The 72,089-nt window shown below is 40.6% G+C and overlaps 1 protein-coding gene across 1 annotated transcript; it reads right to left on the reverse strand.

Annotated features, from left to right (window-relative positions):
• Positions 1 to 24,322: 24,322 nt before the first annotated feature.
• LOC126474455 (transient receptor potential cation channel protein painless-like) lies at positions 24,323 to 31,987 on the reverse strand. The gene is made up of 2 exons (XM_050101927.1): positions 31,503 to 31,987; positions 24,323 to 26,693 (listed from the first exon to the last, which is right to left on the reverse strand). Exons 1-2 carry the CDS (start codon positions 31,985 to 31,987, stop codon positions 24,323 to 24,325), a joined length of 2,856 nt encoding a protein of 951 aa, XP_049957884.1.
• Positions 31,988 to 72,089: the final 40,102 nt, after the last annotated feature.

The raw sequence follows: 72,089 nt of genomic DNA on the forward strand, positions 1-72,089 counted from the left end.
TTAGCTTATTAATGTATGTAAATTTTGCAGCTCCTGTGGTTTGCAAAGCTGATCATCAAAAACTGATCATTCGGTGCCAATAAATAGGAAGACATTAACCATCAATTGCTGCATCACTGTCTACTTTATTTAAGAAATGTTCATTATGTCCATTGATAGCAGGAGGATGACCAAAGAAGAAATGTTATGAGACTTCAAAGACATCTGCATCTACATCTGTATTCTGCAAACCATCATGATGTGCATGGCAAAAGCTACATCCCATTGTACCAGTTGTTAGGGATTTTTTGTAAATCATTTATGTATGGAGCACAGGAAGAATGACTGTTTGAATGGCTCTGTGCATGCAGTAATTATTCTAATCTTATCCTCATGATCTCCAATGATACATGGGGTTTGTAGTATACAGGGTGTTACAAAAAGGTATGGCCAAACTTTCAGGAAACATTCTTTACACACAAATAAAGAAAAGATGTTATGTGAACATGTGTCTGGAAACGCTTAATTTCCATGTTAGAGCTCATTTTAGTTTCGTCAGTATGTTCTTCCACCTACACTTAATGGAGCACGTTATCATGATTTCATACGGGATACTCTACCTGTGCTTCTAGAACATGTGCCTTTACAAGTACGACACAACATGTGGTTCATGCACGATGGAGCTCCTGCACATTTCAGTCAAAGTGTTCATACTCTTCTCAACAACAGATTCGGTGACCGATGGATTGGTAGAGGCGGACCAATTCCATGGCCTCCATGCTCTCCTGACCTCAACCCTCTTGACTTTCATTTATGGGGGCATTTGAAAGCAACTCTGGTACCGAATGTAGAGACTCTTTATGCTCGTATTGTGGACGGCTGTGATATAATACGCAATTCTCTAGGGCTGTATCAGCACATCAGGGACTCCATGCGACGGAGGGTGGATGCATGTATCCTTGCTAACGGAGGACATTTTGAACATTTCCTGTAACAAAGTGTTTGAAGTCACGCTGGTACATTCTGTTGCTGTGTGTTTCCATTCCATGATTAATGTGATTTGAAGAGAAGTAATAAAATGAGCTCTAACATGGAAAGTAAGCATTTCCGGACACATGTCCACATAACATATTTTCTTTCTTTGTGTGTGAGGAATGTTTCCTGAAAGTTTGGCCGTACCTTTTTGTAACACCCTGTATTCCTAGAGTGATCATTTAAAGCTTTTTTTGGAACATCATTAATAGGTTTTCTTGGGATAGTTTATGTCTATCTTCAAGATTCTTCCAGTTCAGTTCCTGCAGTATCTTGGTGACACTCTCCCATAGATTAAGCAAACCAGTGACCATTCGTACTGCCTTCAGCTCAGTTAAACATGTTCTGTGGCTTTATTACACTCAAAGATATGCTTACTTTGTAATACATTAATATAAGTACAGTAAACTGGGAAAAACCAGTTTATTTTAATATATGTTGTAATTTAACATTATCAGAGAATTATTGGAAGAGAGAAGACTACCAGCCCAACATTGGAAAAGTAAGAATCATGTTGCTGATACAGTCAGTTCCTAAAATATTATTTTTACACTTGTATAAGGTATTAGACATCAAGGGATCACCAGTTTAGTATTGGAGGGAAGTGTTGTGTGTGTTGGGGGAGGGAGATCAAGAGATGAATACAGTAAGGAGATTCAGGATTTAGGTTGCAGTAGTTATTCAGAGATGAAGAGGCTTGCACAGGATAGAGTAGCATGGAGAGCTGCATCAAGCCAGTCTTCAGAGCGAAGACCACAACAGCAACAACAACAGGCTGTTGTTAGGAATGTTAGTTGTAGATTTCGTGTTTTTTGTACATGTGGGCAAACACAGGTTTCGGGGGAAGTTTTCATCTCCCTTATCTACCTGAATAATTTTTTTACGTAATACATTCTTTAAATATATATATCAGCTGCTGTGGCAGTAAGCATGTAACCTTGTATTACTGTAGTGGGTGCTGTACTCCTTCAATACCCCTTACTAATTTTGTATTTAAAACCCTGTACTGACATGACCAGAAGTGCTATTCTTTCTGCGATCTGCCGCCAGTTCCACCTACTCTAGTCTCCACAGGCATTTCATAGTCCATCCAAGGGAGGACCACAAGTGTAAAAACAGCCATGTGGTTAACCGAGTCATTTGCAACCACCGTGTAGCATTCTATGTGGGCATGGCCACTAACAAGCTATTAGTCTGCATAAATGTTGACCACCAAACTGTGGCAAAGAGCTGGACCACTCAGTTGCCAAGCAAGCTGTGCACATTGTGCTTGACTTCTGTTACTGCTTCACACTGCCTGCCAACTAGATTCTACACACCAATGCTAGTGTTTCTTAGCTGTTCTGATGGAAACTCTCCTTGCAACATACCCTCTTTTTCCATCACCCTCATTGGCCTCAAACTTCACCAGCCCCTGTTCTCTATCTGCCACTATCCCATTCCCTGCTTCCAATCCAGCTTTTCACTTTTCACTCCTCCCCCCCTCCCCTCCTCTACCCATGCACATACATAGGCTTTTCCCTTTCTGATTTTCTCCTCTCTCTTTCCTGACCCCCCGCACAACTTCCTGATGCTACACCGAGCAGCCCACTACCCTATCCCTGCCAAATTTCTGCACAGTCCCACAATAGCACTAAAGAATTTCCCCCCTCCCCTACCCTGCTATGTCTGCATTCATAGCAGAGTAGTTAGCGCAGCTGACTGCCATGCAGGGGCCATGGTTTGATTTCTGTTACTGCCAGAGATTTTTCCTTGGTGGGTGGGCTCATGTGGGGTGCACTCAGCTTCATGAGATCAACTGAGAAGCTATGTGTCCGATTATTATTAACAGTTCCAAGGCCGAGAAACCCATCAACAAATGGGAGAGCAGTGCTTTGACCATATTCCACTCCATACTGCATCTGATAATACCATTAGAAGAGGATGACATGGCAGGCAGTAAGGCATGGTTGACCCATTTAGGGCCAGAGCATGGAATTATTTTTTAGCTATACTGCTATCTGTTGAGAGTGCAATTTCAGGGTTTATACCATATCTGTGATTTATGTACAGTATCTTCATAGAAAAAAAGCTTTGCTGTTGTTATTCTGTGCTCAGTTGTCTTCAGCTATTTTTCAGTTAAATAAAAACAACTAATAATACATTTTGTGAGTGTTACTTAAGGGTGAGCAACTGAAAATTTATGATGCGAATGTTATTTAAGGATGAGAAACTGAAAATTTATCAGGTTTTGGGCCCAGGTTTGGTTTAAAATGGAATTTATAATAAATATACCTGGCCACAAATGGATGCCCACATAAAGTTTTTTCGAAATGGAAACTGAAGTGGAAAAATATTGTGTTACTTTATTTTACTGAACAAATTTCAACAACTGGAAATTCAGGATGGAAACTCTTGTCAAGGAACTGCAACTTTTATCATTGTCTGACCAATATATGACTTGCCACATTGAAACGGAATCTGGTACATGCCGGCCTTCCTCAAACTGAGGTCATCTTTGGCTATAATCTTAGCAAGGCTTGGGAACCAGCGATTGGGTTAATCAAGAGTAAATCGAGCAAACATATAGTTGTGACGACCACGGCGGACAGAGCCATCACACCGACGTCATCTCAGACGCCATCGCAATGTGTTCCACCGTGCGACCGTGGCGCGGGGCGCGGACGGCGGAGGGAGTGTGCCGTGGGCGGAGGGTATTTAAATCGGCCGCCGCCGCGACCGAGCCCAGTTCCCTCTGAGCAGCCATAGCGTACGGATCTCCATGCCGGCACGTTCACAGGAGCTCAGTCCGTCAGTTCACCTGATGATGACGACATGTATGATCGCCGAAATATTGTGCCCGTTGGACACTCTATACCGGCAGTACACCCGTGGATATTTTGATTATCAAATACGCCGGGAGAAACTCAAGAATCACAACATAAAACATTTTTGATTGTTATCTGAATTTCCTTTGCATTTACAGCACTAGTGACTAATTTCTCCTTTTACTTTATCCTCATGAAAAATGCCTGTCTTAGATACTTCAACTTTAATTGGTTGTTCCAATTTCTTTAAATTACTGAGAGGAATCTTACTGTTAATCAAGTGTTCCATTGCTCCAGAGTCCAAGAAAAATTTATGTTGTTCACTGCCTGATCTTCTGTTGTTGCTGCAAAAGAAAAACCATCTTCCTCTTTAATATTAGCCACAGCCATTGAATTGCTGGTTCCCAAGTTCTTGTTCAGTAACTTAATTCTGCAATTAGCCCCTTTGTGACCAGGCTTTCCACAACAATGACAAATAAAGTTGAATGAGCGCCCTGAAGTTCCTTGCTGATTTCTTATTTTACTGACAAACCTTTTTTCTGATAACCGTTGAGTCTGAAAAGCTGTAGGAGGCAGTGTATCTTAATTTTTGTTTTTCCTGATGACTCCTGTCACCTCTGACTCTGCAACCAGAAGCCTATTTTTCACAAATCTCAGCATCAAGTCTTTCATTGAGAGTGTTTCGACTGCAGTGACCGTTATGTTGTATTCTGCAGTAATCATTCAAAGTAGGTGGCATATGATGTTAGTTTCTTTGACAATAGCTCAAGCTGAATGTAATTTTTGAATCAATTTATCAAACTTAAGAAAGTGATTAACTAGTATATCACTTGTCGCATCAAATTTCATAGTTAACAGCAGTTTTCTCAACGTGAGTCGACTAGCCACTTCTTTTCTCTCAAACGTATTGCACAGAGATGTACATAAATTGAAAGAGTTTACCTTATCTTTCTCATATTCCAAGTGACTGTCAACAATGCCTTGAATAAGATGTGACTTACATTTTCAATATTATTTAGCTATTTCAGCCAGTCATATTTCCTTTGCAACATACTGGTGTCACCTATCTATCCAGAAATTCCATCTTTGTTTGATAATTTGCTTGCACAAATGATAAAAGTTGCAGTTCCTTGACAAGAGTTTCCATCCTGAATTTCCAGTTGTTGAAATTTGTTCAGTAAAATAAAGTAACACAATATTTTTCCACTTCAGTTTCCATTTCGAAAAAACTTTATGTGGGCATCCATTTGTGGCCAGGTATATTTATTATAAATTCCATTTTAAACCAAACCTGGGCCCAAAACCTGATAAATTTTCAGTTTCTCATCCTTAAATAACATTCACATCACCGGCACTTGACCGGCAGTACACCCGTGGACATTTTGATTATGTTCTATGTTAATTATGATTGGCTGTCAGGTAGAAAATTGTAAATATATGGTTTTGGTATCATGTTTGAAAAAGCTCAAGGTTTAATTAAAAGCAGGAAAGAAATCATTGCTGTTGCAAATAGAAAAGAATCTCAACTATATGTTTTAAATTTTTTGCAACATAGCACCTTGTCAGCTGCTCCAACTGAACCAATGTAAAACTGTGGCACCACAGATTTGGCCGGTTGAGCTATGATAGCATTAGACACCTTTGGTCACAAGTTGATGGTATGTAACTGGACACTTCAATAATCCCCATGGAATGATTGTGTCAAAGGAAAACAGTCAGAACTTTCATACAATCACATTAGAAAATGTGCCAGCAGACCTCTAGAGTTGATCTACAGTGACTTGTGTGGGCCAATCTTACCAGAGGTGTTTGATGGTAAGAATTATGTGCTCACATTCATCGAAAACTTTACACATTTCACAGAGGTCTATCACAATTATGGCTACAGCTCATTTCAATTTGAAGATCAGCAAGTTAAATGATATTTTGAAGAATAAGGAATACAGTTCGTGTTTACAATCAGCAAAATGGTGTCTTGGAGTAAATGAACAGAACTCTTATTGATAATACTCACTATTTGATACTTCAATCTAAATTAAGTAAGATATTTTGGTCAGAAACTGTTCGTATTGCTGTATATCTACTAACAGAATTTCTACTGTGGCTTTGAAAGGGAAGGTGCCTGCAGCTTTGTGGTACAACGAGAAACCTAACTTGAGTAAGGTGAGAGTATTTGGGTGTATTGCTCATCTACCAAAGGAATTGAGAACAAGATGTTTGACTGCAAATCTCTGAAGTGCTACTTCACTGGCTACTGTCCTAATCGCTACAGACTTTGATGCCCAGAGGAAGGAAAAATAGTCACAGAAGGAACATTGTTTTCTATGAAGGAAGATTTGAATTTGAATGTATACAAGTTGAGGACTGGGTTCTGGAATCTGTACAGGAATCATCAGAGAAGGAACACAAAGACGATAATGTCAATTAACTCACCAAAGACTATGTTAAATCAAATTATGGAGGTCATGAAAGAATTCTCATACCAGATCTAAACAGTGATGAAGAAAAACTGAAAATGAAGCTGTTTGAAATTCTACCAGAAAGAGGAACACTCACAGGTACCTAGATGACTATGCTGTTCTTGCACTGAATGCTGAATCATTTGCTGATGATGTACCAAAAAGGTACAAGGAAATTGTAACTCATGAAGGTAAGGAATACTGGTATAAAGCTATACTGGATGAAACTCTCTCTACAAAGGAAAGCAAGTCCTGGATCTTTGTTAAATTACCCCCTGGAAAGAAGGCCATTGGCAGTAAGTGGTTATTGAAATTGAAGGAGGACATCAATGGAAATATCATAAGACACAAGGCTAGACTTGTGGCTAAAGGGTATTCACAGACAACAGGATTTGACTACAAAGAAACATTGCACCACTGGCTTGACTTGCAACTGTTAGGTTAATGCTTACTATTGCAATCCAACAAGGGCTGATTCTGGAATGATTTGATGTTTCCAGTGCTTCTCTTCATAGATAACTCAAGCAGGAAATATACTTGCTTATTACTGAAGGAGTGGCTATTGCTAAAGACTGAAAGACACAACTGGATTGGTCTGCAGAATACAGAAGTCTTTATATGGCTCAAAGCAAGCACCACCATCATGGAATCATTCAATTCATATGTTTCTTATCTCTTTAAGATTCACTCAGTCAGAAGCAGATAAATGTCTTTACTATTTGATTTTTAAAGGAAGTTGTCACTTGCATAGTGGTCTAAGTTGGTGACATTCTGATGGCAGGAAATAATAGTGAAGAAACGGACAGAGGAAAAATTAAGTTACAGATGAAGTTTAAAATAAAGGAACTGGAAGAGCCACAATCATACTTGGGAATTCAGATTTCAAGGAACAGAGAAGAAATGTATCTGAGCCAAACATCATATTTGAAGAGCTTTATATAACAATTCAACATGCAAGACTGTAACTTTGTCGAGACACCTGTGGAAGTTAACTGGAAATCAAAGAAGGAAAAAGGATCTATAAGCCACGCAGAGAGTTGATTGGATGCTTGACATATGCAATGACAGCAACAAAGCCTGATTTGTAGGCTGCAGTCAACTTCTTAAGCAGATACCAAAGCAATCCATCGGAAGAGCTCTGGGGATGCTTGGGAAGGGTTTTGAGATTTATCAAAGGAACCATCTGCATGAAACTAAATTATCGAGAAGGGAATCAAGAATCTCTTGTGGCCTATGTTGATGCAAACTGGAGCAAAAAGGAAGATGCAAGGTCTGCCTCTGGTTATCTGCTACAATTGTTTGCAAATAGTGTTGCTTTGTCTTCTACAGAGCCAGAATATGTAGCTCTGGCAACATCTGCCACTGAGGTACTCTGGCTGAAATACTTGCTGGTCGGCATTGAAATTACACTCCAGCTACCAGTTCATGTATTCAAGGGTAATCAGTCCTGTTTATGGACTGAAGTCATGGGAACATTGTCAGTTGAGGCACATCAACATTAAACATAATTTCATGCATTTGCTTCACCACTGCAAAGTAATCCCCACCGAGCGTGTATGTTCAGAGAACCAGATTGCAGATATTTTTACCAAAGGCTTACCAGCTCCGAGATCCAGCACTTAAAGAAGCTTATTGGGTTTATTTTAAAGTTTGTTCATGATAAATGTAAAAAACATTGAATTGAGGAGGGGATGTTGAGAGTGCTATTTCAACGTTTATACTATGTCTGTGATTTACGTAAAACATTTTCATAGATAAAAACCTTTGCTACCATTGTTGTTCTGTGCTCAGTTGTCTTCAGTTATTTTTCAACTTAATAAAACAAACTAATAATACATTTTGTGAATGTTATTTAAGGGTGAGAAATTGAAAATTTATTGTGTGAGTTTTACACTGAAGAGCCAAAGAAACTAGTGCACATGCCTAACATTGTGTAGGACCCCCATGAGCACATGGAAGTGCCGCAACATGACATGGCATGGACTTGACTAATATCTGAAGTAGTGCTGCAGGGAACTGACACTATGAATCCTGCAGGGCTGTCCATAAATCTGCAAGAGTACGAGGGGCTGAAGATCTCTTCTGAACAGCATGTTGTATGGCATCCCAGATATGCTCAATAATGTTCATGTCTGGGGAGTTTGGTGGCCAGCAGAAGTGTTTAAACTCTGTTCCTGGAACCCCTCTGTAGCAATTCTGGACATGTGAGGTGTTGCAACATTCTACTGGAATTGCCCAAGACCATTGGAATGCATCGTGGACATGAATGGATGCAGGTGATCAGACAGGATGCTTATGTACATGCCACCTGCCAGAGTCATATCTAGACATATCAGGGGTCCCATATTACACCAACTCCAGATGCTCCATTCCATTACAGAGCTTCCAACAGCTTGAACAGTCCCCTGCTGACATGCAGGGTCCATGGATTCATGAGGTTGTCTCCATACCCATACAAGTCCATCCGCTCAATACAATTTGAAATGAGACCTAACCAAGTAGGCAACATGTTTTCAGTTATCAACAGTCCAATGTCAGTGTTGATGGACCCAGGCGAGGTGTTGTAGCGGGCCACATAGTTTTATTCTTTGTTGATTGTCCTCAGTCTCAGCGTACTGGCTGAAAAAATAGGGATGGACGTGCAGTACTGTCTACTGCAAATGATGTAGCCGACAGATGCACAGTTGCATTTCACAATCTTTTAATTTCTCTTTTCACAACCCCCGCTCCCAGTAATACACAGTTACGTGTCCAGTGCTCTATCATTTAACTTTCCATAAGCTTCATTAATAGTTAGCAGGTGAACATCCACATACTGCTACAACAGTTTACTGTTGTACATCTACAAGCAGAAAAGCATAACCACACAGTTCACAGTCTTTCAAATAAATTGAGCAGTCACTGTCATTGCTTTAACACATGGCCTATTGATGTAACACTTATTTCACTGTTAAGTTGATGCATTGTTGTCATTCTAACCAACACAGGTTCCTTGTCTGAAACTCGGCCATGGACTCACTGTCTCATGACCAAAAATCAGGCCCTTCTATATCATCACAATAATAGGTACTGAAACTATGAAGTTAAATTTACAGAAATTACAATTAAAACTTGACTCATTAAATTAACTGAATACATCAAAAAATTCCTTTTTTCAAACAGTTTCTTCTACTACAAGAGTTAAGGAGAATTATTTGTTTAAATAATGAAATTAACATATATCATTATGGAAACAAAACCTTTGACAAAACTGTTAATTACTTTGGAATTAATTGCTGGCTGGCTTTACTAACATGTTTTCAAATAGAGCCAAATAAATACTTTAAGATTACTAGCATTTCATCTTCCAAACATTTTCAATTATTACAGTTTTTATATTTATTTATATGTCAACAATAGAATTTAAGTAGCAAAACAATTACTGGTTTCACCCTATAATGAAAGATACTAACTAGGAATAGTCAAAATAAATTAGAAAATCAATTGCTTACCCAAAACTAAGCACAAAATTAGATCTGTGTTATATTCCTTAAAACTGAGGTCCAACTGTTCTCTTCTATGAAAATGCAAATTACATTCACGTATGTTAATGGTACTTAATTCAAAAATGAAAAAAATGAATTTTAAGGAGGCAGATGGCAAAACAAGAGGGGAAGTAAAAATATCCCAGCTTCCTTTATCACAGTGTAAAGCTTTGTGTTATGCAGTCATCAAGGGTACAGAAGTGGGCTTTTGGCTTCAAAAGCACATATCAATGATGTTTCATTGAATGGTTCACACACTGACACTTGCTGATTATCCAGCATTGAAGTCTGCAGCAGTTTGAAGAATGGTTGCACTTCTGTCATGCTGAGTGATTCCTTTCAGTCGTCATTGGTTCTGTTCTTGCAGGGTCTTTTTCCAGCCATAGCGACGTTGGAGGTTTGATGTTCTCCCAGATTCCAGATATTCACAGTACACTCATGGAATGGTCGTACGAGAAAATCTCCACTTCGTCACTACTTCAGAGATGCTGTGTCTCATTGCTCATGTGCCAACCACAACACCACATTCAAACTCATCTAAAATTTTATAACCTGCCATTTTAGCAGACACTTGTGCCAGACACTTGTTGTCTTACATAGGATTGCTAACTGCAGTGTCGTATTCTGCCTGTTTACAGATGTCTATATTTGATTACCCATGGCTATACCAGTTTCTTTGGCACTTCAGTGTACTTTAGCGTGAGTCATGTGAATGTTATTTAATAGTGAGAAACTGAAAATTTATCACTATATTTTCCCCTTCCTGTCCCACATCTCTTCAGCACTCTCCTTTACAGGCTCTAGATGGCATCACAACTCACAACAATCATGCCTTAGCAATTGAAGCTGACAGTGGCCATGTGTGTTTGAGATGGGTAAGCATACGTTTGTGTGTGTGTGCTTCTACATCTGAAAAAGGACATAGTCTAATAGGCTAATAGTATCCAATAGTGTACTTTTAAAAGAGCCTGTCTGTTTCGTTACATCTCCTGTATTTGCAGAGCAACAGTATATCCTAATTCATACTGCTGTTATTCCATCACACATTTTCTACTGGTTGAAATTACATTCTATTGTATTGTATTGTATTTATTGGCCCAGTAAATCTTACATGTACAGTACAGCACATCAGATATTGGACAGGTCAAAGTAAATCTTACAATTAAAACACTTTACAAACTCGAAAATTATGTTCACAAGATTTTACAGCAATTCATATACTGGGCAAGTCAATGTGTAAGTTATAATTAAACCACATTAGAAACTTGAAGTTTACAACTGAATACATGTATAAGCCAATATTAACGATTACAGTATTTGCATGATCCTCACTTAAGCTCTAAGGATGTTTGAGGAACTCTTCTACACTATGAATTGACATGTACACTAGAGAATTACATTCACAGAATTTTACTTCATATACTGGGCAAGTCGGTATACAACGTATACTTGAACCCCATTAGAAACTTGAGAATTACATCTGAATGTATTTATAGGCAAGTATTCATGGTTACAGTATTTGCATAATCATCACTTAGACTCTCGAGGATTTTGGAGGAACTCTTCCACTCTATAAAAGCAATGTGTCAACAGATATTCATTTAACGCTGCTTTAAAAATTTTTACATCAGTCTTTACTTTAATTTCTCTTGGCAATTTATTGTAGATAATTTTTCCATGGTGTAATGTTCCTTTTCGGCACAAACTGGTTTTTGTATGGAGTACATGAAAGTCAGTTTTCTGTCTTGTATTATGATGACGAACATTTTCATTTTTGGGGAGGATTTGTTATTGTATATTTCTTTATAAACATTGCACTTTCAAATAGGAAAATACTTGGGAGGGGAAGAATCCCCATCCTTTTAAATAATGCTCTATATGGTTTGTTCCTTTTTATTCCAACCATGATTCTCACTATTCTTTTTTGCATCCTGAAGAGTTGTAGGCAGGATGGCGAGTTACCCCAGAAAGTGATCCCATATTTTAGGACAGAATGTATTTTAGAATACTAAACTGTCATTAGACAGTCCTTATGACAGCAGTTTCCTAGCACTCTCATTAAATAACACATGGTACTTAGCTTCTTTAATATGTTGTCAATGTGAGTTTCCCATCTAAGATTATCCTGTAGCCAGACCCCCAGAAATTTTGTATTAGGCACACTTGCAATATCTGTGTCTGACATCTGAATTCTTATATCCTCTTCAGTGTTTCTCTTGACATTATGAAAATTTAATGCTACTGTTTTTTTTATTATTAGTTTGTTTTGGTTGAACCAGTTTACAACATTTGTTAATGCCTCAGACAGTCTTGTCTGTAGTATCTCTGCAGTCTTCCCACTAACTAACATGCTTGTGTCATCTGCAAACTGTATAGTGCTATGATACTGGTTGGTTGATGTTAGGTCATTTATATATATATGAAAAATAGGATGGGGCCCAGTACCAAGCCCTGCGGTACTCCATATTTTATTGCTTTATGATCGGAATAGTGTCTTGTTGATTTATTTTCTTTGTGAAAATGTATTTCTACTACTTGCTTGCGGTCAGTAAGATATGATCTAAGCCAGTTGTTAGGCATACCTCTGATACCTATTCTTTCAAGCTTCTGCAGCAATAGGGCGTGGTCTATGATGTCGAAAGCCTTAGACAGATCAAGGCATATGCCAGTTACTTTTTGTCCACTATCAATTTTTTCGAGTACTTCACCCAGAAATTCATATATTGCTGTTTCTGTTGATCGGCCTTTCTGGAAGCCATGTTGGGTTGTGGATAATATTTTGCACTTTTCTAGAAAATCTAGCAACCTCTTATGAAAATTTTTTCTAGAATTTTCGAAAATGTAGATAGCGAGGCAATAGGTCTATAATTGGCTATGTCTTCTTTCTTACCCTTTTTGAACAGTGGTTTCAGTTTCACTGTCTTTAAGCAGGAAGGAAAGACTCCATTTGTTAATGAACTGTTGAAAATGTGGGCTAATGGTATTGCAATGAGGTCACCCACATTTTTAATGACATAAACTGGAATCTCATCTACACCTGTTGAAAATTTTGTTTTTAACTCTCTAATTGATAGTATAATTTCCTTAGGGTTGGTCGGAGTAAGAAATAGGGAGTTGCAGTTTCTATTTTGATTTGATGGTGTTGTAGCAGGATTTTTATTTGAAGATTTTATGTCAGAGAGTAATTTTTCACTAATATTTGCAAAGTATGTATTAAAAGCATTGGCTACTTCTTCTGGATTTGTAATTTTTTTGCCATCTTGAATTACCTGGAGATTTACGTTTTGGGAGGTCTCATTTCCTACTTGTTCTCTTACTATCTTCCACATGGCTTTTATTTTGTTCTTGGCCATTTTTATATGGTGATCATTTGTGGTTTTTTTAGCTTCTTTTATGACTTTGTGAAGCACTCTCTTATAATTCTTGAAATACACCAGAAATTCTTCTGTAACATTTTGTGTTTTTGAGATTTCATAAAGTCTCCTCTTTTCAGCACATATTTTAATGCCTTTTGTCAGCCATGTAACATTTCTTTTTCTAGTTTTTAATGTTTGGTTTTTAACTGGAAAAAAATATTGAAATAATGGGAGAATATTTCCATGATCATGTCAAACTTTTTACATAATGTATAACTAAAATGTAGACACATCTTTTGATTTTTCATCTGATTCCAGTGATATGAGAAGATCATCTTAGTTATTTAACAAGCTTCAGTATACTATGTTTATCACCCTCATAGTGCCAAAGTGAGCATTTTTTGCTTCTTCACTGACTGTTTCAACTGTGTCTATATTTATATTGCAACTCTGTGTCTTGAAAACTTTTCACCTTAAAAAGGGCAACAATGGCATGTTGTCAAGGGCAACTCTGGGTGGTGCCCCTGTGATCAGATCTGGATATGGGTCATGAAAGTAACATCTTGCTGGAAACATATTTAGACTATGCCATGTGTAGTACAACCACAATGCATTAAACACACCCATATTACCAACCTATTCTGTTGGGCAAATCCTAATTGACATAAAGCTTCATCCAGGCCTTCTCACATTGCTCAAAAAAGTTACACAATCATCACATTAATCTTAGGAGCATCTCACCAATGTACTTGGTATCATCCTCAATTGTGAAATTGAGGTTATGGTTGGAACTGTTCATTAAACCTCCAGTTATCATTAAAGAATATCAGTTACTTGTCTTTCTACTCAGGGAAAATTGTATTAGTTCAAACAGCATTTACATACAAAACATGCAATAGGTGTACATCACACATCACATCACATCTGTCGTTCTCGACATCATTCTCAATATTATTTTTAGATATTCTTTCTCATACTCACATTCTTGGAAGTATTCTTTCACATGGGTAACTCTGATAGACACTTACAGTTGATGACACATATCACTTCATAGAGTTCCGTGATTGGGAAATGAGGGATGGAACAGAGAAGGTTTGACACACACACACACACACACACACACACACACACACACACACACACACACACTCTCTCTCTCTCTCTCTCTCTCTCTCTCTCTCTGTATGTCCCTCCTCTCCAATGGAAGAACTACACTAAAGCACCAAAGAAACTGGAAGGGGACGCTTATTCAAGTACAGAGATACGTAAACAGGCAGAATATGGTGCTGTGGTCAACAGCGGCTACATAAGACAAGTGTCTTGCACAGTTGTTAGATTAGTTACTGCTGCTACAAAGGCAGTTTATCAAGATTTAAGTGAGTTTGAACGTGGTGTTATAGTCAGCGCACGAGCGGTAGGACACAGCATATTCAAGGTAGTGATGAAGTGGGGATTTTCCCATACAACCATTCCATGAGCATACTGTGAATATCAGGAATCTGTTAAAACATCAAATCTCCTATATCGCTGTGGCAGGAAAAAGATCCTGCAAGAACGGAATGAATGATGACTGAAGAGAATCGTTCAGAGTGACAGAAGTGCAACCCTTCTGCAAATTGCTGCAGATTTCAATGCTGGGCCATCAACAAGTGTCAGTGTGTAAACCATTCTATGAAACATCATCAATATTGGCTTTTGGAGCTGAAGGCCCACTTGTGTACCCTTGATGTCTGCATGACACAAATATTTTTGCCTCGCCTGGGCCCGACACACTGAAATTGGACTGTTGATGACTGGAAACATGTTGCCTGGTCGAATGACTCTCATTTCAAATTAAATCAAGCAGATGGAAATGTGTGGGTATGGAGACAACATCATGAATCTGTGGACCCTGCATGTCGCAAGGGGACTGTTGAAGCTCTTGGAGGCTCTGTAATGGTATGGGGCATGTGGAGTTGGAGTGATATGGGACCCCTGATATGTATAGATACATGTACGTAAGCAAACAGTTTGATCATTTGAATATATTCATGTCCATTGTGCATTCCGACAGACTTGGGCAATTCCAGAAGGACAATGCAACACCCCATGTGTCCAGAATTGTTACAGAATGGCTCCTGGATCAGCCTTCTGAATTTAAACACTTCTGCTGGCTACCAAACTCCCCAGGCATGAACATTATTGATGGACGCCTTGAAACATGCTGTTCAGAAGAGATCTCCAGCCCCTCACACCCTTATGAACTAATGGACAGACCTGCAGGATTCATGGTGTCAGTTCCCTCCAGCACTACCTCAGACATTAGTCGAGTACATGAAACATTGTGTTGCAGCAATTCTGTGTGCTCACAGGGGTCTACACAATATTAGGCAGTTGTACCAGTTTTTTTTTTTCTTTTTTCTCTCTCTTCAGTGTATTAGTTCCAAAATCTAGATATTGTGTCTCTTTTAGTTTTGTATTTATTTATTGACGGTAGTCCATATTTTGTCTGTTGAGGTACATTGTGTGTGTGAACTATGCTTGTAGGAATGTGTGTATGTTTCCTACTTTAGGAAGAGGTCATTTGGCCTATGGCTTAAATTTACAGCAGTCTTTTTGTTGTGCCTGTGTGTGACTCAATGTTTCAACTGTATGGCAAGTACCAATCTAACCTTTTCAATAATACTGTCATTAATCCATCCTGGGTTTTCCTCTATTTGATTATTTCTAACATAAATACTCTCTTTCACATGGATAATACATACACCACACATATAGAAAATAACCAGATACTTTCTGAAGCTCTGATTTCTGAATCTCATTATTCAATCTATGGCTTACATGATGCAGGTAACAACATAAAGATTTTATTTAGAAACATTTTATTTCAATAAATATTAAAAATTGACAGTTGTATGCACTTAAAAATTCAGCTCCGTTAATAAATATTTGCTCTTATACTGACATTCCTTATTTTAAATCACTTATATTCTTCTTTCCACCTAACATCTTATATTTCCTGGCAACTGTGAACCACAAATGTTAACCACCATTCAAAATGTTTGAGGTAGGGAATGTAGACCTTTCCATAATTGTCTTATAGTACTGAATACCTGATCCTTCTGCTTCCAAAAATGCATAATTTCAATAGCATAACATATTAGTTAGTTACATTTTTCAGATAGACAGTTTAAGTTTTCAGAACAATCTTGGTGGACTTCATTAAACCCTACGGGTAAAACTGCACATCCAAAATTCCACTACGTTAAGCAGAACAGTATTTATTTATTTATTTTCTGCTGTAAGTGTGTGTTAACTATTATCGCTTTTTTTAAGATACTGTTGAAAGTGCATTCCCTCTGTTGGAGCTTTATCAATGCCTGTCCTCTGCATACAGGCCCCTTGAACAAAGCTGTAGTCAGTCCTGGTAGCATTTTCATAGAGTAAATTTTCTACAGACTGTCACTGCACAGCTAGAATCATGTCCAGTCAGTGTCAGTCAGTTTTAATTTGTTAGTTATTGAGTAAAGTTTTGTGACAGCATTGCTCACAGGCAGTAGTGTAAATTTCTAATGAAACATTTATTGAATATGGACAATGTATTATAGCCACATGTTAGATTTTGTTAGGCTTCTCAAAGTCAAAGTGGTCTGCTGACCTGGCATGTATGTAGTATTCTATATAAAAGCTGTTCGTTATTGATTTGAGCTGTGAAAATAAGTGGGTATAAAATGGAAATCTACATTGAGAATGTTGTGTAAAATTAATTACAAATTATTCAAAACTCCCAGGAACCAATAACTGAACTTTGAAAAAGGAAAAGTTCTGGTTTACAATCAGTTCAAATGTGTCAGTCAACTCACAAACTGAAAAGTCTTATGTATTAATTTAGAGTGAAGATAACAGAATGGCAAATTAAATTTTCTTGGGAAATTAAATGACCAGATGTCAATTACATTGTGATGACGTTCCCTGCTTTGTTTCTTCATTTATTGTCCTTGGTGCCAACGTACTATGTTGCTACACTGGTTGAAAAATGGTTTCTGCAAGTACAACACTGACTACTTTAAATCATGTAGCCAACAGGTGCACATTTTCATTTCACAGTACTTTACTTTCACTGTTCGCAATCCCCCCCTCCAATAATACACAGTTATATGGCCAGTGCACTGTTGTTTACCTTTCAATAAGCCTCATTAATAGGTTGCAGGCAAACATCCATATACTGCTACAATAGTTTCCTGTTGGACATCTACGAGCAGTAAAAACCTAACCACATAGTTCACATTTCTTGAAGAATAAAATGGTACATATGGAACAGACACTGTCATTGTTTTAACACACAGCCTAATTGTGTAACATTTATTTCATTATTAAGTTGAAGCACTGTTGTTGTTCTAACTAACACAAGTGTCTGGTCTGAAACTCGGCTGTAGACTGACTGTCTCGGGATCAAAAACTGGACCCTTATACAGGGTGTGTCAGGAGGAAAGGTACATGCTTTGAGGGGTGATAGTATTAGTGATCCTGAACAAAAAACTTCATATGGGTGTATGGCCTATTCCAAATGGTTTCTGAGATAGAACACATTCAATATCACTTTTGTACATTTTTCTTGACTACTCGAAAACTGCACCCTCCAATGAACACGTGTTGCAGTCCAAAATTAAACTACATTAAATTTCCTACATAAAAGGTCCTATGAACTTTTTCCCTAGAACTAATGGTTTGTGTGAAGAGAGTGTGAGAATGTTGAAAAACTCGGTCGACGCGCATGTGGTGTAGCTTATGTAGTTTTTGTAGGCCAATTTGTGGTAGTTTAATGACTTGGTAGATCATATGTGTCTCATATCAGACTGTTCGTTTCAATTTGCTACCTCACATTTACCTACAAAAACTGCATAAGCTACAGTGCATGTGCATCAAACGAGTTTGTCAACATTCTCGCACTCTCTTCACACAAACCATTAGTTCTAGAGAAAAAAATGAATAGGACCATTTTTGTAGGAAATTTAATATAGTTTAATTTTGTACTGCAACACGTTTTTGCTGAAGGGTGCGATTTTAGAGTTATTCAAGAAAAACGTACAAAAGTGATATTAAATATGTTTTACCTTGGACACCATTTGGAATAGGTCATACGTCCATTGAAGTTCTTTTTTCAGAATCACTAATACTATCATCCCTCAAAGCATGTACCTTTCTGCCTAATTCAGCCTGTATATCTTCACAATAATAGGTACTGAAACTACACATTGTTCGAAGTCAAATTGATAGAAATTACAATTAAAACTTAGCTCATTAAGTAAACTGAATACATCAAAAAATTTGTTCCTTTTAACAGTTTCTGCTACTGCAAGGTTTAGACTGAATTATTTGTTTGAATGATGAAATTAACATATATCATTATGCAAACAATACTTTTGACAAAACTGTTAATTACTTTGAAATTAATTAAGGGCTGGCTTTGCTAACATGTTTCCAAATAGATCCTACAAGGATACTATTAGTTGTTCATCCAAATTTTTATAATTAGTACAGGATTTACATTTGTTTGTACATCATCAATAGAATTTAAGTTAAGACACAATTACTGATTTCACCCTATAACAAAAGGTACTAAGTAGGAATAGTCAAAATAAATTAGAAAATCAATTACGTACATAAAACTAAGCGCAAAATTAGATCTGGTGTTATATTTTTTAAACTGAAGGCCAGCCTTTCTCTTTTATGAAAATGCAGATTATACTCAAGTATGTTAATGGTAATTAGATAAAAGTGAAAAAATGAATTTAAGGAGGCAGATGGCAAAACAAGAGGGGAAGTAAAAATATCCCAGCTTGCTTCATCACAACATGACCATCAAGACTCAAAAGTTTGAGAAAATATGAAGATTGAATGGCTTTTGTTTTAACAGATTATGGTAAGAGCACTGCCAGACAAACTGACTATTGTTTAAAAGATCATGTTTCAGGAAAAACAGAGATTCCTTGTAAATAGGTTTGCAAAATAAAAATGAATGCAGATGGATAAGCAGACAAATTAAAATCAAGACTGGTAATTACTGATCTTACAGGTGTATATTGTAACTAGCCTTTTAGCCCTATGGTACCTACAATCTCTGTTTGAACATTATTAAGTGTAGCTGCAAATATAAATAGGAAACTTGCTCAGATACTTAACTACACTACATTTCTGTATGGTAACTTAGAGGGTACTATTTGTGTAAAGCAACCTAAAGATATAATAATGGCTCTGACAAAGCATTGGTATAAAAATCTTTGTGGTCTAAAGTAATTATCTCATTGCAAGAAGACAAAATTCAGTAACTACAAAACTGAAATGGGATGCCATAGAAGAGATGTTAATTCATATCTATTTGTGAAGTACAAATATTCCAGTGAAATTAATTTCATCCTCCATGTTGATGATGTCACAACACTGCTAAAAGCAAATATGAACTCTGCATATTTCAAAGTTATTTGAAGAAAGAGTTCTACTGTAAAACACAAACAACTGCATGTCCTCAACAAACCGAGGTTTATTGTACTTCCACATACAAGGGAACACCAGTTGAGAATATAGACACAAACATGGAAACAAGCCAGGTATTTTTACAAGTAGCTGCTAACGATAAGTGGTGGCTTGGCACTGTGTTATGCATCTGATTATTATATACAGGATTATAGCACCCCTCCACCCTTGAGGAAAGGACACTCCACCGATGTGGGCATTAGGGTGACTGTTGAATCATCCATGACCTCTGCAGCAGATGCCGCAACTGATGACATTATTGGCAGAAGGAGATTCTGGGCTGGAACCAATGAGAAGGGGCACAGCCTGCAAATATTCCATTGATGAAGTATTTGAAGTACAGCACACTGGGAGCTTGGTGCTTTGGCATGCATCTAAATATTATATAAAGGATTATCACACCCTTCCGCCCTTGAGGAAATGATACTCCACTAATGTGGGCATTGGTGTGACTTCTGAATCATCCGTGGCCTTTGCGGCAGATGCCACAAGTGATGTCATTGGTGTAAGGAGGACATTCTGGACTGTAACCAGTGAGTAGAGGCAAAAGTGGAATGGTCATGTACATGTGTGGCAGCTGCTCCCCCGCAAAGTACCATAAAAGAAGACGAGTAACAATGGCATTGGATGTATCTCGATGGCCAGTTCCTTGATCTGGTAAAAGTGACCGACTGTGAAGGCTCTGGCCACTTAGTTGGGGGGCACCAGGTATGCCAGTGTTGAAGGACCTAAAGTGCTAGCTCAGCTGGTGGTGGAATTGTCAGTGGCAGCAAAGCATCATGGGAAGGCCCAGTAACAGGTGCTGTGTGGTAGGACCCCAGAGAAGAGGCAGGAGGTGGCATTATCCACAAGGAGAATGGGTCTGTCCCCACAGCAGGGGTGCCCTGTGAGGCTGGGGCACCTGCTGAGGTAGAAGGCTGATGCCATGCCGCAGACCTGTGGCCCTCACCATGGCACAAGCACGTAGATGGTCATGGTGACATGCCACCAGCCCACCACTGGCATGCACCATGCAGAGGCTGTGGCCTCAGCAGCTGTGGACCATGGACAGAATCCACTTCAGTCAACAGTCGAACTCCTGAGCCCAGGAACAAACCTTGAGGAGGGCATTGGTGGGGTAGTAATGTGGTCAGTAATGAGGCGAACTAAGATCCATAGAAGAGCACTTGAAACTTTTTTAGGATGTAGTTGAAAGCAAGTGCTTTTTTTTATTCAACCTGTAGTAGTACTGATGATCAGAGTAGTTAAGTGTTTTTGGTGTGTAAGCTATCAGATGTTTGGAACCATTGCCATATTAATGTGTGAGAATGGCACTGAGTCCTTACTGACAGGCATCTGTAGTCAAAACTAGGTGGTGGATAGGATGGAAAGTAGCCAAACAAGGAGCAAAATGTAATTTAGATTTCAAAAACATTAACTTGTGACCACAGGCTGGTGACCACTGAAAAGGAATGTCCTTATGGGGAATTCGTGGAGGGAATGACCAGTGGGGTCACCTTGGAATAAATTTGTAATATTAAGCAACTTTACCTAAAATAGTTGGAGTTCTTTGACATTTGTAGAGTGGAGCAGAGCTCTGACAGCAGCAATATGCTGATGTAGAGGCTTAACACCATCCCAAGAAACTTCAAACCACATATTCCAATAGATGTCTGAAAAAGTATGACTGGGCAAAGTTTCAGTGCTGCAGTATATAAGACCATCAACAAGATGTATAAATTATGTTAATGTTCTCCTGTGATGCACCTGTCATAACTAAGCCATTGAGATAGTTGATGCACCCCAGATGTCAATTGTTCCAAAAAATGCTGAAAAGTCACTGGGGTGATAGTAACATCAAGTGCTGACACTGATACAACATGAAGGGCTTGTTAATCACAAGGAGTTTAGAACGCTCATCAAACTGAATCTCTAAATAGGTTTCAGATAAACCTGTTTTGGAGAAAAACTGGCCACCCACAAGTTCAGCCAATAACTCATTGTAATGGGGCAAAGGACAGGTGTCAATGATAGATAGAGCATTACCTGATATTTTTAAGTTTCCACAGATATGAAACTGACCAGGCAGTTTCTTCACAATCATGGGGGAAGGGGAGGGGCAAGGTGTAGACCAGTTACTTGATGTAATAGGTTGTATGAGACCCAATTGATGTAATAGATTCTATGAGCCTGACCAATTGTGATTTAACTTGATCATGCAGGGCCACTGGAATAGGGAGCACACAGAAAAACTGGTGCTATGCCATAGGTTTCAGGGTAATGTGAGCTGCGAAGTTAATGGCACAATGTAACCTGTCTGAGAAAAAGAGACAAGAATCTTAACTGCTGGTAAGGGAAATAACATTCCACCAAGTTCCACAATTCGTTGTCCAAGGTCAATTTTGGCATGATGTTGATGCAAGAAATCTACTCCTAGGATCATGTCGTACCCCTCGCTCATCCATGGTACTACTTCCATGCATGCATTAAATCGGACTTTCTCTATTCGAAAGTCAACTGTCACCGACCCCAAAGGCGTGACCTCCTTATCCCCCACTCCATGCAACCTATAACGTGGTGGGTCAAACGTCCTTCGTCCCATTATATTCTTAGTAGCCACTGACAATTACGGCCCTGTGTCCAACAAAATATTAAACCTTTGTAATTCCTACGGATCCCACCACTGAACATTCCACCTCTGCATACGTATTCGTAGCATTGAAATTAAACGGGAGCTCCCTTAGGCAGGTCTAGGCCCCCTCTGTCGTTTAACGCTTGTCCACCTCTCCTATCTCCTCCATCCTCCACGCTGCTGATTTCCACCCCTTTCTCTGTTCTTCGGTGACAGGGTACATTGCCTCTGCACATGTCCCCTACGACAACACTTAAAACATTTTGTACCCGCTGCAAGTACTGTTTGCCTCTCGTGTACCCCTGTTGCCACGTCTATTTCCTCACATTGAATTGCCAGCTGAATGACCGAATACAAATCTTTAGGATTCCTTTCACGCACTTTCCGTGACATATGAGCCGGTAACCCCCACAAAGATACATCAAGTGCCCTTTGCTCGGCCTCCTGCAACAGAGCACTATTCGCTTCATCGCTCTGACCCAACTCGAAGGTATACTCATTAATTTCCCTTATCCTGTCCGCAAATTTCTCCACCGTCTCCCTCTGTCTCTTTGTCATTGTACTCTACCTCTCCCTAAAGTACCGAGCACTATTCTGTTTCTTGCACCTTTGTAAAAGCCCTTCCTTTAACTGCTTAAACTGTCCTGCCTTCCTTAAGGCCTCAGAACACCTTACATATGTTTTCGCTTCACCCGTTAATCTAATCTTGGCTACATGTAACAACTGTTCATCAGACCAGCCATTCATCGTAGCTGAAATTTCCAAGTCCTCCGCAAATGAACGAACATCCTCAGACGCCTTGCCAGAAAACGGAGTAATCAGACTCGCAGCAGCTGGATCAATCTCCGGCACCCGAGGCAACAACGGCTGATCAGATGCGGTTTCCCACTCACTTCTAGATGTTAATTCATTTCTCAATTGCGTAATGTCTGCTGTCAATTGTGCTACTTTTTCCAAGAAAATCCGCACCGCTTCTGATTCCGACAACTTGCCCTACTTACGTTCTGTATTTTAATTTAAAAAACCTACCTGTTACCAACTGTTCGTCTAAAATTGTGAGTCGTATGTTTGTGACTATTACAGCGCCATCATCACAAAGCGAAAAAAGTGGTCCAACTAAAACATTCATATTTGTTTATGTACTACACGAATATGTAATAAAAAATGAGGGTTGCTGTTTAAAAAAAAACGCAGTTGATATCCGTTTGACCTATGATAGCGCCATCTAGCGGGCCAACCATAGCGCCATCTCGCTTCCCCCTTCGAGCTAGACAAGTTTCGATCTTTGTAGTTTTTTCGTTTGGCACTTATTTTGTGAGATATTTGGCCCGGTCACGATCAATAGACCACCCTGTATGTGCAGTCTTTCTGGAGAATAATAACTGGACAGGCATAGCTAATGAACTAAATGTAAATGGTACTCAATGTTACAGTGGTCTCTTTCATAGTACTATCAGATTTACACTTGTGAATTAAATTCGTAGTTTGAAACTTAAAAGCGAATTATCTGTACTAAAGACAATAAAACACTCAGTTATAGAGAAATTTCACTTTATTATTTGGTCATGTCTACTAACCTCTGATTCTTCAGTTACATAACGTACAAATCCAGCACATTTTGCTTGCTTTTTACTGTCTAACTGTTCTCTGGGAATGACGTTGCTCGTATGTAGAAAGCGTAGTTCAACCAAGTGAGTTTGTACTGAGCAACGTGGGCATCACTGTGTAATTGGAGAGAAAGAGATGAAGTTAATCGAGTATTCTGGGCAGATTAGAAATGGGACACAGTATTTTGAGGTTTGCGTTTATTTTCCTCTCCAGGGAAGAAAGATGCACAAGGATTACTGGCCCGTAAGTAATATTACGGAAGATTATCATTTCCTCTTACGAACTTTCTTCTGTTGGCTGGGTTCACAAAGGTCGCCAGTTTATACGTCTTATACATCATGAAACTCTTGATGTCGTAGTCTGGTTTCCTATGCTGTTCCAGAAGGACGCCAGGCATTAACAAGTAATATGTCTAGACGCACTCAGAGAGATTTTACAGACGTTTTGGCTTCTTCGCATTTTCCAGCTCCACTTTGTAGTTTTCCATCTGCATCTGAACAATTTTCAACTGTTCGACGAGTTTATGGAGTTGTTCGAAGCCCTCTTTCTCTGACAATATCGGCCGTTCTGCCAGCAGTTGCTTGGCTTCTTCTATCAGACTCATGTCTATCGTGCCGGACACAGGTGTGTCTATTTTTTCACCGCTCAGCTCACTTACCAGTTTACCAAATTGTCCTCTGTTAGGCCAGACTTCCAGCCGCGTTTTTTCTGATCCTTTTCGGAAGAGCCACACTTTTCTCAATCGATCATAGAGAAACTTGAGTTTCAGTGCTTTAGTGATCTCGTAGTGACGTGATGCAATTTTTTCCATTTCGTAGAGACAGTCGATCTGTGACTTCAGGCTGAGTATCTCGGCGTTTTCTCTTATCTTTTGTTCATCAGATACCGCGAGTGCTGTCAGCAGATTTAAAAGAACGATTGGTAGAAAGAACATGAAAAGAGTGACAACGAAGCATGCAAGGACGACGTCTAAATTGAGAGTGATGTCTGGGGCCATGTCTCCAGCCATCATATTGACTATTTTGAATAAAGCGAACAGGGGGTGGGAGAAGTAATGTACAGTGTCGACCGTCGTGTCGTTGCTGGGAATTGTAGTTCTGTCTGAGGAGAACACCACGTAGAAAGAGAACGAGAATCCTAAGATGATCAAAGAAAATATGGTGAAGAAGTAAGTATAATTTCGCAAAACTGTTCTGAACATCTCGACATACATTGCGTGTGTTTGGAAACGGCCACAAAGCCATAACAGTTCAAACCACGAGAGAATTATCGTTAGGGTTGTCCACCACATACCAATACCATTCTGGGGAGTGAAAATTAGGGTGAATACTGTGCCAGAGAGCATTAACATATCTTTGTAGTTTTGAACGTTTCTGAAGTACGATTTCGGGTGAAACATTTGAAAGATTTCTCTTACTGCGATTGGTACCAAGCTAACACACGTTAACACATTCAAGACGATCCATGCAGTGGTGCCGCGCTTCTCCGTGTTACTATACTGCACCCATATGAATGAACTAAAAACAAGCACGTATGTGAAGTACAAGATGAAGTTCAGCCTCAATAGCCACGTTATTCGCTTATACTTCAAGTGTAGGAATGCTTTGATTACTGGGTGGTGTAGAACTTCATGTCCTTCTGAGTGGCTTAAGAAACGCAGGAAACGCATTTCAGAATACAAGCGACGTGTTGGGGCACCTATGCGTTTCTCAGACTCAAGAAGCGCTTTCTCTGGATCTTTAATGTCCCTGTGAAATATTTTAGCAAATGGCGTAGGAACTGATGACCTGACATCGGTGAGCAGCAGACTGAAGTCGAATTTTATGACGTACTGGAGATGAGTCGGCAAGCAGTTGTCGGTAGAACTGAGACTGTTGTTGAGTAGCGCATCGACGTTCGCAGCACTGAGCGGATACTCGCCAAAGGAGCTCTTTGCTCTCATATTGGCACCGCGGTTGAGGAGCTCAACAACCGTATTCAGATCGGCGTTCCTGGACGCGAAATGCAGCGCTGTGTACCCTTGGACGTTGCTGGCGTTGACGTCGGTCCTTTCTGTCTGTAGCAGCAGTGTTATCATTTTTTTAGCGACGCTGTCTTTTCCTTTAGACGCTATAAACGAGGCCATCACCAGGGGCGGGCTAGCGTGCTTGTCGGAGACGCCGATACAGTTGGGGTCAGCACCCTTATCGAGCAAAGCTTTGACCACCTCGCACTGTCCTCTGATAACAGCGAATTGCAGTAGTGTGTACTGCCCGCTCTTGTTGTCCAAAATCTCTCTCCCCTCTTCGCCTAGCTCGTCGATGTCTTTTATGAATGATTCGTAGTCGCCAATGACCAGGAGATCGAAATAGCGTTGCCACGGGGAAGTTTGCTGTGAAATCAGCATGGATCGTTTCTGGCGGACAAGGAGAGGCGGCGACCGTCGAGAACACGCCTCCTCCAGCATTTGGCGCACCTGGAGATCGGCGGCCACGTCTGCCGGCTTGTGGCCCTCTGCGTCAGGGACTGCCGGGTGCAGGTCACGCCTCTCCAGCAGCTGACGCAGGCAGTCGACGCCGTCGTCGGTGGGTGCGGCGAGCGCTGCATAGTGCAGCACGGTGCGACCGCGCGCGTCCACTTTGCCGGCCTCCAGGTCGCTACGCGCCAGCAGTCTCTCGACGCAGTCCAACTCCGCCGCCTCCACGGCCAGCATCAGCGGCGTTACGCCATTACGGTCTTGCACGTTGATGTCCACCGACTCGTCTTCCAGAAGGCAGTCCAGAACGGCCACGTTCCCCTCTTCTGCTGCCACATGGAGAGCCGTTCTGTTTAGAGAAGAAAAACATTTTTAGGTCTTCCTAAGAATCTGAGAGCTATACGATTCATAGTGGATATTAAATCTTCCGATAAACATGTGAGAGTAGAAGTCTCTTGGATAGACGCGTTATAATTAGTTTACAACAGCTTTGCCAAGGCGACAGCGTCTATTGCTGATGCAGCGGTCGTACAGCTCTACACGTATACAATGCTATTCTTCCTACACTTATTGTGTCATGTAACTCGTGTACAGCCTGGAGGACGAGAGCAAGGAGGAAAGTGGCGTTGCAGTTATTGATTGTGTGAGGTTGGAGTTACCGATTGTATGGGCCTATGTTGTGGCGCAACTAGGGTGTGGCAGCCGGCACACTATACTACCGTCTTTCCCGTGTGTGTGCAGTTTCAGGACAGGCGAAGAAAATAAAGAAGGGCAAAAGTGTAGGGACAGAGGGAGGGCGAAGTATGGTGAAGAAGAAGAGGAAGGATTCTTTCTTCGTTTCTTTCTTTTGCTTGTGCCTTTTTCCCGCAGTGACACGGGGTCGGCATGGTTAATCGGAATTGGCAAGGTTAATTTAAGGGGTGGCCGGATGCCCTTCCTGCTGCCACCCCATACCCCCCGGGACGGAATTAGTGTACCTCAACTGTCTGCGTCTAGTGTAATCCATGGAATAGTGTGAATGTGTTCAGATGTCTGTGAGCCGTGTAACTGAGGCGGAACGTGGGGACCAGCCCGATATTAACCTAGGGGATGTGGAAAACGCCTAAAAACCACATTCAGGCTGGCCGGCACTCCGGCCTCCGTCGTGAATCCACCGGGCGGATTCAATCCGGGGCCAGCGCACCTACCCGAGTTCAGGAAGCAGCGCATCAGCGCTCTCGGCCAACCTAGGAAGGATTGAGGGGCTATAGTATGGGATGAAGTGAAGGTGTATGAATGTAAGTCGTGAGACGATTCGGATTGGACTGTCATGAGCAATATTTCCATAAGAACTACCTCCCAGTTGCTGTGAGACGTTTCTTTCTTGCTTCCGACTACTACATGGAGCCATTGTCGTTATGCCAGGTGAGTCAAAGCAACGGTAGTCTGAAGAGCATACTTTGCGTTTGTTGTTTTATGCTTGCTACGGCTTTATATTGAATGGCAAACGATGCGTCTTTGGACTTCGTGTTGATCCATGTTTTGAATTGTATTATACAAAAAAAGAATTATTGAGATGTTTATCTTCGCCTTAATTGTAAATTCATGTTGATCTCAAAAAAGGAATGAACTGTATAAGCAGCGATGAGGATTAAAATAAATGTGGAGATGGTCACAGGGTGAAAAGGGATTCTACATCACTCTCTTTAAGTAACTACTTAATCTGTTTTTCGGTATAAAAGCATCCATTTCAGAATTCAAAACATCTCATTTCACTCGAGCTACGAAATCTTCATCAGAGTCTGCAAATGTCAAGATCGTACTCTGCTTTTTGTTAATGAGCATACAGTCTGAGTGGATAGATGACAAAAAATTAAATCCATCCGAAACTTGTAGGCACCATCATCACAAACTGTCGGGACCGGATTACTGCAAGCTCGGTTGAGATCTAAAGTTACCAGGTGTCGTTTACCAGAAAACAGATACTAGCGTGATTTATAGCCAGAGTCAGCTGGGACAGTAAGTGGCATTCTGTAGTGTTCAGCGGTGATTCTCACCTCTGTTTCTAGTAGGCATATCGACTCCAACGTCTTTGTAGACGACTTGCTGCAAGGTTACAGGAACCAACGTTTCTAAAGACCCATATGTTTCTAACTCATGCAATGAAGATTTGGGGAGATATCTGATACGACGAAAGGACTGATTTGATAGCTGTTGAAGGGAGACTGAATGCTGGCCAGTATATGGCAACATAGGTAAACCCTGTGGTCATAACATTCATGACCACGTTACCGAACGGCACGTTCCAGCAGAATCATTCAAGACCCAACACTGCGTTTCACATGATAGACGCCTTGAGGAATGTAGAGATCGCTGACTGGCCTCTATGGTCGCTTGATTTTTAGCTGTAGAACGGTAGAGCGTGTTTGGGATGCGACATGCGACAGGAAGATGATACCTTCATACCAGCCCTCAGCAAGCACTCTTCATGAAAGGACAGTATGGCAAGAAAATCCTCAATACGACATTTGTGGGCTGTTTGCTTCGATGCCACAACGAAAAAAATCTGTTCGTACTTGTGGGCGTTACGCCTCATACTGAGGTTGGTGATGATGATCAGTCCAAATGGAGTGAAAGTTTAATAATTTAATACTGGTTACATCATGAACGTCTCCATGTTAGTTAGATGTAAGTTCGATAAATATCGAACTGGAGATTCATGGTGTAACACCGTCTCGTCAGTGTACGTCCTTAAGCGGCGTGTCAGTTCTTCAACAAGTTGGGACAGTACGAAGTTTGGAAGCCATGTAGAGAAACCTGTGACAATTTAAAGCTTGGAATCAGTCCGTGGGGCGATCTAGGGTAATGCGATTGCAATATACCGCTCGATAAATGAAGTGTTAAAAGTCCGATCCGATACGGCCTTAATATCTTAAGAACACTAAGGGCAGCGTATACTCCAATAAGGAGCTAAGACATTTCATTTCAGAAGGCATCAAGGTTATCACGAGGAGCCCCACGGCGTGATGAGCCGGGACAAACGAGAGTTGAAAAAGGGAAGATCGATAAAATGCAAATAGGTGTCAAATAGGCACCAGAGAAACAATTTCTGAATTTCAGCTTAGAACAGGAAGAATGAGGAGAAGTCAGGTTGTCTGTACTGCAGTCGCAGACGTAGAAAAAACACTCGACTGTGTTGGATGGAATAACATGTTTGAAATCATGATCAGCATGGGAATAGCGTTGATAAACGGGAGTAATAAAAATAAGAGACCGAGAAAGATCGCACTTTTATAACAAAGTATGTGTGTTCTGGTCACGGCACTTCATAGACGAGCCGTTTATAGTGGAGTAAGTAATATAGAAAAAGCTCCACTAATAAAAGGATCAGATACAATTTCAAGAGAAATTTGACGTCGGTGGGCTCCTAGTCTTGGGAAGCATCGTGATAGACTGCCCTACGTAGCTCCATGTCTTCGCCAGTGATTGGATGAATACTTTTAACGCCCAGCAATACGTGCAGTCACATACGTGACTTTCCATAGCTGTTTTCGGTCGAAACATCTTTTTTATGGGCAACAGTGTCCACGTGTACAATATTGCTCCGACAGACGAATTTCTCGAAGGTAAGGAATATTGACAGGCTAGCGAGGCAGTTGAATTCGGATTCTGTAAAATATGTTTCTTACTTATTTGTTTGCTGTTGCGGTTTTATTACTCTTTTTCTAAAAAATAGGTAATTTCGATATTAGAACTTTTCTAAGCATGTGCCTCGTGCTAAATATCTTGAAATTCCGCTTAAGTCCAGTCTATATTATTTTCAACAAGCTCTTCGGGAAAAATTCCTTGATGTGTCTAATTTTTGGACTCTAGTGTAAAGCAAATAGGAGAAGAGATACAACATCTGAACGGAAGTCTCTTTATATGCCTATGTAATATAAAATTGACCACTAGATGTCACGAGAGGAAGAATTGTCAATATAAAAAGAGCCAGAGAGTATGTGGGTTGGCCAGGAGAGTTCAGTAAGTTCGAATGTGGTCTAGTCGTTGGCTGTCGCCTGAGTAAAATATCCATCAGGGACATTTCGACCATTCGAAAGCGTCCCAAGACGATTGTGAAGAGAAAATTTGAAAGAATGATAAGACGAGGCAGAGCACATGATTTGACAGACAGGGACTTCCGAGCATTACGGAGGGTGACTGTACAATATCGCACGAAACTGGCGGAAGAAATCACTCGTGAGTTCCAAAGTGCTACCAACAGCCCAGTCAGAGCAAAGGCAATGTGTTGGAAGTTAAAAAGAATGGTATACAATGTTCGAACAGCTCCTCATCAGTCACACTTCTGTAGTCATTGCTATGCGACGCTTGAGGTTAGCCAAACAGCGGCGCCACTGGACAGCGAATGACTGGAAACTAATGATTTGGAAAGATTAATCGCGTTGTACCCTGTTGAAACCCGATGGAATGGTTTTGGTTTGGTGAATGCTTGGAGAACATTATCTGCCACACGTGTAGTACCGTCAGTGAAGTAGGGAGGAGTTAGTGTTAGAATATGGGGTATTTTTTGTGTTTAGGGTGTGGTCCCCTTATTGCACTTAAGAAAACGCTAAATGCAGAAGGCTATGAACAAATTTTACAGTATCAAATACTGCATACAGTAGAGGAACAGTTCGAAGACATGACTGTATCAAGAAACAATGTACCCTGTCATAAAGTGGAGTCTGTGACCAATGGTTTGTGGACAATAACATTTTATGAAATTTATTAGCCTGCTCAGAGTCTCGACGTGAACCCAACGGAACCTTTTGGATGAGTCACAACATCGACTTCGCTCCAGAACTCAACGTCCGACATCACTAACTTCTTGGTTTCGACTCCTTAGGAAGAATGGGCTGCCATTCCTCCACAGTCATTCAAATAACTCACTCAGACTGTCTTTCAGAAGAGTTCAAACCGTCATAAATATGAAGGGTTGATACAGTCCGTGTTAATGTCTTCTAATTGGTATCTGGATACTTTTGCTCAGATAGCGGAAGTCTATGTAAATATCCTACTAGAGGTAGACCAACCAGACTGTATTATACTGTCACAAGAAGGTGCGGTACAGAGAGAAAATTATAGCTTGCGGGGGTGATTCCTGATGTCGTTACGGGGCAACAATAGACAGTGAGAGTACCTGTGAGTCTTAAGATTGATGGCGTTGGGATCGGCGCCAGCGGCAAGTGTAACGCGTACGAAGTCTGGCGCGGAACGGTGAGTGGGCAGGCGGCAGGCGGCTTCCAACAGGCGCATGCCCAAGGGCTCGTCCAGCCAAAGGTTGGCGTCGAACCCCCATGCGGCAGCTGCCACCAACAGCTGTCTGTAGCGCGCCGACTCGCCCTCACTCAGCGCAGACAGCAGCTCTTCCACAGCGTCGTCTTGTGGCAGCCCTGCACCTGGGAGGCTAACGTCCGGGAACACCTTCTGAGCGAGCTGGCGAGCTGTGTGCCCGCCTGCAGTCGCCTTGTCCAGGTCCAGTGTCCGACCAGCCTCTCTGCAAACACACGTACCTATTGTCTCAAATATTTCATATTCGCTGAGTGTAATGTCGCTCGCACAAGGAGAAAACAAACACAGTGAATGAACTGATGTGTTAAGCTCACTGGACAGAATATTAATCATCCCTTTACAAGAGCACGCTGGTCGCTTTGGAGCCCTGTAGGTGATGTAGAACCAGTACTAGGCGTTCACTCTAGTGACGTGATGCCAGTGAAGTAATATACATGGTCCAGTCACATTAATGTGACCACAACCAATGTTCAAAGTCAACGTGCAATAGTCACCTCAGACGGCAGATGGCAGCACTAGCAGTTGAAGGTATATAAAACATGTATGGGAGACGCAGGAAACAATGCAGCTTTTGTTAAATGTGGAAATTGAGTGTATCTGACGTCCAATAGCACATGATCATTGAATTTTGGGCCAAGGGTTAAATCATTTCCGAAACGGCTAAGTTTGTAAACTCTTTGTGTGTTCCTGTGATTAAAGAATACCCCTGAATTACAAAATGACGCTATTCAAAGCCGGCGCTGAGGCAACAGCGATGCACCACAGGTGACAGGGATGAAAGACAGCTGTGAAGATGTGTACGGGCGAATAGACGTACAACTGTTGGGCAAATGACAGACCAGATGAAGCAAGGGGCTACCAACAATGTCTCCTCAACGAACATTCAGCGAACGTTACTTTGTATGGGTCCCTGCAACAGGTGCCTTGTTCATGCACCTATGGTGACTGCTCGTCGTCAGCGACAAAGTCTGCAATTTGCACACCAGTACCGCAACTTGACGTCCACCGAGTGGTAACAGGAGGCCTTTCCAGATCAGTGTTGTTTTATGCTCCATTGGCGTGAAAGGTCTGAAAGAAGACATTCTCACAACAGTTGTTGGAAGGGACCAGACAGGAGGAGGGAGTCTTAAAGTCTGGGGAATGTTTTCATGGCATTCCCTCAGTAATCTCGTCATTCTAGGAGCACAGTGGATCAACAGAAGTATGCATCTATCCTTGAGGGCCATGTACATCCCCACCTGCAGTTGGTTTTACCACCAGCTGGCGAATGCAACGTTTCACACAGCTCACAGTGTGTGTGCGTGCTTCAAAGAGCACTGGGGTGAGATTACCGTACTCACTTCTTAAACCCATTCGAGAATCTATGGGACCATCTCGATTGCGCTGTTCGTGGCATGGATTCTCAACAGAAAAAACGAGCGCAGCTGGTCACGGCATTGGAGTCATCGTAGCTCCACGTCCCTGTCAGTGCCTGTCAGAACCGCACTGACTCCTCTCCTGCACGTCTCTCAGCGGTACCCGCTGAAAAAGGTGGTTATTCCACTTACGTGATTGGACAGTACGTATGTGCGAGTCAGATGTCGGGAATCAGCACAATTAGATGGGTGGAAGAGGAGGCAAGTCATAGTGGCAGAAAGGAGCTAAAGTCATTGTAAGTACCCCCGCGCCACACTGTAAATGAAGTCGCCATCTTTATTGGTGTATGGATGCAGAGCGCCCAATGTGTACACAAGGAAAGGGGTACCAGACACAGCCATGAAATTCGATGTAGAATAGTGCTAGTGAAAAGATCGTAACTGACAGCGACCGAAGATAAGTGCCACGCCTTGTCAATGATAATCGATTTGATACGTCACAGGAATAGCTGCTGTCAGTGAATGTAGATCCATATCAAACAGTTTCCCAGCTAACACTGTGAAGAGAACTGTGGGCAGAGGAAATCTGGAGTCGGTACCTAGTAAAAGACCGTTGCCCATAGTGGCTCACTGGAGGCTTGTAGAGTGGGCTGACGAGAAGAGTTGCCTTGCCCCTTTAAAATAATGCAAGTCTTAGACTGGACTGACAGCCAAATGAGGCATTTGACGCGCAGGACGTAACTAATAGGTGGTTATCTGATATTTTAGGGCGGTTTTTCGTGCCTTGAGTTGGGCTCACTTATTCTGGTTACCCTGCCAAAAGACATCAGCGACATGGTGGCCGGAAATAATGATACAGTTAAGTCTGTCGATAACGACTTGTTTGGACCAACATGAATTCATCTAGAACAGAGGTAAGATAGTATACATATTGTGAGAGATGCACGTGTTGAAGTGCACAGAAGTGTTGGTTCATCAAATCAGGAAACTTTATTCTTCCATACCAACTGCACGTCTTGTGGATGCGTGTGATAGTTGTAAAATGGCTCCTGAGACAACATATATAATTAGTGAGCAACATACTAAGACGGACTCCGTGACCCGAGGTCATCAAATAATGGTAACTAGATGTAAAGGTAACAAATTCTAAGGCTTCTATTGCAGGAAATTTGCTATCAAAAAGTTACTCGACATTGAAACAGAGCTTGAAGTGTACTTCCCACGTTGAAGTTCTGCATTAAATCAAAAAATTGTCTGCTGTATCTTACGGATTGAAATAACGTCATCATTAACATACACTCCTGGAAATGGAAAAAAGAACACATTGACACCGGGGTGTCAGACCCACCATACTTGCTCCGGACACTGCGAGAGGGCTGTACAAGCAATGATCACACGCACGGCACAGCGGACACACCAGGAACCGCGGTGTTGGCCGTCGAATGGCGCTAGCTGCGCAGCATTTGTGCCCCGCCGCCGTCAGTGTCAGCCAGTTTGCCGTGGCATACGGAGCTCCATCGCAGTCTTTAACACTGGTAGCATGCCGCGACAGCGTGGACGTGAACCGTATGTGCAGTTGACGGACTTTGAGCGAGGGCGTATAGTGGGCATGCGGGAGGCCGGGTGGACGTACCGCCGAATTGCTCAACACGTGGGGCGTGAGATCTCCACAATACATCGATGTTGTCGCCAGTGGTCGGCGGAAGGTGCACGTGCCCGTCGACCTGGGACCGGACCGCAGCGACGCACGGATGCACGCCAAGACCGTAGGATCCTACGCAGTGCCGTAGGGGACCGCACCGCCACTTCCCAGCAAATTAGGGACACTGTTGCTCCTGGGGTATCGGCGAGGACCATTCGCAACCGTCTCCATGAAGCTGGACCACGGTCCCGCACACCGTTAGGCCGTCTTCCGCTCACGCCCCAACATCGTGCAGCCCGCCTCCAGTGGTGTCGCGACAGGCGTGAATGGAGGGACGAATGGAGACGTGTCGTCTTCAGCGATGAGAGTCGCTTCTGCCTTGGTGCCAATGATGGTCGTATGCGTGTTTGGCGCCGTGCAGGTGAGCGCCACAATCAGGACTGCATACGACCGAGGCACACAGGGCCAACACCCGGCATCATGGTGTGGGGAGCGATCTCCTACACTGGCCGTACACCACTGGTGATCGTCGAGGGGACACTGAATAGTGCACGGTACATCCAAACCGTCATCGAACCCATCGTTCTACCATTCCTAGACCGGCAAGGGAACTTGCTGTTCCAACAGGACAATGCACGTCCGCATGTATCTCGTGCCACCCTACGTGCTCTAGAAGGTGTAAGTCAACTACCCTGGCCAGCAAGATCTCCGGATCTGTCCCCCATTGAGCATGTTTGGGACTGGATGAAGCGTCGTCTCACGCGGTCTGCACGTCCAGCACGAACGCTGGTCCAACTGAGGCGCCAGGTGGAAATGGCATGGCAAGCCGTTCCACAGGACTACATCCAGCATCTCTACGATCGTCTCCATGGGAGAATAGCAGCCTGCATTGCTGCGAAAGGTGGATATACACTGTACTAGTGCCGACATTGTGCATGCTCTGTTGCCTGTGTCTATGTGCCTGTGGTTCTGTCAGTGTGATCATGTGATTATCTGACCCCAGGAATGTGTCAATAAAGTTTCCCCTTCCTGGGACAATGAATTCACGGTGTTCTTATTTCAATTTCCAGGAGTGTATTTCCGTGATTTTATCCATGAAACAGGACTGTTAAATAGTGAATCCACAGACCTTTCAGTCTACGCTCGGTAGGTTAAAGTCACCAACAACTAATAATGCATGACCCGAGGATTTCCGCGATATTTACCATAGATGTGAGAAATTAGGGTTCGTATGGAGGCTTTTAGTAGTTTTCCCATCACTCTATTTGCTAGTGGAACACGAGAGAAAATGACTAGTAGTGGTACAGAGAACCCTCCGCCATGCACTGTACAATGGTGTGCAGAATACATGTGCTGATGTAGAAGTAGATTAGGAGATAACTACTCTATGGAATCTCTAAATTTCAATATGAAATTTGAAAGTATTCAGTGTTTTGAGCCAGATACTTTTTGATTCTCATCAAGACTTGCACTTTATGAGTAAAAGTTTTTCGTTGTCACTATTTTTAATTTCGAACCCATCTAAATAACACGTTACAAGGATTTATTAGTGTCACCCTCTTCATAGAACTACAACTTAGACGTGTCAAACATTGGTCGGAAGTAGTGCTAAACTATAATTAGAATGCAACACCAGAATCTTACGGTGGTTCCAAAATATTTCAGAGAACAAGGAAATGCCTTAGGTACGAGTGTTTGTTTTCATATAAGGTATTTCTTGTGTTTGTCTTTTCTGCTGTTGCAGACTTGACAGAAAAACATAGTAACACCAAATTATAATACCTGAATGAGAAGCCAGTCGCTGAAACCGAATGCATACGACCCAAATACCAAGCAACAATCAATCTAATGGAGGAATAGTTCATCAACTCGACTGAAGAAAGCAAAACAGGTGAGAAACAACGTGATAACAATAAGTTTTCGATGAAAACGGTTTCTCCCATCATGAGGTTTTTCTCCGCAGTAACAAAATTAACAACTACTCATTTTTTCTTTCAAATGCTAAAATGACTGCGTCAGATCTGTGGTAAACACGGAATGCAATGTGATGATAACGCTTCTGGTCACACAATGTTGAAGGTGAGGGAGTTGTTCAAGTTAAGAAAATACCATTTGAAGGTTGGTAAACTTTTAGTTCTGCAGAAATAAATGGCTTCAGTGAGTCATTGTGTGGACTTGATCATTGCCGTGGTATTTCTTCTATACAGAAAATTCAACAATTGCACCTACCGAAAATTAGACGTATGTTTATATCAACGTACTGTCAGTTGTTACAGTAATTGTTATTCATCATGAAACATCCTGTTGAGCTATTTTTTCTGCTATGGAGTCAGTGATAAACGCACAGAACAACAATTTAGTCATTCCTTGGAGAGATCACGCTAATGCTGTGTGACATCGCCTCTAGCTTTGATAAGGATCTCAGTGCGGCGACAGCGAGAGTCCAAAAATTCATTTAGGAATGCCATATCCACTTGAAGCCGTTCATTAATAATTACACCCCGTGTGGCAGCCGAAGTGTGAGCATGACGAGTGTTACATTTCAACCACAATTTCTATGGGAGTTAGGTTGGGTGATTTAGCAGACCAACTGAGGCACGGTAGAGTACTTGAGTGCTCTTTGAACATGAATATATATGCGTGCAGGCCTGTGAACATAGCAGTTGTCAATCAAATCGCACACTACGTCTCTGTCAAGACCAGCGATGGTGGATCAACTGATCATCTACAGCATTCCAAAGCGACCAGTATGCTCTTTTTATAGAGATGGCTAATACTTTGTCATGTAAGCACAAAATTATCCAATATCAGCAAAATAATGTGTAGTATCGTGAAGAAACAAGCGTGCTAGTAACGTGATAATCACCGGGCTTTCTTCCCCCACATTTTCTGGAGCTTGCTTATGAATGGAGCGCGGGCGCACCTGTTAACTATAGTGCAATATCACGTCATTTAAAATTATTGTTCCTTAATATCTATATAAAACAGTTGTGTAATTTGTTCAGATGTATAGAAATGTAGGGTATTCTAATTTTGGCACCAGCTGAGTTAATATTTTATGGAAAAGTCAAGTTCTTTCGCAACACTGAATTACACCAAAATACAAAAGCTACAAGCCTTCCTAGGAGAAAACATCCTTTTGACAATCTTTAAGTATTTTGTGTTTTTGTAATGAAAAACTAGAAAACTTTAGACATTATCAACCATTTTAACTTATAGTTAGAAGTTTCAGCAAAATTTTTATCACGTAATATGATAACGCTTCACCTGTTTTTATGTTTTTCAATGTACATAGAGTTTTGAATCGACACTTTCGGGCGGGGGAGTCTGCAGTGTTACTATATGAAAAATTATAGTTTTCGTGTTTATGAGAGCAGAGGATACTATTTAACTCTGTCGTAAGAGGAAAAACTGACTATAATATGTAAAAATTTGGCGCTAACTTAAATTCACAACCAGAACGCTAAGAGTCTTGCTTAGACTCCAGTTCACACTGCGAGAAACTTGAGTGTTTCTAGAATGAAATTTTCACTCTACAGCGGAGTGTACGCTGATATGAAACTTCCTGGCAGATTAAAACTGTGTGCCGGACCGAGACTCGAACTCGGGACCTTTGCCTTTCGCGGGCAAGTTCTCTACCGACTGAGCTACCCAACCTCGACTCAGGCCCCGTCCTCACAGCTTTAATTCTGCCGGTCCCTCGTCTCCTACCTTCCAAACTTCACAGAAGCTCTCTTGCGAACCTTGCAGAACTAGCACTCCCGGAAGAAAGGATACTGCGGAGACTTGGCTTAGACACAGCTTGGGGGATGTTTCTAGAATGAAATTTTCACTCTACAGCGGAGTGTGCGCTGATATGAAACTTCCTGACAGATTAAAACTGTGTGCCGGATCGAGACTCGAACTCGGGACCTTCGCCTTTCGCGGGCAAGTGGAAGGTAGGAGACGAGGTACTGGCGGAATTAAAGCCGTGAGGACGGGGCGTGAGTCGAGCTTCGGTAGAGCACTTGCCCGCGAAAGGCAAAGGTCCCGAGTTCGAGTCTCGGTCCGGCACACAGTTTTAATCTGCCAGGAAGTTTCAACTTGAGTGTCCTCTCGGGCGTCCACGCCCACAAACCATACTCAATTCGTTCTGGAGACGTCAAAGAGTTCATGTCGAGTGATGTTTCAGTCTCTACTAGACTGCGTGAAGTTGTTACACAAATTATAATCGTACACCTTGAATGACCGCTCTCAATAAACGTAATTTTGTGAACAGAACAATGCGAATGGTTATATTAATGCTTACAAAACTGGCTCTTTTGATTGAAATGTTTATAATAAGATGAAAGCGACTTGCTGATTTACATATCTCATATTACGTAAAAGTTTTTGTGCGCCACCTGCATAAAATATGGCGTGGTGACTACAGTAAAACTAATAGGCCAATAGTTATTTTAGTCACAAGAAGCAAACATTGAAATATTCTCGGACTTTCAAATCGGAAACGAGCCGGTTGCAGCTTGTTTGTATCGTAAAAGAGCTTGCTTACAGTGTTAACTTTGAAGATTAAATATATTTCAGTTTTATTAAAGTCAGCCTTATCTTATTTCTCGAAAAGCGTACCTCACTATCCTCTGTCATATTTCAGACAATGTTTCTAAGCAAACAGACCTGAGATGACAACAAGTGGACTGAAGATTACAGATAATCGTTTAGAGAATTTTTAGGTTATCTGTTTCAGTGATATGCAGTTCTTGTCATGGCGGCAAATAAAGTTTAGGTAGCGGTGAGTGAATATTAAGTAGAATTATGTGCGTAAAAGAAATTGGATGTGGTTAGGATGTGCATCTACTGAATATATTTGACTTTCAATCTCCTGAACAAACAGGAAAAACTTTGCCGACGCCACCCCCACAGTATAGTAGTGTATGCGCGTGCACTGCTTGAAGGCGTGGTGAGTACCGGCACTTATCGAGGATGGCAGTGAAGGCGAGTCGGTTTTTGTAGTGGGCGGCAGCGTGCGCGGCCGTGAAGCCGCGGCTGTCGACGCCGTTGACGTGGAAGTCCGGGAGCGCCATCAGCAGCTCCACGCACCGGCGGTAGCCCTCGGCGCGCTCTGCCTCGCAGGAGTCGTGGAAGTGCTCGGCCACGAGGTGCAGCGCCGTGCGCTCAGCCGCGTCCGTCGCGTTAACGCGCGTCTTGCTGTGTCCGAGCAGCGCCTCCAGAGAGTCTGCCTGTCCGTGTCTGAGGACAGTAACCGGCCGCAAAAAAAAAAAAGGAATTACACAGAGTGACGTAAAATACCTATGAAAGGAGAGAAGATTTTAGTGACTGGGCGGAAATCACTAAGGGAGTCCAACAAGGTTTAATTTGGGGCGCACTTCTATCACTTATGTGCTGCCCGACAAAAAAGTGAAACAATTGGAAGCGGAAGAGGAAAGGAAATGAAACTTCAGGGGTTGAGATAGTATATGATGTTAATTTAGCAACAAACTCGAGTCAAATTTACAATGCGGACCACATGATGAAGCGGCAAATACGTAACAGGGAGATGCAAGGCGCGAAGGTTATAGCTTAAAGCTTACCAACACTCGCGCAGAGCCTATGGAAGAAAGTCATTGCGTTCCTTTACAACGATATCATCCAAAACTAGGCGAAACTTACAGTGGGCAATATCCAATGGATTTACCACAACCTGAAAGACTGGCACGTGAAATGATCGGGAACAGAAGTGGCGAGGACTCTCGAATTTCGTACGGTACCATGACGAGGTACGACAACCATAATTTCCTCACTGTAAGGAACTTTCAGCATTTCCGTGAAGGAAACTCACGGCATCCACGAACCTTCATTGATCAATTTAGAATAGGGCTACAAAAATATTGGACATTAGCACACAAAATCGACTTTATAAGTGTCCAACCGTCTGGAACAGTAATAGAAACGATGCAAAACGTAGCAGCTACGTGTAGATCATATGAAGATTTCAGAGATAAGTTTCTCTCACGCTATTGGTCGATTGATGTGCAAAATACAGTGACCTATAAACTACTATAAAATCTATACTTCGAGAATTCCGGAGAGAAGAGCCCTGTAAAATTTTTCGAAGCAGTAGCCGAGAAAAACAAATGTTTGCATGTGCCATGCAGCGATGGAGAATTGATCAAATTGTGTACCATGAAGCCGCCACTAAAATACCAAGTCATTGGTAGGGCGTGGAGACAATGACGTTGAAGCCTTCAAAGGAATTTTGAGAGAATTAGAATTCATATTCTCGGAAGATGAGACAAGAAAAAAGCAAATCCGCGTGAGAACGTGAATGAAAGACCGCGAAATGCGCCGGAGACCGCACGAAGCAATGTAAGCTATTACGAACTGCGTGATAACTTCGCACAGAGAAGTAGCAATAGATTCCAACAAACGAAAGGTTATGGGTACAGAATAAATAATGGCAACGGTTATCGACCCAGGAATGGCAATAATTATTACAGAGAGAATGACGGTAATCGCAGGCCGACAAGTTACCAGTAACAAAAACCGTATCACCCAGTCGAACAAAGGCAGGAAGGACCGAAAGAAGACCTGGAGATAAGACCACCAAACCTCAATAAACATTCGAACTGACGAGAGAGTGGCGAAGTCAAGGAGAACAGCGCACCTACCCATGCAAGCAGCAACAACGTAACGAAAGAAATATGTACCCTATCACGAGAGGTGTAAGATCAACAAACAGAAACCGAAAAAAGTCGAGATACGGCAAACATCAGGTTGGACAGGAATTAGTTGGGAGGATTTCGCAAAAAAACGGACTACCGCAACAAAATGAAGCAGACAGAACCGAAGTCCAGTCAAAAGGCAAAGTAATTAGCATTGCACAGTTATCTAGTAGTGAAACTAGGGAGAGACGATTCCAAGAGGATAACGTAGCGTCGAGAGATATAAATATTTTGTCACGACAGGTAATAAATCAGGAAATAGGATCGCAGGGATCAAAACGAAGGCAGGATATCAAGAACATCATGCTGGGGAGAAATTAATTGGGAAGATACCGACGAAGAAATCGAACTGCCAGGGGCAGGCACAATGTGAAAAGAGAACAGGGACGATGTAATTAGTACTGCAGAATTATTTGAGGTTAAGACCAGGGAAAACGAACTCAAGAGAATAATGCGCAGTCGACGGAAGTTGAACATAAATTACAATTGGGCACAGGTCCCAGGTTACAGAGATATAATAAGGGCATTTAGATGCAGTTATTTGGGAGTTTCGGCGAAGAAAGAAGAGGCAGATGTAGTTGAGTTGAGGGAAGACGAAGTTAAATGCGAAGAAGAAGTTGTAGAACCGAGACAGAGATAGTGGTCGAGGAATACCCGACAGAAGGTTCGAATTCATAGGTAAAAATCTTCAAATGATTCACATGTGATTCAATAGAGGATGCTTTAATGCAGGGAGATGAGGAATAACAGAGCAAACCGGTCGAGATGCAACCAACTGTGGAGGCCACTGTAGCAAAAATCCCAATTAATGAAGTCATAGACAGCCGAAGCGAGCCAACCGCGATTTCGGAGAACTTATTTAGCCAATGCAATGCTAATGAAGAATTACCGGTTTTGAAAACGAAGAAGATTGAAATGAAGGGTCCCACCAAAAATCATGCTGCGGATGTCAATAAACAAACAAGATTAACTCTTTCGCACCAAGATCAAAAGATCGAAACCAATTTCGTTATCAAACAGAAATTATCGATGGATTTGATAATAGCAGCGAGTTTTTAAAATGAAAGACGAGCTGTGATAGACATGGGAAAGGGTAGCGTGACGTTTGGGAGCATTACACTTTTCTATGAGCAAAGGCTGAAATTATAAGAAATACCAGTACTGAATAACCAATTAAGAATGACGTTAGACAAGAACGAGGACGAACCAGAACGATAAGTACGAAGGGGGGAATCACCTCATGTAACTAGAGAACACCTGTTAGAAATCGGCGAGAAAATACTAGAGGTAAAAGACGTTCTGCATGAAAGTAAAAGGGAATTAGAAAATATTTTGTAGGATAAGGTAGAGGTGTTTTTACCCAAACCAGGCAGTATTAAACTCTTCCAATACAAATTTGAAGTCAAGGAACACAAACCATTTAGAGTATCACCTTATACAGTGCTACTAAGTTACAGGGATAGAGTATTTAGGGATATATCCAAAATGTTAGACGATGACTTCAGTGAACCAGCCTCCTCAACATATAATAGCCATCTCCATATTGTGAATAAAAAAGATGGCAGTATCAGGCTAGTGCTTGATTCCTGATAGATAAACGCCATCATTATCACAGAGACAGATGGTCCTGAAATGTTAGAAGTGCTAATTCAAAATTTTCATTGCGCAAAGGTTTTCTCGTCCACTGACTTACGTCCTAGCTTCTGGCAGACTGAACTGGCGCCTGAATATGTACAACATTTATCGTTTTTGGCAGATGTTACCAATTTAAATGATTACCATTTGGCCTGAATATATCATCAGCAGCATTCATTAGGGGGTTTAACACCAGACTGAGTCGTGAAATCTTACAGAAAATCATGTTTTATGTTGATGATGTCATTATGGCAGAACCCTCATAGGAGCAGCACAACAATACACTAAGCCAAGGTCATAATGTAACAGTCAACATAACAAAGTCCAAATTTGGAATGCTAGAAGTTAAATTCTTAGGACATATAGTATCAGAAAAGGGAGTGATGCCAGACCTATCTAAATTAATAGCAATTAAATAATTATGCACCCCATATAATAAAAAGACTAAGGGGATTTTTAGGGCTTTTAAAAATAATATGGATTGACACTCATGCAACACCACACCCACGTGCACTTTCTGGAAAAAATACGACATGGGTATGGGATGAGCAAGATAATGAAGAATTTTTAAAACTGAAAAATGCATTAGCAACAGCACCAGTACTAGTTCACCCTGACTTGACACAAAATTTTTTTATGGCCACAGACAGTGCGAAAACAGGGTCAGGAATTGTTTTATTCCAGGAATACGAACAGGAAAGGCAGATGAATTACAATATAATTGCATTTGCCAGTCGAGTAGTCACAAAAAGTGAGAAAAATTATTCGATCAGAGAGTTGGAAGCGTTGACCGTTGTATGGGGCTTCCAGCGTTTTAGATATTTCCTGTTCAGAAGAAAAACAAAAAGATTCACAGACCACAAGGCTTTAGAGTTACTATTATCCACCAGATTAACTCATGGAAGTCTAGCTAGGTGGATGATAACTTTAGAAGAGTTTTATTTCAGAATCACACACATTGCAGGACCAGCCAATATATTAACAGATGCCTTATCATGATGTCCACAGGGAGCATCTAAGAGTATAGGTTTGAAAGAGGAAGAAGTTAAAAAATGGTTCAAATGGCTCTGAGCACTATGGGACTTAACATCTGAGGTCATCAGTCCCCTAGACTTAGAACTACTTAAACCTAACGAACCTAAGGACATCACACACATCCATGCCCGAGGCAGGGTTCGAACCTGCGACCATAGCGGTCACGCGGTTCCAAACTGAAGCGCCTAGAACCGCTCGGCCACACCGGCCGGCAAAGTGGAAGAAGATCAGTACACAATGTATTACATAAAAAACGTACTCTTCGAATACTACATCATACTGCATTGTGAAATATAGGTAAAAAAAGGAAAAAGATCCAAATGTACTCAAGATCAAACAAAAATGGAAAAGCAGAGATTTCCCAGAGATCAGGCAACATTATCTCCTGAAAAATAATATCTTTTTTTTTTCAGACGAAATATTGCCACCAGCGAATGGTTAGTTTGTATCCCAGCTGAAATAGTTAATAAATGCATATGGTACATGCACTTGAGTAATGACCACTTTGGACCGAAAAATGCTTCCTAAAACTAAAAAACACAAAGCGCTCTGCTGTTATGGAAAGACAAATAAGGAAAGTTTTATTAAAGTGCAAAAAATGCATGTCACTTTTAAGACCAAACCACCTATGTTTCCAATTATCCCTGACAGTTTAAGACAGATAGCGGCAACTGATTTAATGGGACCTCTTCCACGCACAAAGAAGAGCTACACTTTCATCTTTGTGGTACTGAAATTAACTTCAAAATGCCACTTTAACGCCTGTAAACCGGGCAACAGCATTTACAATAAGCAAAGCATTCAAACAGTATTTTCTCGAAGTTGGCAGGCTGGAATGAATCCTTTCAGATAACAGACCACAATACAAATGAGCACAATGACAGAACATGTTGAAACTGTACAAAATTAAACTTACTTTTACATCAAAGTATAAACACAGTGCAAATCCAGTGGAACAGTCAATGAAAGACGTAGGTACTTGATGTCGATTGTATGCCAGCAAAAAACATAACACTTGGAATGTATACTGAGAGATTTCCAAGATATTATAAACCAAATGCCCAACATCATATCCTACTTCCACCCATCACAGTACTTAAAAACAGTTAAGCTTTTGATAAAACCAAAGAAACAATAAGATTTCTCATGGTACCATGCAGACAACACAAACAGACTACAGCCACAACATTAACAGACATTAAAAGGGCATCCATAAAAAGAAAGGAAAGGGAGGATAAGACAGCAGTGAAAGGGACATCCACAGTAGGGCAGAAGGTGTTTGTGAAAACTCACCATTTTTCCAGTAAACACAAACAAATGAGCCATAAGCTTTTTGCTGCATACAAAGGACCTGTAGTAACAACTAGAATTGCTCACAACAGCGTCATAGAACTAATGAATCCAAAGACAAGCAAAATTTTGGGACCTCATCATGTAGGTATATTAAAAGATATTTTGCATAATCACTTATAGATATCAGTAAATAATATCAAAGAAACCGTCAAGTATGTTTCAGATAAGACGTGATCAGGAGTCTGAAGAAAATAAGAGACAGAGGAGGAAAAATGAGAAGTAGCTTAAATTTTTATATGTAACAACTAATAATGACGTGTACAGTTTGCAAAGGTGAAACATATCTAATAGTGTGATATACTAACATGAAAATAAGAAGTCTCATTAGCTTAAGATATTAGGAACAAATTGGAACTTGATAGAGAAACTAGAATTGTGACACAAAGGTAGGACGTCGAACCACGTAAAGAATTTCTTAAGAGATGTAAATAGGCATAAGGTATATTATAATGAAAGATTTTTGTATTCAGACCTCCTGCAAGAAACAATCATCAACTTCCCACGATGATACGGCAGACAACAACTGAAAATGTATATCAGACATGAATGGATGAGATCAACGATTTTCTACGATGTTGAGGCGCTGTCAAGGGCATGAGAAGGAGGTCGATTTGTAACCAAAGCAACCCTTGCACCTAACTGCGGTAGCAACCTTGCCGTGATAAAGAAAGTACAAAGAGGGTGGATGAGTAACAGAAGATCGACGTTGGGTCCAGGCCTTACAAAAATTCACTTTCACTGATTCTAGAGTCGGAAGGACTGCAGGGAACGAGGGGACACAAAAAAAAAGAAACAGCAACCAGCGTGCAGAGTAAAAAACAAAACACCTCGCCAAAATCCCAGCTTTGGCTGAGACACAATTTGGCAACAAAAAAATTACGTATGGAATCGCACTGTCACCTCCAGACTGTGATATACTGAACTACAGAGCTCAAGGAAAATCAGTCAGTCAATGCTGAACTACATGTCCTAATCAACGATTGAAACACTAAGGAATGTAAAACTTCAAAGGAACTAGTAAACAAAAACTTCCTATATCCTGCCCAGAGAAGAGTCAAGATTCAAGCCTGAAGAAAGGAAGATGCTTGGAAGAACAGAAGATGAGGAGTCCCAAGACTGATGTTGAAGAGAGAAGATGGATGAAAATATTTCAAGATACACCTTTCCAAATACCCATTCTATTGTAAACTAGTTGTCTACAAAGTGCTACAAAAATATGAATACCTTCAGCAATGTCTTGAGAAGAAAAATACACCACGAGGCTCCACACTACAAGTTCCACATTATTATGAGAGCCACACCAACTGCAACAACGTCCTGTAGCAAAATTCTATGAAGAACAACACTGCCCCCCCCCCCCCCACCTCAAAGGTTTGTCGACAAAAATCTCATACAGCCCCGTCAGCTTCATGCAAAGACATTCATTGCCAACCTCACTCAAGAACATTAGTAGACATCGTGTGAAAATAGTGGTCTAAATTAGGTAAAGATCAGAGACAGACAGTGAAAAAGCTGCAAAAATCATAAAAATTAACATAGGACTTAGACGTACTGATACAATTTAAATCTCTCTACACAATGTGTGTAAATGTCTAAATAGGAACTATATAACATTCTTATCATAATAGTTGTCATGAGTATTGCAGGAGAAACCTTTTGTATTGCTTTTGTATTGAAATGTTTTATGTACTTCTAATATTAATTAGAATAATGTGTTAAGAGAAAGCCAGTTCATGTATATTGTGTCCTAAAGATAACATTTTTGTAAAGTTGATTTACTGTCTATAAGTGTATTATTTTGAAATTCTATTCGTGCATGATTAACAATGCCTCATTTCTTAAAACCACGAATAATATTTTTTTTTTAGAATAGTATGGGGTATGAATGTTGTTTACAACTAAAATGCTTCTGAATTATGCATGAATCAAAATTTTGACATGAGTAGGATTTGTTAGAGAATTATATTGATGATTATATTAGTGTTAGAATCATAATTTTTGTACTATAAAGAGCGTAATTAAACGCTGTATTTTCGGATTATGTATAAAGTCATTTAACTTTTGAGCTGATTTAAATTGTAAGTGGTTGAGAAAATTGCATTAAAAGATCGATGAGAGAGATTCCTCATCTTCGATGTAAAATCTAAAATACACACAACACATTTCAATAAATAAGAAAAAGAAATTGATATTAGTGCTAAAAAATTATAGTCTTCACTTAAGGGAGACAATTAAACCATTAACAGAATTAACCATGTTAAAAAAGGATACAAACCAGTAGAATTAAATAGAATAAGGACTATTCTAAGTGGCTGACCAATATTCAATGCTTGAGAAAAAGTATAATTTTTGAGTGACTTAGGCAACTCCTCAACCATTGTCCAACTTCAGTAAAAAAATTATCGTGAAAGGGTGGTGGTACATAAGGTGTCAAAGCAGGTAACACACCTTACCATTTAACTCCTGAAACAATTTCGGTTAAATCGTTGTGTCGCATGACATAGTTACACGAAATTGCACTCAAAACACTGGTGACTCACTGTAGCCACCAGAGTTAAAACTCAAATGAAAGGGAAAGCTGTTTATCTCAGTATTAAGTAGCAGAAGTTAAACTCTACCCTGCGAAAGAAACAATGCCTGTGATAGGCTAGAAAAAACTTTGGTGGATGGAGCTATAACAAGTACAACCCTCTGATTGGCCAGAAAGAAAACACACAGGAACCAGCTTTCATACAGGCAAATTGCAGAAAGAGTAATTCTCTTCTTCTCTTGAAGGAAATTGTCGAGTGTTTGAGCAAGGTGACTCGAGCCATGCTGAGACTATTGAGAGAGACATTATGTAAACACTTGTTCATGGGCTCGTCTTAACTCTTAAGGAGTTAAGCTGCAAAGTCTCCTAGTATGGAGAATCGTACCGAGCACTGACAGTTAACACTTGCGAGCAATTTGATGGCAACGATGTACGCGCTATTCCAGCCAAATAGGGTGTACCGTGCCAATTAAATTAGCTAAGGAATAACCAGGAGTCTGCCTCACCAAAGATGCAGGAAATGTATCTGACTGGCGTTTAACAGTTTAAAGAGATTTAGAATAGTTTCTCAGGTTCACAGCTCGCGCCAACAGCTGCCACTGCCTCCACTGACCAAAGACAAACACACACACTCGCACTACGCCATTCAGTTGACACTCAGAACTGCGGTCGTCTCCGTCTCTCCTAATTTTTCGTAGACTCAGCCACGACCTGTCAGGCTTGATTGAAGCAGAAATGCATGATGTCCGATCTAACGAAAAGGACTAATCATCCACTGTTGAGCTATGCAATTGTTTCAATTGTGTACTTCTTTCTGATTGCTCTTTACCGACCCCAATTCAATTTTGGATACTTGCATTGTGCATTTTAGGGTAATTGATACCTCTGGTTCCAATTGTGATTGCGTGCGGGTTATAACTGACATTTTCTGTCATCATTTATTATTCCAGTGGGAATGCAGTGGCTGTATATAGTACTATCAAGCGTGTGGAGAAATAGTAAAATACCTGACGACTGGAGAACAGGAGACATTGTTCCCATCTTCAAAAAAGGCAATAAAAGACTTTGTAAAAACTACAGAGGAATAACCCTCATGAGTTATACAGCCAAGATTTTTGAAAGAATTTTACTAAATCGAATAAGTGAAAAGATAGAAAAGGAGCTGAGTCAAGAACAGAATGGGTTTAGGAAAGGAAGGAGCACGGTCGACCTGATATTTTCTATCCGTCAACTGATGGAAAAAAGTTGGGAGTATAACAAAAGAGTGATAATGGCTTTTATAGACATAGAAAAGGCATATGACTCAGTTGACAGGGAAAGACTCTGGGAAGAACTGAAGGAGATAGATATAGAAGATGGATACATTAATGTTATAAAGACAATGTACAGAGGCCACAATTGTAGAATTAAAACACCATTGGGGAACTCTGAATACTTCGAAATAAGACAAGGACTTAAGCAAGGAAGTATTCTATCTCCTGCGCTTTTTAATGTTGTGATGGGGGGAATGAATAGGGCAGTTAAAGATATAGTAAAAGAAAAAGACAAAAAGATGATTTTTGCAGATGATGTGGTAATATGGGGTGATAAAGAGGTAGATGTACAGTTACGGCTTGATGCGTGGAAGGAAGTAATGAAAAGGTATGGATTAAAAATAAGTAAAGGTAAGAGTGAGCTAATGGTATTTGGAAGAGAGAAAGGAATCAACGGAAATATGACCTTGAATGGAGAACCCCTCAAAGTGGTAGAAAGTTTCACTTATTTAGGGAGTGAAATATCTAGGGATGGAAGAATAACTAACGAAATTAATAGGAGGTTACAGAAGGGAGGCAATTTCTACCAAACAATAAAACATCTGATTTGGAATAATGAAGTTTCAGAAAGAGCAAAACTCCTTATGTATAAGAATTATTACATCCCTATTGTCACCTATGGTGGAGAAACATGGACAATGACAGAAAGGGACTGGAGCAGACTGCAAGCAGGGGAAATGAAATTTCTCAGAGCAGTTAAGGGAAAAACAAGAATGGACAGAGTAAGGAATGTAGAGATTAGAAAGGACCTCAAACAAGAAAGTATGAGAGAAGAAATTGAAAGAAAGAGATTAAGATGGTATGGGCATGTTAAGAGGATGCATGGGCAGAGACTCCCCAAAATTATGGAAGAACTAAAGATGGATGGGAAAAGACCTACAGGGCGCCTAAGAACACGGTGGAAGATGGGAGTGAGAATATCTGTTGAAAGAAGAGGTGTGACCTGGCAGCAAGTGGAGGAAGAAAAGTGGTGGGAGGACCGAGCCAAATGGAGAGGACTCGTCAGCACCCAGACCCGGCAGTAGCTGGAGCGGGATTCGGATATAGATAGATAGATAGATTTATTATTGTTCAGTATTCAAATTAATTGTTGTTTCATTAAATTCTCAATTTGATTTAAAGTATTCAGACCTACCTGGCCGTATTAAGAACTCGTATTTTCATATTTCATTCGTCAGTGTCCTGGGTGCATTACTTGTTTCCACCTCTCGCCATATCCGATAGATCCAAAAGGATTAATCAGATAGAATCTGCTCTTATTCGAGAAGATTATGTGACCCTGACCCTTGTTGGTCCAGTCCCTATGTTCTTGGCACCATCACAAACCATGCCACTGTCTATGTGTGTCAGAGAAACACAACATACTGGTTGTCGGGCAAACAGATCACCCCCATTCAATTTTGACGTATCCATCCTTGTCAAATAGGAAGACAAGACCACAGTCGATAGGACTATAACAAATTTCAACATCACTGTCAGCTGTAATTCCATAATTAATTTATTGACAACCAGTTTTGACGATACACTTTGTCATCATCAGGCCCTCTAAATACATAGTGACTGAATTTCCCCGAAAGACATCATTCAGAAAGTCCCACGTGGAACTAACTGGTGTCTGCCTTAGCTCTTTTAAGCAACCACACATAGTGAGATCACAGACTTTCGTTTGTGTTCCACAATATGTGGTTGCTTACAAGAGCTGATGCAGTTACCACTTATTTTGACGTGGGACTTTCTGATTGTTGTTTTTTGGGGAAATTCAGTCACTATGTATTGTTATACCGCAGCCACTTTTGCCAAGTCGCTGCAAGCGGTTGTGGAGGAGGAAGGGGCCGGACTCCCTGAGGCGAGCCCCTGGGTGCAGTCATTCTCAAGAAGGGACATGATGTAAATGGTCCGTCTGACAACGAGAAGCGTGCCGAGAGCTGATGCACACCTCCAGCCATTAGGACAGAACGCCAAGAATGTACGTGCGATAGCATCCGAGTACTTCTGGCTTTGCGGCAGTCATTTTACCTGCCTTAGAAAACAAGGTTATGCCGACAATTCCAGCACCCCACGGGCAGAGGGAGAAGCGTGCAAAAAGCGTGGGGGATCGGTGCAGGGAGACGTGTGGAAGAAGCCAGCATTCTCAAGATGTTTCCCTTGACAGTGTGGACGTTCCTTGTAAATGACGGATGCTGGCAGATTTTGAGAAGGAGCCCAAACATAAGTCTCTCCAGGGCTCATGCTGAGAGAGCGGTTATAAGTAAGTGTTGTGTAGCTGCTCTCCCAACAGCCTCGGAATGCAAGAAAACATCTTAAGAATGTGAAATCGTGAGAAAGATGCCAATTAACGAGGCACACGCTAGCCCACGCCAGATAGAAAATTTGCAGCCTGCACGGAGAGGCATGGCGATGAAACGGTGATCTGTCATTGGGCTACAATGAAAATTTCGTCCGCCAATGACAACGCCGAATGCAATAATGTTTCGAAGAGGAGTTGAGCTGAGAGATGGATGAGAAGCGAAAAATAGGGAGTCGTGAAAACACCGCCGAAGCGAGAGGACATGGGCGCTCTTCCACCCAGCCAGAACATTCGCCTTCCGACACCTTGACAGCACAGCTTCGGCCACGCAACCGACAATGGGCAGACAACGCGGAGATCGTACCGGGGCCCCGTCGCAAAGTCGCGATTGCTGACGGGGGCAGCCAACCCGTGCAGCACAGCTTCGAGGCTACGCGCCGCACCGACGCAGCGCCTGTCGCCGACAGCAGAATACGACGAACGATAACAAAGAATGGTGAGACGATTCGTTCCCTCTTCCTTCCCCTTAATAACTGAGTCGTGTCTGCGCCCAGTCAAATCGTCCCTGAGATTTGTAATTTTGTTTCGTTTTGTGCAAACAGCACAAAAATAAATGCATTTCTTTCATGTTGCGATCATATAAGCAATCTTTTAGATTCATAAATGAACACCCTGAAGTCGTACCATTTGTGTTTGATTTGATTTAATCATTGATATCAATTGTTGGCTCCTAACATGTGCCGACTTCATTAGTAATTTTCAAAAAATGGTTCAAATAGCTCTGAGCACTATGGGACTAAACTTCTGAGGTCATCAGTCCCCTAGAACTTATAACTACTTAAACCTAACTAATCTAAGGATATCACAGACATCCATGCCCGAGGCAGGATTCGAACCTGCGACCGTAGTGGTCGCGCGGTTCCAGACTGTAGCGCCTAGAACCGCTCGGCCACTCCGGCCTGCTTGTAATTTACATGGTATCTGATGCCACAAAAGAATTTCCCGAGTTGATCACTACATTTTTGGCGCCCAGCGTGGGGCACGATTTGACTTCATTCTCACGTTGTTGTTAGTGTGAGAACTTCGAAGTTTCGAGACACGACTCAGAAAGAATCCCCATTCCATTATTGGCATATGTTAACCTCATTGTGTGAGATGTCAGGCGCACGGATGGTGTGTTTATGTGTGCTAAGTGCGTTGTAAATCAGCATATAAATTAGATATAGCGATAGCTAGTGTAGTCAGTTTTGGTTCCCATAGCCTCTTCGTAATTTTTGATGCAGTTTTAGAATGTGTACTTTGTTGTTGTGAATATTCTGTTCCACGGTTTCCATTGTTCTGTTTCCTGTTACCAGCGTTGTCATCAGCGTTGTACTGACTCTGTTCGTTCTGTAAAGTGCTTTTAGTTTTTAGTTTCTCTATGCAACTAAGGTCTGGGACACTGATAAATATGGAAACCCTCAAACTAGTTGAGGAAAGTTGGAGAGCGTGTGAGGAAACACAAAGTACGTTTATTGGGGGATACGCTAAGTCGGAGTCCACTATATCGGATTCTCGCGATATTAGAAAACCACACATCACAGTTAACAGTCACAAGGTAGGAGAATAAAACGCGGTTTGAAAGATTCGAAACGGAGCTAAAACTTTGCAGTCAAAAGCTTAATGGGCAGATTACTGAAGTTAGGCACGAACTGGAGACCGAAACCGAAAAGACAGGGACGGAGGTCATCAACAACCTAAACGAAGTGAGGAATAAGTGTGAAACGAAGGTTGACAACTTGGAAATGTGGGTAAACGCAAAGATGACTGATATCTCTGTGCGCCTAGATGAGAAAAGTAAAATATCCAAGGAAACACAAACACAAGTGTCAGTCCTCGAACAAGAAGTGTCTGCAATGCGACAAGGTAATGGCCTTGTACCGCAGGTCACGTCAATGAATTGGCAAGCCGCACTACCGATGCCTGATGTGGACATACCACTGCCCAAGTTCGGCCGAACCCGTAGCACTCACTCGGAGGCATACCTAAAGAATTTAGACGAGTATCTGCGCTCGAAAGGAGTGGCGGAATGTAACGCTTTAACTCGTTGCACGCCAGACGCTCGATCGGGAGGAGGCTGCCTGATTTGACGTTACAATTTGCGAGAACAGTAGTTACGAGGATATCTGCACTAAGTTTCTGGCCACATATTGGAATCTGGCCGCACAGGCGAGTGCAAAGGTGAGTAAATATCGGGGACAGTATGCGCCACTGTCACGCCAATCCATGGGAACCTGTGCTGCTCACTTTGTCGTTCTGGCGTGATACTTGGATGACAAAATGTCAGATGAGGAATGGTGCAGCGCGACGCGCTCACATTTTCCTGCTCATGTACAACGTTAACTCGTCGGGGCACTGTCGAGAGAACAGTTCCTCGATTTTTAAGATCCTTGGACGAAATCGAAAAGCAGGAGAAGCAAAGTACAGCAAATGGAAACACAATTAGGATAGAAAATCGGGCGCCGCAAGGGTTTGTGCTCCGCAATGACAGACGAAATTGATGCAATAGCGGACAAAGCAGAGCAGAGAGGAATAGGCGAGAGCTAGATAGACGTTATGGTCCACACTATGGAGAACAAGGCAGGAACGAGGTGCCAAACCAAAGACGCCACGTGAATTGCGTCAAGCGTCGCATTATGGGATAGATCGTAAGAATAACGCAGGCTCACCTCCTCTGATCCCACCTCAGGCACAGGAGCGTGAGGTCACACAAATGAATGATAAGAGAAAATGAGATATTGCAGGGGATGCCACGGTAGAGAAGGGCCATCACATACGCAATGTGCGGTACTGGCAGTCACAAGCGCAAGACGACATGACCAGTACTGTGATGACCCAGAGTTGCCGGAAAAAACGAACAATCGGTGTCCCCTCATTGAAATAACTGTGGACGGAATTAAGACGAGGACATGTCTGGATTATGGGTCGGAAGTGACTGCACTTTCAACGTCTTTTTACTCAAAGCTGGCAGAAAGTGGTAATTAATTAGCTGAGATACCCGTAAAAGGAATCTCACTAATTCCTGCTTTTGGGGCGAAAAGAAAGAAGGTAGAGAAACAGGTCTTGGTGACGTTAAGCGACGGAAGGAATACCTTCCAGGTGTATGCAGTTGTCATCTCTGGGTTGTCACTCGATTTTATAACCGGGAACGATATACTCTCGAGTACAGCGGTGGTCATGGATTGGACGACTAAAACCGTGGTCAGTTTGTTCGAAGATCCGATCGCATTGGGTGCAAAGGGCACAAAGGGCACAGTTAATTGGGTGAAATGAAAGGAGAACGAGGAAATTTTCATAGATGGGCCACGGGAGATAAAAGGTGAATTATTAGAGGGAACAGGGGTTCCAGATGAAGTGCGTTTGCCGTCTGCAAGTCGTGATGAGAATTCCACGCACACAGCCGACGAAAGTGCACCTGACGAACACGATGCGACGGATCGTAGGTTAAGGACCCTCGAACATGTACTATTAGGCTTTAGAGGGCCAGAGGCCGTTAATGAGTACGCTCTAGTGAAACCCCAAGCCGCCCATGCGAATATAGATGACACGTCCAAAACGGAACATAATGAGATACAGAGAGAGACCACAGTGAAATGTCGTGACGGCAAGAGCGCCGAGACAATAAAAAAAACTTGAAACTGAAGCCCCCACAGCCACAGAGAACCTCATGTGGAGTGCGAAATGCGAAAGCGATTGCAGAGTGGCGCAGAAGCACTGTGAAGTGTGTCACAGAAGCACTAATGTCCACTCGCCGGCAGTAGAAAACGATGTTATTCGCTCCACGGTCGCAAAATTTGCAAAAGTAAGACGGTTTTCAGAAGATCGCAGGTGTTTCCATGCTTCCAAGTGGCGAGAACAACTGACGTCTGAATCGGAAGCAGGGGAGACTGCAGACAACAAATATTTAGGTGCGTGATCAATAGAATATTGTACGGCAGTAGTGGTGTAGAAAATTGTAGATGTCTGTTGACAGTACGCTGTATCTTGTGAACAGACTTTCTGTTGTAATAATCAATACGTAGTTTCTGAGCTTATATAGTTATCTTTGAGTGTGTCTAGACTGCGAGCCTGTTGGTGTGAATATGGAGAGATGATATAATGGTTGCACGCGTGCGTGCCTGGGTTCCGTGCGCCGTCGCGACGAGCATCGCGAGGTTTGAGAGGAGCCGCTCGCATTTGACAGAATGATACTTCCTATAGCGCGTGAGTATCATGCAGCTCACGCCAGCACATTGCCATTTCCATGTCAGTCAATTTTTGTTTGTTTATTTGTTGTATGTATTTAATAGTAATGCAGTGCGATGAATCCATGTTTTATTGTATTACCATGCGAGGTGTCCAGTGAAATGACTCTAGCGTGAAAGTTGAAAACCAGACACGCACCAATATTTGATGAGATTTCTGTTGCAGCATTCAGAGACATCCAATAAGTACTTTGCAGTTGGTAGAGAAGACATTTTATCTTTGCAGAGTAGTGCATGAAACGTTGATCGAAGCACATTAGGATTATATTGCATGTTAGAATTTAAGTATTTGGTGAAACATCGCAAATGTACAAAGTAAGGTATACGGAAGATTTGTTTTTAGGTTACTGACATTCTACTGGCGTTGACACGTCTCACACAGCTGACACTATTGAATTTAGTTTTTTTTTTTTTAAAAAATTGCATGCTTAAGTTACGGGAATAGAAAGTTAAGTACACGAACAATTTTTTTTCTTTATATTCGAATCCGTCAACGCGGCTCGCACAGCTGACACTGTGTAATCTAATAAATAAGAAAAATGGTTGAAATGGCTCTGTGCACAATATGACTTAACATCTGAGGTCATCAGTCCCCTAGAAATGGAACTACTTAAACCTAACTAACCTAAGAACATCACACACATCCATGCCCGAGGCAGGATTCGAACCTGCGACGGTAGCAGCAGCGCGGTTCCGGGATGAAGCGCCTAGAACTGCTCGGGCACAACAGCCGGCCTAATAAATAAAAAGGGCGCCTTCCAAAGATCAGTGATGAATACTTTATACATATTCATGTGGGTTCTGTGGAAGAAGAAAACGTACAAATCTTATTTTTGGTACAACTTATAAGGTAACAAAACATATGTATGGTTGACGAAAACGTGACGGTGGTACCTGTCCCATCCTATCTACCATATCCTTATCACTCCAGTAGTGTGTCTTGCCGTAATTCTGACTAATATATTTTCCCTGTTGGCATTTCTAACAAATAAGCCATTTATAAACAATTATTGCTGTGTAAACTGCATTTCTGTTTCACAGCTCTTAAGTCAATGTGTCAGATAGATGTATAGCATTCCCATCTGCGATTTAATGAACAGTATTATTGTCAGCGGTTTATTTTGATTTACATTCGTCTTGAATACATGTTTATTTTGCATACATCTTGCGTACGTCTGTGATGTTATCATAACGTTCATTGTGTTCAATGTTATTTGTGTTACTCATGTACTGTTTACGTGTTCTGATCTTCATTTATTTGTGCATGTCTTGTCTTGTGTACATATACGACGTTATCATCAAGTTCAGTGTAATGGTGTTCTTCATGAACAGTTTATTTGTAAGGAAATTTATTTATCTGTACATGTTTTGTACCTCTTTACTAAGGGCAACCATATATGTATATGTTCGACTGGGTTTCACACGCTAATGCACGACTGAAAATCCCCACAGTATCCCACACCAGTGAATGAAGTGTTAGTGTAACTGTTAGGGAGTGAAGATTTTTCTTTTGTTTTGAAGTGTATGTGCGAAAGGCCGAGTCAACATAGATGTAAAGATTTAGTTATTAACATTGACCATCAGGTAGACTATCATAAATTATTTTAAAAATTTTCGTTCTAGTTTTTTCAACCTCCATACAGTACATTTTAATTTGTCTAGTTTTCCCTTTTCATGATGTCAGTATCAGTCTGTCTACAATGGAACTCTTACGAAAAAAAGGGACAACAACGATCTTCATACAAATGCACGAAACGAGTGAAGTTACACCTACATAAAACACATAATATTCTTTAACTCAGTCTGGGATATTACTACCCAAAGTATTTGTTTGTTCGCAAGAACCATCTGGTAAATTTGGTCCTCGAGCTCAGCAAACAGTAAACGAATGTTCTCAAAACTATACAAATGTTTTCGAAAGCTAACAGCAGAATTCTACATCGACTTTCTTAAAAGTTGTCTGGTGCCTAATATGGGAAAAGAAGTTTCTGTTGATTATCGACTCTTTGAGTGGTGAAACAAAACCTGAACAATATGATGAGGTATTTCAAGATGAGGAAAAGTCACGAACTTCCACAATTAAAGTGATTCACCCAAAGTGTACTCTTCTTGTTCAGCCTTGTGACGTTTACTTTTATCGGCAAGTAAGAAATCTAATAAAGCATATACATAATTGCACTTATTGTAAATTACCGAGAAATAAATTCTCATCAAGACTACAAAAATACTATCAATAGTACATCAGCAACTGTTATAGCCAAATTTTAAAAAACTGTTCTGGTGTGCCTGGTGTGCTTCCAAACTATCTGCTGAAAGAGGAATTTATGTGAATGTCAGTGAAATTTGTTTTCCCAATGACCTTCTATAAAAACAATGTGCACGTGAAAATCGATCTTTCATAAATTGTCAGATGTTGAGGTAGTTTTTGTTTTCTGTGATTTTATGATAATTATCATTCAAGCTGTTGTATGTTAAAAAATCTAAAACAATTCTACCACACAGTAGATGAATTGTTATAATTGCAGTAAAAGTCTTATTTAACTATTTTAAAATACAATATTAATTTTAACGAATAGGATTAGGTCTCAAGCAGTTGCATCATAATTAAAATTAAATCATTAATTATTTCATTTATGATAGTTTTGATTTCTAATTTTATTTAAAAATCCTTTTAGTTATTGCTAATGGGAAAATATTTGGTATAAGATGGGATTGAACCCAGATCACTAGATTAAAAATGAAGTGTGCTTTTTATTTTTTTGAAAAAGGGTACATTTATTTCCGATTCCACAAATTTAATAAGGTCCTCCATTCAAGACGCATCTTCACTGTCAACTTCAACAGGTGGCAGTTCAACGTCCGTATTTTCCTCTTCTGCAACCTGAGGTTCCTCTTCATCAGTGCCCAGACCCAGCTTAATCATTCAGCAAAACTTGGTGTATGCTCGTGAGTCTCCTCTGGAGTAAATTATGGGACAGAAGAGCAATCTCGAACAGCAGCGTCACGAAGTTCTTCACTGTCTTGTCATTCTTGTCAGCGTCAGACTTCTAACAGCATCCGTATGACGTTCAAGATCTTCCTTTATAAACATCAGACGTTTCCCGTTAGTCTTTCATCTGTTTTTGCAGAAGTCGAGATATTCATTAAACTAGCATATACAGCACGGGTAAAATTTCGAAACTTTTTTTCTGGGAATTGGTCAGCCAGAGCGTTTTACTACTGCTACAGTAAACACCCTTTAGGTAAACTGCAAGCTAGCCAAGTCTCATTCCAATCTCGCCTTGGAAGTGCTTTGAAAACCGAAGTGAAGAAACCACTGGAAACACGATGAGTGTGTGGAAAGTGATTCTACAAAACGAGAAACACTAATTTATGAACAAGTCAACGACACGGAACACGCTCAACCAAAGTGTAAACAGTAAACAAATGAAATGTTGTACATCAGAGGTCTCACAGCATCAATAAGATGAAGATAACAGTTCATTACATAGTGCAAGTGATTTCTTCAAAAATTTAACTGATAGCCGACAACAAAACGCTACAGGAGGTTGCGGTTAAAATATAAGTTGGAAACAATCCAATGAAATTAAAACAAATGTGTGTAGCGATTCAGTACGTACAATTCGCTGCTAAAGTAAAGAAGAACACGCCATTACAATTACATCTGCACGAAATGCAAACAGCAAAGAATTGAATGAAACTGAAACAAATCAGTGTTACGGTCTAAGAAATCCCAACAATCTGCAGATACCTTAGGCGAAAACTCTGCAAAAAATGCAGAGGCAGATTTGCAAGCAGAAATGTACTTTTTGTTCCTGAAGCAAAAACTTTCTTGAGTACTGAGGAGAAAAATGGTTCAAATGGCTCTGAGCACTATGGGACATAACATCTGAGGTCATCAGTCCCCTAGAACTTAGAACTACTTAAACCTAACTAACTTAAGAACATCACACACATCCATGCCCGGGGCAGGATTCGAACCTGCGACCGTAGAGGTCGCGCGGTTCCAGACTGAAGTGCCTAGAACCACTCGGCCACACTGGCCGGCTACTGAGGAGAAAAATATGTTGAGACTGCGGCTCAAGAACACAATAATTCGTACAAAAGTGCACTACTAAGTGCCAAACAGAATGTAGGCCCACTAGACCGGAATTCTGTTGCATCTGGATATGCCAAATCTAAAAGCAGGGTCAAAACAATAGTTGGTACAGGAGAAGAACAAGGAATGCTGTATGATGAAAAAAGAATGTGGCTCCACATGAGCAGAGTCAAAAATGGAAGAACTCCTGAAAATGTCATTAACTTCCTGAAAAAGATCTTTCCTTATCATAACAACTTTACAGCTGAAAATCTTGAAGCAAAGGGTCTTGATAAGAGTTCCAAAGACACTGTTGACTTTCACCTTAGAGATAAGGTAATGGATGACACTATGGCCAAAAAATATTGTGATAAAGCGTTTTTTATTCCGGAGGGTGGCCAGTATTCCTGTGAAATAAACTCTTCTGTTACAGGCAGACCTCAAGAGCAACTAAGTTTAAACGGATCACATACTGCTCAGAATTTCACGCCCATAGTCATAAGCAGTGCTAGTGTACAATGTATCAGAACTAAATTTGATTTGTTATAATTCTTTATAGAAGAAGTGAATATATGTGCGAACGTTGGTTGGCAATACAAGAAGCAGAGTATTAAAAGTACATTGAATACTTAAATTTGGTAAGTGTATGATACAGAACAACTGCTTCCTTTGGTGGTGTATCGATATATACCAACAGAACATTCAGTGCGAAGGAAATTGACTTAAAAAGCTTCTCTATGGACCTAGATTTAGAATTGGCTGTTTTGGAGGTATTAAATCTTAATACAATTGTTGTCTCAGTTACCATTGTTCAAATGGCAACTTTGAAAATTTTCTCATCTTGTTGGGATCTTATTTGTACTGCTTATTGTGCTTGAAATCAAAAATTGCTTTGTGTGGTGATTTCAATGTACACTTCGGTAAAGAGAGTACTACAGACTGAGAATTTATGAACCTAGTAGCCAATTATGAACTATTTGTAGCAAACCAATCACCAACCAGCTGTGATGCCTGCTGTGACACTGTGACCACGAATCTGATTGCTTGGGATTGTGACATGACTGTCATCCTTCTCCAAATGGCAAATTAGAAAATTTTCTCATCCAGATGCAATCTTGCCTGTGCTACTTAATGCACTTGAAATCGAAAACTGCATTATGCGGTGATATCGGTGTACATTTTGGTAAAGGGAGTACTACGGAGAGAGAATTTATGAACCTAGTAGCCATGATGGACTATTTGTAGCAAAAAAATTATCACCCAGAGCTGATGTCTGCCTTGACACTGTGATCACAAACCTGATTACTTGGGAACGTGAGATGAGTGTAGTTGAGCAAATGATCTTTAACTACAGAGCACTGGTCATAGAAATTAAAAAAAGAGCTAATAATCAACGAACAGGTTAATGGTATTCTAATTATGTAAAATAAGGAAAAATTGTGTCCTTTTCAGACAGCATTATCTGCATTAGAGTGGTAGCCAGAATTACAAGAAACAGCAGCGGCTGATGCATTTAAAGAGTTCTTCCAGACCAGCTAAACCAAATTTGACTATCTGTCCACAGAAGACCAGAAAATACCCCGTGAACATGGCAAAATATAGGCGAAATATGGAGAAAGAAAAAACTTGATATACTAGTGAAATAAAAAATTGAGATGCATTGTGCTGCTACTACACGACTTCAAAACAGCAACAGATCCCGGGCCAAAGGAAATGTTTTACAGCAAATATTTACATGCAAAAAGTCTTTATAGAAAGGACGTACAAGAAGCCAAAAAGAAACGCAATGATAGGTTCATTGAAGGAGCTCACAACCCATGCAAGACAGTATGGGACCTTATCAGCGAATATGGGAAGAAAACCACCGCTCCATTAAGCTTGTGTAGTTCAGATGACTTGAGCAATTATTTTATCGAGGTTGTGAGAGACACTAAAAATGCAAACCCTGATTTTAATATAGCAGCTGCTATAAGAAATGAAAAAAACATGCACAATAATGAAGTGGAGGAAATTATATGAAATTAAATAATAAAGATTGCAAAATCTTATAAGCCCTCTGACAGTCAGGATATCCATTAATATCCTCATGTACGTTTCACATGATGTTGCTGAACCATTAGATATGGTAATTAATAAGAGTCCCTCTGATGACGTATTTCCAGACTATCTGAAACTTGCACAGACAGTTCCAGTTTATAAAAAGGGTGACAAAGGCATGAAAGAAAGCTTCAGACCAATCTCTACACTACCAATCTTTGCTAAAATCATTGAGATTGTAATGAAAGAACAAATGTCAAATTACCTTGAAATTAATGAAGTTTTCTCATGGTTTCCAGAATGGCAAATTTAAAACAACAGCAGCACTAGATCTGGTTACTTGGATAAAGCACAGCTTTGAAGAAAAATAATCATTAGCTGTGGTACTCAGCGACCTTAGAAGGCGTTTGACTGCATTTCTCATAAGGTCCTTCTAAATAAGTGTTATCAGTATGGAGTGCGAGGCACTGTTCTGGCAACCCTCAAATCTTACCTGGATAACAGAAGGCAGAACGTACCACACCAATCTAAAGGAGCGCTATCATGTAGGCGGAAGTTGGAATACAGCGTGTCACAGGGATCGGTGATTGACCCCATCCTCTTTTTGTAAATGACTTAAGCTCTCAAGGACAGTTCTTGCGATTTGTGGAAGACAGAACTTTGTACTCGAAAGACACCAGTATCGGTAAGGCTTAAGAAGAAGCAGGTGCCTTTTTTGTTGTGACAAACGAATCGTTTACTATATGCAAAATGAAAATCAATAAAGAAAAAATGCGAAATTGATATGTAGCCTCAGTGACAAAGGATGCCTAAACAGTGTGGGGGTTTTGAAATTTCTGAGGTTCAAGGTCGACAGCAAACTCACTTGGCAAGACCACACAACACCTGTGTGACAAACTACTATGAGTTATATACCTCCTGAGAAAACTGAAGCATATAATAATTGATCAGTATCTTCTAACAGTATATTATTATTGTATCACAGTCATTTCAGCTATGGCCTGTTACTGTGGGGTCACTCTATAGGCTGCAAGAAAGTATTACTACTCCAAAAGAAAGGCAATAAGGATCGTATCATCAAATAGGAGACAGGAGCACTTCAGGCCATTATTCACAAAATTGAGAATAATGGCTGTTTAAAGTCGTTATGTATTTTTGTGCCTTTTTCACATTAAGGAAAATCTAGAGGAAAAGGCATGACATACATCATCACAACACCTGCAAGAAAGAGACCATAATTATACCAACCTGTTGACTGTCCAAAACAAGAAATAGCTTTCCAGACATTCCCCTGAGAATGTTCGGATCACTACCCAGAAATGTAAGTTTTGCCACTGGAGAGGTTGTAGAACAAATTTTCAAGAAACTTGAAACTACGTCCGCTCTTGATCATCCAGGAATTTTTTACTTTGAAGAAAGTGAATGGGTTTACTTACCTATCTCCAAAACCAGGGAGTCTTTCAGGGAACTCAGGTTTCAGTAGCACATTATATATATATATATATATATATATATATATATATATATATATATATATATATATATATATATTAAATTGATTAATATTTTAAAATTTATTTCTATTGTTTCATACTCTATGTATATCTATTTCGTAATTTTTGACGCAGTCCATCCCGTCATGACATGGACTTGGTAATCTTTATGATAACAAGGTACTATTTTGCCATACTGTTAAATAAACGTTGCTAGTCATTATGAAAGCTATCAGAGTCCCAGAAATGATTCATTATGCATCAACAAAAATTTGCCCAATAATATAAAAAACAAGTTTTAAATATAAACTAAAATCATTTCTTCTGTACATCTCCTATGTTATGAAAGAAATTCTATTTAAATATTGGTAGCCTGTAAAAAATCGTAATTTTAAGTGTAGGAGCCTCAGTAGCACTAGAGAATTATTTGTTCATTAATGTTAAATTTATACAAATATGTCTTGTGGGTATTTGTAAATGACCAGCATGTAGCCTTCCAACGAAACTAATCTTGTATACATATCCTTTAAAGCCAATCGTTTCCCACAGTTTCGATTAAAAAAATCGCTACGAAATAAGTAAGTAATTATAGATGTATAAAGCAAAGTTAAAGAATGAATGCACTGTTTCACACAATAAATTTGTTTGAAACCTGGAAGGAGGACGTGTTAATTCTGAATTGTAGAGAAATTACATAGCACCACGGTGTTTGATATTGATAATGTCGTCGGCAGGTTTCCTAGTAACTGTATAAATCTCTCACAAAATTGCTCTGGTGGCGGTAGAGGTCTGGAGAGGAGCGCTGCAAGCAGCTGAGATCTGAGATGTAATTCCATCCCACATCAGTGTTTCTCATATTCACACCTCTCGCAGATGCACTCATCCAACTGCGGTCATTTTGTTTAGGCTTGGAGGACCACAGTTTCTGTTATGTATTAGTTGATCTTAAAGATATCAGTAACAAACAAAAACTTTATGTAAGGTTTGCTTATTACTATAAGCTTCCAGTTAAACAAAAACATGTATGATGCATTTAAACAAATCCTCGATTACAATTGCCACCATATTGTTACTTAAGAAGTAAAACTCTCTATCGAAATCACCATAGGTCATGACTTCTAGTCATGTATTTTTGACCGTAACTTGTTGTAAAACTTCTTTAGTGTAAAGTCAAAAGTACTTGACAAGAAGGAGATAATAGATCCAGAGTGCATGAGGTTTGTTGCTAAGTCATACAATGGTGCGTTTTCTGAAAGAACTGCACATCCTTTCAGAAAAACGAAAGTAAAATTCGGATATCAAACGGTAACATCAGAAACAAATATTTAGATTCTGGTGTCTACATGATCGATCATCAAGACTGAAAAGTTTTGCATTGGTTGGATGAGAAGGAATTTCAAGACTTATTTTAAAGAACACAGATATCGCCAAAATAAGAATGCAATCGGTACACATTTGGACAAAGAAAATCATGTGGCAGGAAATATAAGGGGGTAATAATGAAGTGTTGCATAAGGCACCAAAAAGTCAGTTACTGAATCTACTGCAGAAAATGGAAATTTACCTATACAGAAAAGAACAACCGGGGCAACTGCTCAATCAAAAAAAAAAAAAATTTGTTTAACTTGAATGATTATTCTGATGTACGAGTATTCATAAAGCAAATAGTTTGAGCAGTGTCGCGGGCAGTAGCAGCTTGGCATTCGATCATGTGCGCCGGCCACCATCGACAAGGAAGTGGGGCCACTTTTTGTTCTGATTTTTACACAGTTATGTGCTATTTACTTTGCTAGGAGATGAACTTCCTATTGTTACTCTTGACTTGTTTTATGTGGATTTTAAGTACAGATTTTGTTTCCACATATTGTTCATCAGTTCATGTTTTATTGTCAAACGCTAACTCTGACAAGAGAACTAATTTTCGTAAATGAATGCGCATACTGCATTTTAACTATTATATTTAGGACGATGCTTACTCAGGTACCCTAGCACTAGTGCCCTCTGCTGGTCTCAGTTATTAGTATAAATACGGAACGCAGCCAGGCCATCAGCAGCACGCATTTCGTATCTAGGTAAATGGATACTGTCATTGATACTTATATCAGAATATTTTATGATATTGATGGCTAATATGCTTTACTATTAATCATGTTAATATTTTTTGTTATTCTTATGCATTACTAGTCCTGTTGTAGATTTAGCTTTAGATAATTGAACTTAGTTTGTCACACTGTTTTTCTATATATAATAGATATGAAGAGGGAAACAGTCGAAACCGGTAATTAAGAATTGTACAATTTATCTGACTAAGATGGGCCTTTACAAATAAAGTGCCATCACATGATCGCGAACTCGTTCGCAGACTTTATGTCTTCAGTTGATAAATGGGACGACTACTTTGAACCACGAGTAAGGAATTAGACTGCAGGACAAATTTGTTGGAAGGGTACTGGGAAAGTCAAACGTATCTGTATCAGGAAGCGCTTACAAGACGCTAGTGCAAAAAACCCTAGAATACTGCGAATTTGCAGTGCCTGTGTTGTTAAGAGGAATTATGCAATGTTTCTTCGCACATGTATGCATATAACGTTATGACCGCTGATACCGGGCAGCGACTTTCAATTACAATGTCGTGCCATGTACGGGAATTACATAATGTGTGGACGACTACAAGCTGTGACGCCGGAACGATGACATATGAAACTTTGGGTCATGCCTTGAGTCGTGCGTGGATAGCCTAATGGTAAGGTGACTGTTCGCGATGAGCGGGAAATAGGGGCTCGAGTGTAGTTTGGCACATTGCCCTTAGTCCTAGATAGCTGATGATTGTCCATAGTCGCAACAGCGAATGTATATATTGCACTTCACGTTAGGTTCGAAGATGATAGGGCCAAATTAAAGAGGCAAGTATTCCCACATGGACAGTGGATACTATGAACACATTTTAGATAGCTTCAAACAAGAGTGTACATTTTCTTTATACAGTACGATTGTTAGACAAAGTGAGACACTGAGAAGAAAGTACGGTGGACCAGAAGTACAAAGGAATTAAAATAATACATTCAAGAAGCAGCATTTGAAGCACTACGGCCGTAATAAGAAGAAAGAGATCAGCTCCCACAACGATGACCCAAAGCATTGAAAGAAAATTAAACCTAAAAAAGACGTTCTATAATAATTGGTTGACATCAAGGGACAAACACTATAGAGTCTTGTATGTTAGAATGAGTAGAGAAATAAAAAGTACATTAGCAAAAGGAAAAATGAAACACAAAGGCGATCGATGCATGTGGAGGACAAAAGTAGCGGCAGCATGGAAAATGGTTGCAGGGCTGAGGAGAAAAGTAAAAGGAAGAGAAACCTGCTGGTTATAAGTCTGTTGTAGAGTTGGAGAAGCATTATAAAGGCCTCTAACAGAAGAAAGGACACAGCACAAGGAAATAAACTGGGAAGTACGGGGGAACTAGGATGGTGGAGGAAATAACCACCAAAGAGAAACAGAAGACGGATACACGAATGAAAATTGCGAAATTACCAGGTCCTCTAAATGTCCCTGTAGAATTATTTAGGTATGGCCCAAGCATACTGTATAAATATCTAAACAAGTTATTTGATAAATGTATATGTTATAGGGAGGAAATCCAAGCAGAGTGGATATTAACGACTCTAAGCCCCAAACATAAAAAAGAAGCAAGAAAACATATAGTAATTATCATGGTTTAAGTATCACAAGTTCAATTGGCATGCTGTCAGAGAGGATGTTAAAATCAGGAGTGGAGAAGTCTACAAACGAAATGGAGGAACAAAGAGGCAGGTCATGTGTAGATAACATCTTTACCTAGGACAGAAAATGGAGAAGAGATTGGAAAGGAATCTAACCATTCACCTAGTCTACATAGATTTTGAAAAAAAGCATACGGCACAGTGCCACTCAAGGTATTGTTCGAGGTGCTGTGGTTAGAGGAACTGACAAAAAATTATGTAAGAAGTATTATAAACCTCTACAACTCGGCAGGATGTTTCATTAAAGTGGGGAAAGAAATTTCTGGAGAGGCCTACAGAATAACTAAAGTACTGAAACAAGGATTCTGTCTGTCTCTCACACTCTTTAAGATGTATGTGCAAAAGACACCGCATCTATTGCGAAGGAATTGCTTGGTCATAGGGACGGAAGTAGAGAACCAGGGTATATACACACTTCTCTATGATGATGATAAGGTCGTTGATGATAAGGTCGGGATATATGTGTGCTTAGGACGTTGTTTGGAGAGTATGAAGAGTGGGGTTTGAAAATTAATTTTGAAAAGACAGAATATCTATGTTGCGGTAAGGAGGGAAGTTGCCTGGAGTTTTGAGTATATAATATTAAAGTGTGTAAAGAGTTTAAGTACTTGCTTAGAATCCCATACGTGATGGAAGATGTTACAGATAACCAACAACGGATCAAACAGAGAAGGGCGACTATCCAGGAACTACACATCCTGTACTTTAGTCATCAAAAATGATTTTAAAGATTAAAATGCGTTTGTGCAAATCCATCGTGGTACCAATAGCAAGCTATGGGAGTGAATGCTTCGAACACAGAAAAAGAAATAAAAGAAGAGACTTAGACCTTTAGAAATGGACCACTTAAGAACATATAGAAATTCCCGGCTTCACGCAAGAAATGAAGTAATAAGAGAAAGAACGCAGACATATTGTAATATTACGGATGGATTACAAGGAAGACACCTAAACTGGTTAGGAGCAGTCAAAGAAAGACACTCTCTCCCATATTTCGCGATAATACTAAACGTGCTGCCCTTCTTTGAACTTTTTCGGTGTACTCCGTCAGTCCTGTCTGGTAAGGATCCCAGACCGCGCAGTAGTATTATAAAAGAGGACGGACAAGCGTAGTGTAGGCAGTCTCCTTACTAGATCTGTTACATTTTCTAAATGTCCTTCCAATAAAACGCAGTCTTCGGTTAGCCTTCCTCGCAACGTTTTCTATGTGTTCCTTCCAATTTATGTTGTTCGTAATTGTAATTCCTAGGTATTTAGTTGAATTTACGGCCTTTGCATTTGACTGATTTATCATGATACCGAAGTTTACCAAATTTCTTTTAGCACTTATGTGAATGACCTCACGCTTTTCATTATTTAGGGTCAACTGCCAATTTTCGCACCATTCAGATATCTTTTCTAAATCGTTTTGCAGTTTGTTTTGATCTTCTGAAGACTTAATTAGTCGATAAACGACAGCTTCATGTGTCAACAACTAAGACGGCTGCTCAGATTGTCTCCTGAATCATTTATGTAGGTAAGGAACAGCAAAGGGTCTATAACACTATCTTGGGGAACGCCAGAAATCACTTCTGTTTTACTCGAGGACTTTCCGTCAATTACTACGAACAGTGACCTCTCTGGCAGGAAATCACAGATCTAGTCACATAACTGAGACAAAATTCCATAAGCACGCATTTTCACTACAAGCCGATTGTGTGGTACAGTGTTAAAAGTCTTCCGGAAATCCAGAAATACGGAATCTATCTGAAATACCTTGTCAATAGGAATCAACACTTCATGCGAATAAAGAGCTAGCTGTGTTTCACAAGAACGATGTTTTCTAACCCCAAGTTGACTGTGTGTCAATAGACCGTTTTCTTCGAGGTAATTCATAATATTCTAACACAATATATGTTCTAAAATCCTGCTGCATATCGATGTTAATGATATGGGCCTCTAATTAAGTGGATTACTCCTACTACCTTTCTTGAATACTGGTGTGACCTGCGCAACTTTCCAGTCTTTGGGTATGGATCTTTCATCGAGCGAAGGTTGTATATGATTGTTAAGTATAGAGATAATGCATCAGCATACTCTGAAAGGAATCTAATTGGTACACAGTCTGGACCAGAAGACTTGCTTTTATAAAGTGACTGAAGTTGCTTCATTACTCAGAGGATATTTAGATCTACGTTACTCATGTTGGCAGCTGTTCTTGGTTCGAATTCTGGAATATTTACTTCGTCTTCTTTTGTGAAGGCATTTCGGAAAGCTATGTTTAGTAACTCTGCTTTTGCAACACTGTCTTCGATAGTATCTACATTGCTATCGCGCAGAGAAGGCATTGATTGTTTCTTGCCGCTAACATACTTCACATACGACCAGAATCTCTTTGGATTTTCTGCCAGGTTTCGAGACAAAACTTCGTTTTGAAAACTGTTATAAGCATCTCGCTTTGAAGTCCGCGCTAAATTTCGAGCTTCTGTAAAAGGTCGCCATCTTGGGGATTTTGCGTCTGTTTAAATTTGGCATGTTTGTTTCGTTGTTTCTGCAACAGTGTTCCGGCCCCTTTTTGTGTACCAAGGAGGATCAGCTCCGTCGTTTGTTAATTTATTTGGTATAAATCTCTCAATTGCTACCGATGCTATTTCTCTGAATTCAAGCCACATCTAGTCTACACGCATATTATTAATTTGGAAGGAGTGGAGATTGTCTCTCAGGAAGGAATCAAGTGAATTTTTATCTGCTATTTTGAATATGTATATTTTTCGTTTATATTTGGAGGATTTGGGGGGGTACAATATATAGTCTCGCTTCGACAAACCTGTGTTCACTAATCTCTGTATCCGTTTCGATGCCCGTTATTAGCTCAGGATTATTTATTGCTAAGAGGTCAAGCGTGTTTTCACAACCATTTACTATTCGCGTGGGCTCATGAACTAACTGCTCGAAATAATTTTCAGAGAATGCGTTTGGCACAATTTCCGGCACACACCGTCAGGTGGCTTGCGGAGTATGGATGTAGATGTAGATGATATTTTACGCGTACCTCCGGAATTACACATGTATTTCGCCAACATATCGAGGGTAAATTAAAGTCACCACTAACTATAATCGTATGAGTGGGGTACGCGTTTGAAATCAAACTCAAGTTTTCTTTGAACCTTTCAGCAACTGCATCATCTAAATTGGGAGGTCAATAAAAGGGTCCAATTATTATTTTATTCCGGTTGGTTACAATGATCTCTGCCCACACTAACTCACAGGGACTATCTACTTCAATTTCGCGACAAGATAAATTACTTCCAACAACGACTTCTAACAGCAACTCTAACAGGGAGTCGTGTCTTTCGTGCGCAACTTTCTTTCAGACGGAACTAGCAAAGCAAGATTCGCGAGTCTTTCTAGTAACCACCGCATTACCCCACCATAAAAAAACGTAATCGAACGGAATATAATAGCCACGACAATCACTGAACACATGGAGAAATCGTTGATGCTTGGCATGAAAACTTCGGAACAATGTTCGAATGAACATTGACTCACTGGGATTACTACCGAAGGATGAAATGAACTATCTTATCGGTGACCTTTCCGAACCGACTATCTCAATGAATTAACAGAAGGCGACTGATATCAGAATCAGAAATCCACACACACTGGCCGCATATTAATTCTTCTTAAGGTTGTCGATGGACATATGTGGTAGAATAGTGTTATGCATGCCGTGGAATTTAATCTCCTCGTAACCAAGATCGGTATCATTTTGTGGTAATAGACTGTTTGGATCCTGATGATAAAATTTTCTTATCGATATTTGGCTGGCAAAAAGAGTAGAAGTTACATGCACATTTATGATCGCCAGTCTGTATATCGATGTTCTGGGTTAAATTCTAAATGATTTCGCAGATTTTCAAAGAGAAATGGTACGTGACACTGCAGGTGGTGATCACGAATGGCAACTATAATCTTGGCGCTTTTCGAGGAGAGTATGCTATGTGCTGGCATCCGGTTTCATCCTCACGTTTCTCTAGTCAGGAACTACACAAACACGATACTACTCTGTGCATTCATCATTACCTCTTATTCAAGATAGTCGTGCTTAATACAACTGCCACACAAGCCACCGAACTAGCTTCAATTAAAAAGCATTCTACTGGAAAGTAAAATATGTAGACATGCAAAAACTAATAATATATTTCCATTTAAGGGACATCCATAGCTGTTGATATTCATCATCGATGATAAGATCCGCTACAGTCGTAAAATTTTTTATTTTCTTAAAGCAAAGCATAACTCGGTTTCGGGAACAGTGTCCCATTTTCTAGCGCATATAAAATGTGAGTCCATAAAAGTCGAATAACAGAGGTTAAATTAGGTTAAAATAATGCATCCCTAGTACATGGCATAAAACACGAGACCATCTCTATTCCTAGGCCAGCCGGAAAGCCTCTCGCAGAGCAGGACAAAATGGTTCAAAAGGCTCTGAGCACTATGCGACTTAACTTCCGAGGTCATCAGTCGCCTAGAACTTAGAACTAATTAAACCTAACTAACCTAAGGACATCACACACATCCATGCCCGAGGCAGGATTCGAACCTACGACAGTAGCGGTCGCGCGGTTCCAGACTGAAGCGCCTAGAACCGCACGGCCACCCCGGCTGGCGCAGGACAAAAGTCTGAGCTTTAAGGGCGTGCCAAACAAAAGATCTGCATGAAGTTAGCTTGTCTTTCCAACACAGTGCTGGATACACACACACACACCCGTGCCAAGCACACCCCAAAAGTTGAAACGCCTGTGGGAGAGGTCGTGTAGCCGCAACGTAAGCGAGTTCACTGATGGCCCCAACTGACGGTTAAAATCAATTACTTACGTTATCGCTACACGGCCATTCTCGCCGGCATTTCAACTTTTGGTGTGTGCTTGGCA

The sequence above is a fragment of the Schistocerca serialis genome, chromosome 4 (genome assembly GCF_023864345.2).
Source record: "Schistocerca serialis cubense isolate TAMUIC-IGC-003099 chromosome 4, iqSchSeri2.2, whole genome shotgun sequence".
Classification (NCBI taxonomy): Eukaryota; Metazoa; Arthropoda; class Insecta; order Orthoptera; family Acrididae; genus Schistocerca; species Schistocerca serialis.

Bases quoted from the DNA above. Each gene is read 5' to 3' on its own strand.
- LOC126474455 (XM_050101927.1), bottom strand. From the start codon at position 31,987: ATGATTAATATTCTGTCCAGTGAGCTTAACACATCAGTTCATTCACTG. The intron at 26,694-31,502 runs GTACTCTCACTG...TTCTCTAAACAG, and splicing joins ATCAATCTTAAGACTCACAG to AACGGCTCTCCATGTGGCAG.